Raw genomic sequence first — 70,107 nt, 5'->3', positions numbered from 1 at the left:
TGAACATTTTAAATTTTAATAGAAATATGTTTCTTTTTAAAGGCTTTTCTTCTATTTTGTTTCTGGCAAGGGATACTGGTTTCTCATTTATGGGAATGATACAAAGTGTTCCTTTAAAATACATTTATTTTGAGGAAAGAAAAGTAGTTGATTGAAAGAAAAGCACTAAGTACATGCGAGCACAGGTGGAATGCTGGTGTGGAGGAAGGAGTACTGGCATCCTCATCGCAACATACTGCCTCTCAGGAGAGAGTCCAAACCCGTCAGCACGCCTACGCCAGGGCGCTCAGGCCTGCTCACCCGCCAGCGCCTTTACACTTTCCCTTCCTCTGTCCTCCCTTCACGGTGGCCTCTGAACCATTTGCAGCTCCCCGAACGCAGCAGGCTTTCTGTGCCTTTGTACACACTGTTCCCTCCACCTGACCCCCCCTTTCCTTCTTGGCTGTCTGGCAAACACCTACTCACCATTTGAGGCTTAACCGAGCTCAGATATCACTTCCTCCTGGAAGCTTTTCTGAAATGGAATTGACACCCCTCCCACCACTGTAACCCCAGTCACCTGTCCTCAAGCATCATTGTACTCAGTTCCCCGCTTTCCTCCCGCCCCCGGCTTGAACTCCTAGAAGACAGGGACAGTCATCTCTAGTCCAGCACCTGACACCCAGGGGGAGCTCAGTAAATGTGTGTGCAACGAATGAGTTCTATGAGAGTACACGTGGGGAAAATGTTGATTTCAGATGGGAGGACTGGGGGAGGTAGGAGCAGCCTTTAAGAAGGTGGGTGTGGACTTTTGAGCTGGATGTTGATGACCTCATGGAGAACTGGGGAAGATGGTCTCCTGGAAGCAGATCCAAGGATCTATATGGAAATTTATTATCTGTTCAAGGGGAAATGCCAATTTAGGGCAAAAGTCAGTTTATTTAATAAATGATGCTGCCATATCAGTGATCCATCTGGGAGAAAATAAAGTCAAATCCCCCCTCCCATCTGATAACACCTACAAAATAGATCCTAGATGGACTAAAGATTTAAAGTAAAAATCTAAATATATTAGAAGTAACTAAAAATATTAGAAGAAAATTTAGAAGACTAATTCTTTTCCCTTGTGGGTGAGGAAGTTATTTTTAAGTAAGACAGGAAACTAAGAAGCCACCAAAAAGAGAAGCGGTGAGAGATTTGATTATGAAAAAATTATTTCTGAGTGACATAAGGTCCTGTAAACAAAATAAAGAGGTAAAAAAATATAGACCAAAGTAATATTTGCCATGTGTGTAACAGACAAAGGATTAATATCTTCCTTTTTCTTTCTTTTTTTTTTTTTAGACCGAGTCACTCTGTCGCCTGGGCTAGAGTGCGGTGGCGGGATCTCGGCTCACTGCAACCTCCACCTCCTGGGTTCAAGCGATTCTCCTGCCTCAGCCTCCTGAGTAGCTGGGACTACAGGCACCTGCCACCACACCCGGCTAATTTTTGTATTTTTAGTAGAGATGGGGTTTCGCCATGTTTGCCAGGCTGGTCAGGATCACCTCTTGACCTCAGGTGATCCGCCCACCTCAGCCACCAAAGTGCTGGGATTACAGGTGTGAGCTATCGTGCCCGGCCAGGATTAGTATCCTTTCTATGAAAAAAACTATAAATCGTTTTTAAAAGACAAAAAAAAATTGAAAGTAGAGATATGAACAAACAGTTACAGAAGAATATACAAGCATACCTTGGAGATACTGCAGGTTCAGTTCCAGACCACAGCAATAAAGTGAATATCATAATAAAGTGAGTCACACGGATATTTTGGTTTCACAGTGCATATAAAAGTTATGTTTACACCACACTGTAGTCTATTAAGTGTGCAATGGCATATGTCTAAAAATGTACCTAGCTTAATTACAGAGTACTATAGTGCTAAAATATGCGAACTATCATCTGAGCCTTCAGAGAGTCGCACTGTTTTTGCTGGTGGAGAGTCTCCCCTCGATGTCGATGTCTGCTGACTGATCAGGGTGGTGATTGCTGAAGACTGGGGTGACGGTAGCAATTTCAATTTTTTTTTTGAAAGAGGGTCTCACTTTGTCACCCAAGCTGGAGTGCAGTGGCATGATCATGACTAACTGCAGCCTCAACCTCCCAGGCTCAAGCCATCCTCCTGCCTCAGTCTCCCTAGTAGCTGGGACTACAGGTGCATGCCACCACGCCTGGGTAATTTTTTTTTTTTTTTTTTTTTTTTTTTTATGGAGTCTCAGTCTGTTACCCAGGCTGGAGTGCAGTGGTGCAATCTCGGCTCACTGCAAGCTCTGCCTCCTGGGTTCACGCCATTCTTCTGCCTCAGCCTCCTGAGTAGCTGGGACTACAGGTGCCCGCCACCATGCCCGGCTAATTTTTTGTATTTTTAGTAGAGACGGGGTTTTACCATGTTAACCAAGATGGAATTTTCTGTATCTTTTTCTGTAGAGACCGAGTTTCACCATGTTGTACAGAATGGTCTCGAACTCCTGGTAAGTTGTTGCAATCCTTTTGCCTTGGCCTCTCAAAGCGCTGGGATTATAGGCATGAGACACTGCCCCTGGTTGCAATTTTTTCTTTTCTTTCTTTCTTTCTTTCTTTTTTTTTTTTTGAGATGGAGTCTGGCTCTGTCACCCAGGCTAGAGTGCAGTGGCGTGATCTTGGCTCACTGCAACCTCTGCCTCTTGGGTTCAAGCAGTTCTCTTGCCCCAGCCTGCCAAATAGCTGGGATTACAGGTGTGCACCACCACGCCTGGCTAATTTTTGTATTTTTAGTAAAGACAGGGTTTTGCCATATTGGCCAGGCTGGTCTCGAATTCCTGACCTCAGGTGATCTGCCCACCTTGGCCTCTCAAAGTTCTGGGATTATAGGCATGAGCCACCATGCCTGGTTGCAATTTCTTAACACCAGACAACAATGAAGTTGTGGAGGCCTTTGTAGGGTGGAGATTGCATTGACTGACTCTTCCATTCATGAAACTATTTCTCTATAGCATTTCATAGCATTTTACCCATAGTAGAACTTCTTTCAAAATTGCAGTCAGTCCTCTCAAATTCTGCCACTACTTTATCAACTAAGTTTATGGAATTTTCTAAGTCCTTTGTTGTTATTTCAACAATGTTCAGAGCCTCTTGAGGAGGAATAGATTCCATCTCAATAAACCACTTTTTTTGCTCATCCATGAGAAGCAATTCCTTACTCATCCGATGTTATTATGAGATTGCAGCAATTCAGTCACATCTTCAGGGTCTGCTTCTAGTTCTCTTGCTATTTCCACCAAATCTGCAGTTACTTCCTCCACTGGTCTTGAAACCTTTAAAGTCATCCACAAGGGTTGAAATCAACCTCTTCTAAACTCCTGTTAATGTTGATAGTTTGACCTCTTCCCATGAATCATGAATGTTCTTTTTTTTTGGCGCGGGGTGGGGAGGGCGGTGGACGAAGTCTCGCTCTTGTCTCCCAGGCTGGAGTGCAGTGGTGCGATCTCGGCTCACTGCAACCTCTACCTCCTGAGTTCAAGCAATTCTCCTGCCTCAGCCTCCTGAGTAGCTGGGATTACAGGCGCCTGCCACCACACCCAGCTAATTTTTGTATTTTTAGTGGAGACGGGGTTTCACCAGCTGCCAGACTGTCTTGAACTCCTGGCCTCAGGTGATCTGCCTGCCTCGGCCTCTCAAAGTGCTGGGATTATAGGCGTGAACCACCGCGCCCGGCCAAATCATGAATGTTCTTAAGGGCATCTAGAATGGTGAATCCTCTCCAGGAGGTTTTTTCTTCTTTTTCTTTTTTCCTTTTTTCTTTTTCTTCTTCTTTTTTTTTTTTTTTTTTTTTTTTTTTCCCTTTTTGAGACAGTCTCACTCTGTTGCCCAGACTGGAGTGCAATGGTGCAATCTCGGCTCACTGCAACCTCTGCCTCCCAGGTTCAAGCGATTCTCCTGCCCCAGCCTCTCGAGTAGCTGGGACCACAGGCACATGCCACCACACCCGGTGAATATTTGTATTTTTAATAGAGACGGGGTTTCACCATGTTGGCCAGGCTGGTCTGGAGCTCCTGACCTCAGGTGATCTGCCTGCCTCAGCCTCCCAAAGTGCTAGGATTACAGGTGTGAGCCACCGTGCCTGGCCTTTTTCTTCTTTTTTTGAGACAAGGTCTTATTCCGTTGCCGTGGCTGGAGTACAGTGGCATGACCATAGCTCACTGTGGCCTCAATCTTCTGGTTCAGATGATCCTCTCATCTCAGCATCCAGGTAGCTGAGAATACAGGCTCAAGCCATCATGCCTGGCTAATTTTTTTTTTTTTTTGGTAGAAACAAGGTTTTGCTATGTTGCCCACACTGGTCTCAAACTCCTGACCTCAAGCAGTCCTCCTGCCTCAGCCTCCCAAGGTGTTGGAATTATAGGCATGAACCACTATGCCTGGCTCAGAAGGTTTTCAATTTACTTTGCCCAGATCCATGAGAGGAATTACTACCTAAGGCAGCTACGGCTTTATGAAATTGGATTCTTTTTTTTTTTTTTTTTTTTTTGAGACGGAGATTTTTTTGCTCTTGTTGCTCAGGCTGGAGTGCAATGGTGTGATCTCGGCTCACCACAACCTCCACCTCCCAGGTTCAAGCGATTCTCCTGCCTCAGCCTCCCGAGTAGCTGAGACTACAGGCATGCACCACCACACCCGGCTAATTTTGCATTTTTAGTAGAGACAGGGTTTCTCCATGTTGGTCAGGCTGGTCTCGAACTCCTGACCTCTTGTGATCCACCCACCTCAGCCTCCCAAAGTGCTGGGATTACAGGCGTGAGCCACTGCGCCTGGCCTGAAATGAAATTCTTAATAAGCCTTGAAAGTTGACATTACTCCTTGATCCATGGACTGCAGAATGGATGCTGCGTGAGGCATGACAACAACATTTGCACATCTCTGTCAGAGCTCTTGGGTGATCAGGTGCATTGTCAATTAACAATAATATTTTGAAAGGAATCTTTTTGTTTTGAGTGGTGGGTCTCAACAGTGGGCTTAAAATATTCAGTAAACCATGCTGCAAACATCTGTGCTGTTAGCCAGGCTTTGTTCCATTTCTAGAGCACAAGCAGAGTCGATTTGGCAGAATTCTTAAGGGCCCTGGGATTTCCAGAATGATAAATGAACACTGTGTTCAACTTCATGTCACCAGCTGCATTAGCCCCTAACAAGAGAGTCAGCCTGTTGTTTAAAATTTGAAGCCAGGCATTAAGTTTTCTTCTTAGCTATGAAAGTCCTGGATGGCATCTTCTTCCAATAGAAGGCTGTTTCATCTACACTGAAAGTCTGTTGTTGAGTGTAGCCGCTTTCATCAGTTATTTAGCTACATCCGGGTAACTTGCTACAGCTTCTACATCAGAACTTGCTGCTTCATCTTGCACTTTTTTTGTTCTGGAGATGTGTTCCTTCCTTAAACCTCATGAACCCACCTCTGCTAGCTTCCAACTTTTCTTCTGCAGCTTCTTCACCTCTCAGCCTTCACAGAACTGAAAGAGTTAGAGCCTGGGTCTGGATTAGGCTTTGGCTTAAGGGAATGTTGTGGCTGATTTGATCTTCTATCCAGACCACTCAAACTTTCTCCACCTCAGCAATGAGATACAACATTGATTTGCTGTTTCACTTTCTTATCCTCTGTGGGTTCACTGGAGTAGCACTTTTAATTTCCTTCAAGAGCTTTCCCTTGAGGTTCTCCAAGTTGCATTTGCAACTTGGCTGGTGCAAGAGGCCTAACTTTCAGCCTATCTTGGCCTTCAACATGCCTTCCTCACTAAGTTTAATCATTCCTAGCTTTTGATTTAAATTGAGAGATATGTCTTTCTTTCACTTGAATAGAGGGTTATAAATTGGCCTAATCTTAATAATGTGTCTAAAGGAATAGGAAGGCCCAAGGAGAGGGAGAGAGATGTGAGGATGGCCAGTTGGAGCAGTCAGAACACACATAACTTTGATCATTTAAGTTTACCATCTTATATGGGCATGGCTTATGGCACCCCAAAACAATTATAATAATAACATTAAAGGTCACCAATCACAGATCATCATAACAGATATAATAATAGTGAGGCTAGATGCGGTGGTTCATGTCTGTAATCCCAGCACTTTGGGAGGCTGAGGTGGGTGAATCACTTGAGGTCAAGAGTTCGAGACCAGCCTGGCCAACATGAGGAAACCCTGTCTCTACTAAAAATACAAAAATGAACCGGGCGTGGTGGCTTGCACCTGTAATCCCAGCTACTCAGGAGGCGGAGGCAGGAGAATCACTTGAACCCGGGAGGCAGAGGGTGCAGTGAGCCAAGATCATGCCACTGAACTCCAGCCTGGGTGACAGAGTGAGACTCTGTCTCAAAAACATAAATAAATAAATAAATAAATAAACAAACAAATAAATAAATAAATAAATAAAATAATAGTGAAAAAGTTTTAAATATTGCAAGAGTTACCAAAATGTGATAAAGAGACACAAAGTAAGTACATGCTGTTGGAAAAATGGTGCCAATAGACTAGCTCAATGTGGGGTTGTCTCAAACCTTCAATTTGTAAAAAATACGATATTTGTGAAGCACAATAAAGTGAAACGAAATAAAGCAAGGTGTACTCGTCTATGCGAAAAGAGATTCAGCCTCGGTAGGAGTCAGGGAAATACCACTTAAAAAAACGATGAGGCTAGGTGCGACAGCTCCCGCCTGTAATCCTAGCACTTTGGGAGGCCAAGGCGGGTGGATCACCTAAGGTCAGGAGTTCGAGACCAGCCTGGTCAACATGGTGAAATCCCTTCTCTACTAAAAATACAAAAATTAGCCTGGCATGGTGGCAGGTGCCAGTAATCCCATCTACTTGGGAGTCTGAGGCAGGAGAATGAATCCCTTGAGCCTGGGAGGTGGAGGTTGCGGTGAAACGAGATTGTGTCACTGCACTCCAGCCTGGGTGAGAGAGTGAGACACTGTCTTGCAAAAAAATAAAAAATAAAAATAAAACAGCAATGAAATGTGCATTTTAAAAATTAATGGACAATTTTTTAGAGTTGTTTTACACTTATGGAAAAAAGTTGAGCAGATGGTACAGAGAGTTCCCATCGGTACCTCCCAACTCTGTTTCCCCATTATCAACAACTTACCTTAGTATGATACATGTTACAATCAGTGAACTGATGTTTGTATATGCTTATTAACTCAAGTCCATAGTTAATTAAAATGCCTTAGTTTTTGCCTAGTGTCCTTTTTTCTGTTGCAGGATCCATCATTGCCAAATGCCTCATGACTTCTAGTTGTCATTTTCCCTGAGGCTTCTCTCAGCTGAGGCCATTTCTCAGACCTTCTTTGTTTTTGATGACCTTTACAGTTTGAGGAGTACTGGTCAAGGATATTGTAGGGTACTGCTCTGCTGGAGTTTGTCTGATGTTTTTCTCATAGTTGGGGCTGTGGGTTTTTGAGAGGAAGACCACACAGGTAAAGTGCCATTTCTCTCATCACATCAAGGAGCCACAGAACTGTTGGTGTTGACCTTGATCCCCTGGCTGGTGTTATCTTGGTCAGTGTCTCCACTGCAGAGTTACTCTCCATACAGTGCTATTTAGAAGGAAGTCTTGATGTGCACCCCACAGTGGGGAGTAATGTTCCCCCTCTTTTAAGGCGAAGTCGCTACATAATTTATTTGGAATCCAGCATGAGAGATTTGTCTCTTCTCTCCCACTTATTAATTGCTTTTTTGACATGGAGTCTCGGTCTGTCACCCAGGCTAGAGCGCAGTGGCATGATCTCGGCTCACTGCAACCTCCGCCTCCCAGGTTCAAGCGATTCTCCTGCCTCAGCCTCCTGAGTAGCTGGGATTACAGGAGTCCGCCACCATGCCCAGCTAATTTTTGTATTTTTAGTAGAGATGGGGTTTCACCATGTTGACCAGTCTGGTCTTGAACTCCTGACCTCAAGTGATCTGCCCACCTCAGCTTCCCAAAGTGCTGAGATTACAGGCGTGAGTCACCGTGCCTGGCTCCCACTTATTAATTTATTCAATCATTTACACATATCAGTGTGGACTAATGAGTATTTATTGTATGCTTTAAGTGATAATCCAATACATTTTTGTTGCTCAAATTGGCGTGTGTGTGTGTGTGTGTGTGTGTTTGTAACCCCGTGGATTCGAAAAATCAAAAGGTTGATGAATAGCCAGGGTTGTGGCAGCTGTGGGGCTGCCAAGAGGGTGAATTGCTGCCCCCTTGGAGTGGATGAGCGTGTTTTGACTTGGAAGTACCAGAAGGAAAAGGGGCAGGAGCAGGGCAATTTGTGCCATTGGGCCCATTTTTACTTAAAAAGAAGGCTGAGCTTGGTGGCTCAAACCTGTAATCCCAGCACTTTGGGAAGCTGAGGAAGGGTGATGGATTGAGCCCAGGAGTTTGAGACCAGCCTAGGTAACATGGTGAAACCTTATCTCTACAAAAAAATTTTTTAAAAATTTTCTGGGCATGGTGGTGCGTGCCTGCAGTCCTAGGTACTCAGGAGGCTGAGATGGGAGGATCGCTTGATCCCAGGAGCTTGAGGCTGCAGTGAGCTGTGATCATGCCACTGTACTCCAGCCTGGGCATCAGAGTCAGACCCTGTCTCAAAATAAATAAATACATAGAAGGAATATCTATTTTATAGGTCAATCCTTATCTATCTATAGCTATCGATTATCTATAGTTCAATCAATTATCAACCATTTATTATCTATTGATCAACATATCTCTTGATCTATCAGTTATCTACTGATTTATCTATCCATTATCTACCTGTCTATCTAATTTGTTTCCTGCCAGCTACACTGTCCCACTCTCAATCTGTTCTCCACTCAGTGGACACCCGAGGGGTCCTTGGGCAGCGCACATCACATCAGGTCCCCTCCCTTCCCTCAGTGGCTTTTCGATGCCCTCAGAATAACGTTCAAGTTCCTTGTGGTGGCCTACAGTGCCCTCTATTGGAGCTCCACTCAAATGTCCCTCCTCAGAGAGCCCTTCCCTGGCAATCCCACCTGCGCAGGTGGAAAATGGCATTTTACTTCTGCTCCCGGTCACATGACTTCCAGTCCATCACCCATCACCCCACCATCCTTTCTCCCCAAGAATTCATCACCATTTGAAAGATTCTCCTCCCCCCCACTAGAATTGAGACCCCATCAGGGCATTGGGCTCCATGGCTGCTGACTTGTTGGCTCTTGTAGCCAGGCTTAGCCCAGAGCCCAACACATAGTAGGTCTCAATCCTTCTTACTTGTTTAACGAAGGTCCTGAGAGAAACCCAAGGCAGAACAACACTCCTTCAGCCACATTAGTGACTGGCGAAGGGGGACTGGAAAGGGAAAGAGATTGTCAACTTTTTCTTTAGATACCTCTGGTTTGTTTAAGCTGTTACAAAGAACAGGGAGTACTACGGTTTGTAATTAAAAAGAAGATCCAGTAAAGTTAATCAAAAAGGAAAAGAAATAAGGTTTTCTCTTCCTGGGGACAAAAGAAGAAAGCAGCAGAGGCTTTAAGCGGGAAATGGTTGGTGTATGGGGGAGCACAGGGAGTCTCCTGAGGCTGCGGATGGAGTGGGGCAAAGAGGGCTGGAGGGTGTGTGGGAGTAGAGGGTGCTGGGGAGACGGGGAGGCTCTAGAATTGTTACCGATTGAGGGGCCTGCAGTCTGGGTGGAAGGAAGGGGCAGACGTGGGCACTGTCTAGAAGCTGTGCTTGTGCAGTCGGCTGGATGTGGGTTTGAGGTGACTCGTGGGGGTGACTAGGGAGTCCTGGGACATCTCATGCTTCCACTACTGGGACCTGCATAGCCCCACAGTCCAGTCCCTGGCCCAGCCCCTGGGTGCGCCGGTCCTCTCTCTTCTCTTGGCTTCAAGTTTCCCAGCAAAAGAACAGGGCTTGGCACGGGAGTCTCCAAGGTTCTCCCGGTGGGATGGCCGCCTCCGTGGCCGCTGACTGCGGGCGGGACGCTGGAGCACCGGCCTGTCTTGCAGGCAACCCCAGTCCCCACTTCCATCAGAGGCTCTGAACAGGCGGCCTCCGCCTCCGGCCAAGAGAGGGCGCTGTGGCACCGCCGCACCCGAGCCGGCTCGGCGCGTGGCAGAGCGGGCCCTGCAGTCCAGGCCCTGGGTGGGCCCCAGGCATCCGCTACCTCCTCGTCCATGTGTCCTTCTCCGCGCAGCCCTGTTCACGCCAGAGTGCCCACAGGACTCGAGTGTCCGCTTCTCAGAGCCCGGCCGGTGAGATCTGTACCTGCCCAGGAAGTCATTCCTTCCATGCCCTTGCCTCTGGGCAATTTCACAGCCGGGTGTGTCTCTGGGCAGGGGAGGGAGCTCTCCTTGCGCCACGCAGTCGTTACCCCTGATGCCAGGTCTTGGTGTCCAGCTCGAATCTCTCTCACTGCAGCTAGAAGCGACATGGCTGCTTCCAGAGCTGAAGGGGAGCTGGCGTTGAAGAAGCCAGGAGAGGGGTGTTAGCCACTTTCCCAGGCGTCCTAGTGGTTCCCTGCCCAAATTAATAAACCCCAGGAAATCCCGCCGTCCTCAGCCCCCAGCACAGCCCTCCTCCCTCTCTTCTTGGGAGTGGAGAAGAGCTGGGATGGGAGCCTTGGGTCTCGGCGGGCAGGTGGGAGAAGCTGAATTGGGAGGCTTCTACCAGATTATCCCCAAGAAACCTGGCAGTGGGAAGGGGGCTGAGAAGGTGGCTGGCCTCCTGGAGCATGCCCAGGGCGGGGGACCCCAAGGCTAGAACATCCCTGGACAGCCCTTCCCTGTGCACGGCAACCTCCATCGCAGGCTTTTCTAGGCCTCACCCTCCCCACACCCCTAAATCCCTACATCCCCGCTCCTCCCCGTAATTCTACCCACACCCAGAGCTGGCTGGGCCCCAGCGGGGACATCTAAAGGCGGGATCAGCCCCAAGCTGCAGGCCTCTCACGCCGGTGTCTTGCTTCATTCCAAGAAAGCTCCTCCTTTCCTATTTCATGCCCCACTGGCTCTGCCCTCCCAGGCTGGCAGGCTCCTGGCAGTGTGCTGGGTCCCAAGATCAGAGGAAGCTCTACTGCCTCTCAGATGCCTAGTTTGTCCCTCCTGGGATTCGGGCCATCGGAGACACCCTCCCTGAAGCGGACTGGGCACACAGGTGGGACCAGGCCCACAGCAGAACATCCAGGGACTCCCACCACCTGATAGCCAAGCCCCCAGCAGGGTCAGGGAAAGGGGGATCTCACTGACTCAGGGGGTCAGGCAGGCCCAGGCTTGCTGTATGATTTGGAGGAACCACTCTCTGGCCTGGCTGTGGCCCAGATGTGGCCCAGATGTCACCCAGGAAACCCAAGTGGCCCTGCCTCTTTTGCCTTCCGCTGTCCCCATAGCCGTCCTCACAGGACTGAGGGCCCCCATTAGGCTGCTGGCTCGAGGTCCGTAGTGGGAAGGTGGGGGGGAGTAGGGCTCCCCGGAAGTGCATTCCAGGGCAGGCTTCCCAGGAGTCACGCGGTGCTCACTCTCCTGTGGTGTGTGGAGTGGAAAGGTCTCCCCAGCCAGGTGCTCCGGGCCAGGATGCTGAGTGGAAGTGTTGGGAGGCGCTGAACGACCAGCACCCTGGGCCCTTGTGGAGAAAGACCTTGGCCCCAGACCCTCCTGTCTCCCCCTCCCCTTGTGGCCTCCTGTTCCTGGGTACAGATGAACCTGTTTACCGTGGGGATGGGGCCAAGGGGCAGCTCCTTCTCAGGTGTCCACACTGTCATCAGTTGCTGACAACATGAGGACATCATGGTTAAGCCTTTGCCAGATCCAGGTTCAAATCTGGGTTCTGAACCTTGCTTACTGTGTGACCTTGGCAAAGAGGGCCCTAACCCTTCTGAACCTTGCTTTCCTCACCTGTGAAGTGGGATAACCGTATCTCCAACAACCCAAGGTTGATGTCAGGATTAAACGATAGTGTATGTAATAGTAATTATACCAGCAAACCCTGAGGGAGTACCAGGGAGCTCTTTTAAGCACATCCTGTGAATGAACTCTAATCCTTATCATAAGTCTAAGGTCTGGCCTCTTATCCTCATGTTTCAGATAAAAGAGACATAGCCCTTGCCCTCAAGGAATTTCCAGTCCAGTAGGGAGATAGAGAAGCGAGCAAAAATCCTTTGAGCCAAATTAGTCTTTACTGTTTGGTGTAATGAGAATTCAGGTCACAATGGTTCACATTTTAATTGGGTCCTCATAATCCCCCACCATGAGCCCATGGTACAGGCGGGGAAACGGGCCCCGGGAGATTGCAACACTTGCCCAGCAGAGAAGGCGGAAGCAGCACTGTGTGACTCCTGTGCCTGGGCCCTTCCCCAACAATAAACACAAAATACCATTGAAACCAAGACACTTGCCATGGAATTGCAGTTTCCAGAAAAGTCCCCTGGCTCCTTCTTACACACAGAGGACTGCAGCCCACCAGCCCAGATCTGGACAGGCCAGTCCTGTCTCTCCACCACACTGTTCTGCCTCTGGATGCCCAGAGTGAGGAATGATTCCTTCTGTGTGGTAAAGCTGGAGGAGAGTTCACCCACAAGGTGACATTTGAGGTGGGATTTGAAGGATGCATAGGAGTTCATCAGGTGGACAGGGAGGGTAGCCAACCTAGGAGTAGGGAAGAGCATGGACAAGGGCAAAGAGGCACAAGTGTATATGGTGGAGGAAGGCAGGGGGGTGTTCTTGGTAGGGAACAGGGTGAACAAAGGCAGAAGGCAGGGCGACCCAAGGAAGCTGTGTTTGGTGATTAATGAAGGCAGGGGACTTGAGGGGTTGGGAGGGATGATGGAGATAAGACAGAAAATGCAGGTAGGCGCCACATTTCAGCACAGACAAAGCTCTCACTAAAGGACTGTCCCTCTGACTTGGGAATTCCAGAGACCCCTTGGTGATAGAGCCACTGAAATAGTCGCACAGGACAGCCGCTGCCAGTCCTGCCCAGATTGGGGTTTGGGAGGGGTCTGCTGCTTAAAGCACCTCACTGGCAGCCAGGCCCGGTGTGTGGAGCGTGTGCAGGCTCTGGGCCCCTGTGTGAGGCCAAGGTGTGTGTTCTTATGCATCAATGGAGTGTGCAGAATGCACTGGAGGCTCTGGGAGGGTGTAGAGGAGTGTAAAGAAATGTGGGTGAATTGTGTGTGTGAAAACACAAAACCATGGGTGTCTGTGCAACTGCCTGTGCAAGTGTGTACGTGTGTGTAACAGTGTATATCCCACAGAGCATGCATGCACAGGGCCACGCACCCAGGACTCTCATGGAGGGGCCATAGGTGTATGTATGCAAATACAGGTCTGTAAATGCAGGTATATGCAGGGACTGAACTGTGTGTGTGTGTGTGTGTGTGTGTGGGGCTGTCCCTTAGGTGGTGTCTGGGTCAAGGTGGGATGGAGAGAAGCAAGCCCCAAGAACAGATGTGAGGAAAGGCTCAGCATCCTGAAATCAGGATTCCAGCATTACTTAGAAATGGCCAGCCGCAGGGCACATGCAAATCAGATGGGAGTGATATGCAAATAAGCAGTCTTCTCCTTCCTGGCCTTGGCCTGGGCTGTCACCCCAGGAGTCTTCCTGGAGTTCTGGGGACAGGGCTGTGGAAAAAGGGGCTCTGGCAGTGCTGGAAGCAGAGCTCCTTGTTGCCTTGGTTCCCTCTAGCTCACAGGTTAAGGCTGAAAACCCCATAAGGCCCCACGTCCTCCATGAGACCCCAGGGGAGGCTTCCAGCTGCCACTGGGCCTAGTTCCCAGCTGTGGGGCCAGGGGTAGGGGAGGAGGTGGGAGGAGCTGGGGGAGCTGGGTGAGGGCTCCCAGGCCCCACCGCGGAGAATGGATGTCACAGTGACAGCTGGCTCAGCCAGCATTCACTGGTCAGGCCCAGTTGTTGGGGCGCCAGGGTGAGGGATCAAGGGTAGACAGAGGCCTGCCATGGGCATGCAGGGCGCCTGGGGCTTTCCTTGGGGCTCAGAACACAGACCCATGTTGCTGGAGAGGCTCACACAGCCTTCTGACTCCCTCCCTGCGCACAGGGCACCCGAGATCACTCAGCACGACGTCATCGGGCCAAGACCGTGCCCAGGCTCCCCACCCCAGGCGAGTGCCTGTCCCTCTGCCTGGGAGTACACATCCTGACTCATGCACGCGTGCTGCACGGGCAGTGCACACGCCTACACCTCACACCCTCATAGACCCTCCACAGAGTGTCTACACGGAACATGTTTGCTGGCATTGAGGACCATGTACACAGGCACACCCAACCTCCAGGCTGAGCACGGAACACCTGCCCATGGACATGCTCACAGCCCCGAGCAGGACTTTCTCCCACCCACCCGTCTTCCCCTATGCACGCGTCCAGACAGGCCTGCTCCCCCAACATAATACACTTTCTCCTGGGTGGGCGGTCATCTCTGCTCCCCGTAGCTTCTGATCAGTTTCATAGTCACACGTGGTTGGGGGTCCAGCTGCCTCCAGAACTGGGGCTTCCTGTTTGCCTGACTCCTGGGTTTCTCTTCATGTGACAGGTCTCCTCCCTGAGGCAGAGCCTGGGACTCCTTCCTTTGACTGGCTGGGGCCAGGTATCCCCCATAGGATATGAACTCCCTGACGGTGGCAACTGTCCCTACTGTCCTGAAGGCAGGGGCGGGTCTGCCTCTGACCACCAGACAGACTGACAGCCCCTCTCAGAGCCCATCCTGGGTTCTACACAGTCCTAATGATCTGGGGTGAGTGGACAGACAAACAGCCTTGCCCTAGGCCTAACCGAAGGCCAAAGGTCAAACTCCACGCATGCCAGGAAGGGAACTCAGCCCAGAGCAGCCCAGGACAAAACCCTGTGGTCCAGCTACAGAGGGCAAAGGTGTATCCCTCCTGGCCAGCCAGATGGAGCCCTGGAAAGAAACCACACAGGGCCCATCCAGCAGCTCACACCCTCCTTCTAGGAAGTCCTCCTGGGTGTCAGCCTCAAATCTCTCGTGCTGTGGCATTTCCCCTCCTTTGCCTCATGGGGCTCTCACCTTTCAACTTCCCAAGATATATTGTCACTATTGAAGTTAAAAAAACAACAAATAGATTGGGCGCATTGGCTCACACCTATAATACCGGCACTCTGGGAGGCCGAGGTGGGCAGATCATTTGAGGTCAGGAGTTTGAGACCATTCTGGCCGACATGGAGAAACCCCATCTCTACTAAAAATGCAAAAATTGGCCTGGCACGGTGGCTTACACCTGTAATCCCAGCACTCTGGGAGGCCGAGGTGGGTGGATCACCTGAGGTCGGGAGTTCAAGATCAGCCTGACTGACATGGAGAAACCCCATCTCTACTAAAAATACAAAATTAGCCGGACGTGGTGGCACATGCCTGTAATCCCAGCTACTCAGGAGGCTGAGGCAGGAAAATCGCTTGAACCCAGGAGGTGGAGGTTGCAGTGAGCCGAGATCGCACCACTGCACTCTAGCCTGGGCAACAAGAGCAAAACTCCGTCTCAAAAAACAAAAAACAAAAATGCGAAAATTAGCCAGGCATGGTGGTGCATGCCTGTAATTCCAGCTTCTTGGGAGGTTGAGGCAAGAGAATTGCTCGAACCCAGGAGGCGGAGGTTACAGTGAGCTGAGATTGCACCATTGCACTCCAGCCTGGGTGACAGAGCGACACTCCATTTCAAAAAGAAAACAAAACCAAACCCTAACAACTTTGAGGGCCAGAGGGACTGCCATGACCACCCCAGATCCATCACCTCTGGGGCAAACTGAGGCCAGTAGAACAAAGGCCCACAGGAACTGAGGACGGAAGCTAAGGACACTTTCTGCAGCCAGCCCTCCCGTTCTTGCCCTCGGGCCCTCTGAAAGTGAGCGTGAAGTCCCCAGCCCCACTCAGCATCCACCCCTGGCTTCCACACCGGAGGGGCCTCAGGCTGTGGGGAGACTGGGCAGCTGTGGAAGCAAGGGCGGAGCCCCAGTGGGGACCTTATGTGGAGAGGTCCTCTGGCCACATCCCTGAGAGGTGCTTCTGAGAGAAAGCAGGTGGCCTGGCTGCCCTGGAGTTGTGGGCTCAGATCAGCGGCTGGTGAGTGCTTCAGGATGACATGGCCTGTTCCCTTGTGTTCTGGCCCCTCAGGAGGTATGGGGAGCAGGCAGGGCCTGACACCTGGTGCACAGTCACAGCCCTGGCAGGAGACAGACCCTCTCTGAGGGAGCCTCCAGCCTGCGGAGAGCATACTGCTGCGACCTCAGGCACTGAGCGGGAGACAGCGCCTGCCCTCAGGGAGCTCAAGGTGCACAGCAGACGGCCTGGCCCCTTCCTTTAAGAATTCATAAGTCATCACTCCCGTTGCAATGTGTTTAACACCCGCTTGTCCCTCACGGACTGGGAGCTCTGTGAGATTCCTCATCTGGCCTATTCATGGCTGTCCCTCGTGCATGGCACGAGCCTGGCCTGTCACAGATGCTCACCGAAACATTGGATTGAGAGAGGAGCGGGTCGCAGTCATGCTCCCAGGGAGACTCCAGTTCTTTCCCCTCTGCAGCTGCAGTCAGTCACCAGGAACTATCCATTTTCCTCCTAAACACAAACTTGGCCCCATCTACCTGGGCTCCTGGGCCGCCGGGCTTCAGGCCCCCACCATGCCCTAGGGCCAGCCTTGCAGCCCCTGCTTCTCACAGTTGCCAGAGTGGCTCTCCGGAAACCCACATCTGAGACATCACTTCCTGGCCTCAAACCTCCCGTGGGTCCCCAGTGCCCCAGGAGAACACCCCAGCTCCTTGCTTGGCATTCATAGCCTGTCACCTCTGGCCTCACAGAGCTGCCCTACCACACCCTAGCCTTACTTTCTCTCCAATAGCCCAGAGCCCCTCTCTCCCTCTGCCTGCCCTGGCGATGAAGGGCCCCTTCTGTGTGTGCCTGCAACCCCGCGTGTCTCAGCATCTGTCAGGACTGGGAGGTCTTGGGGCAGGGCCTGGCGCCCATTCACCTTTGAATCTGTCTCCCAACACATACCAGGACCCAGACCCTGAGAGATGGGCAAACGGCTGCTATCTACACCCCAGCCCTGACTGTGGCTGCCCCCTCTTCCTGCCTCCAGGCTCCTGCTCATCCCCATTTTGGTTTCCTTCCTGTCACTTGTCACATCTAGGATTATCATGTTTTGCTGATTTGCCTATGGGTTCAATGTCTGCCTCGCGCACAACAGTGTGAGTTCAAGATGGCTCAGACGTTGTAGCCCCCAGAGCGTGCTCAGTACCTGCTACTGTCATAAAGATAGCCAGAGGCAGCTGCCGAGCAGTCGCCTTGTGTGGCCGGCATGGCCTCCTCTTGTCCTCTGAGTAGCCTGCGCGGGGCTCCTATGCTCACTGCCATCCTGCAGATGGGGAAGCAGGGACTCAGAGACTTGTCTGGGCTTGGTTAGTGGGTGGGGACCTGTGACCAGGCTGCACCCATGGCTCTGTGCTGCCTCCAGAGCAGAGGCAACGCCCTTGGGACATGGAGGTGCTTGAGCTCCCTGCAGACCCTGCAATAGCCATGTCTCCTGCTCCTACTATTCCTAGACCCATTTCCTGTTGGCCTGCCTGGAGGCTGAGGGGAACTGGAGATCCCAGGGAAGGAGCCACTGGCCAGAAGGGGGCAGTCAGCAGCTGCCACAGCAGATGGACACAGTGACCAAGTCAGAGTAGGGGCAAGGTCAGACAACAGGAAGAACTTCCAGACCCTGGCACCTTGGGGGCAAAGCCTGTCTTACTCATGTCTGTAAAAATGAGAGAATGGATGAACCTGTTCTTCAGGAAGCAAGGAAGGGGGAGCATGAGGCTGGAGGCAGGGGAACAGCAGTGATGAGTTCACAGGGGACTCCCTGGGGCCATGCTGGAAGAGAAAGGGTTAAGCCCACCCCCTGGCCAGCCTGCTTGCTCAGGCCCCTGCCCCGTGTATGCTTTGGCTCAGGGCGGCAGATCTGTTTGTCTGAGGTGTCCCCTGTTTGCCCTCCTTTCCCAGGCTGTTGGCAGGCCTACTGTCCCATCAGCCAGGAGGCCAGCTGTGCAGCTGTCTGGGGCTGTGTCTGGGGCGATGGGGCGTGAGAACATCTGGGGTGGGTGTGCAGAGCACTGAGGCAGTGGGGCGGGGGCCCCTGGGCCTGCTGAGGTGGGCACAGAGGGATGACCCGCCCTGGGGAGCACCCACAGCCTGCAGATGCATGGCAATGCTCCTCTCGCTGGCCGCACACCTCTGAGCCTGTGCAGGGGTTTGGGATTCTGGGGCTTTTCCTTCATGGTGGGTGAAATCAGGGGGAAGGTGCCAGGTTGGAATTGGGGACACAGGAGTGTGGGTGGCCTTTATTTTGAAAGAGGATAAGAATTAGGGACAAGGAGGTTGTTTCCAGACCTTATTTTCTTGTGTGAGGGCCAGGAGGCACTCCCCTGTCCCTTTCTGTTTTCTCTGCCGTGGTTCGTGGGGCAATGTGATGTATCGGTCACCACCACGACTTGGCTGCCTCCTTCCGTCACACCCCCTCCCATCCGGGCCTCTGTGGACTTGCCAGACTAGGTCAGATGCTTGGTTCTTTGCTCTTACAATACCCCGTCCTCTCCTAGTTCGCACTGCAGATGTAATTGATGACTTGGTTTGTCTGTCCCGACTCGTCTCTAAAATCCCTGAGGTCCCCTCTCCGCGGATTCAGTAGTGCATTCCCAGCCCCAAACACAGTGTCTGGCTCATAGTGGGAGCTCAATATAGAGAAGGAAACGGGATTCTCAGGAGGCATCCATGACAAGATGTTATCATGTCCCCCTACCACAGGCATATGTAGCTCCCCATTGCCCCCAGCCTGCCATTCCCAGCCCTCCCCCAGCTGCCCGCCTGCTAGTCTGATCTGTCTGCCTAAAGCCCTGCAGTCAACAGCCACATTGTTCCCCAAATCCACTTTGCTTAAGCCGCCCCTTAGCTGGAGCTGTCCTCTCCTCTCCCCACCCCCCATCCTGGCTGCCTGCAAACTGCCACCAGCCCCGGCTCAAAGTACCCCTCTGCTTAGACCCTTTCCTGGGTTCCTCTAAGGATCTAAAGTGGCTTATTTATGTGGAGTTAGCCTCCTCGATAAGGAAGGGGGTCTCAGGCCTGCACACCCCCAGCATGCCTGGTGCACCGTCCACAGCCCTCTGTGGAGTCAAAATTGAAGAAAGAAAGGGTCCCCCCCGCCACTCCCTGGACTATTGGCAGGCTCGCTGACTCGTGGAGACTGAGGTGGCAGAACTCTGCAGAAGGAGGAGATGTAGTGACGTGAGAAAGACCCTCGGTGGGATGGTGGCAGATGCAACCTAAGGTGCCCCAGTGAGTGATGCTCTTGCAGAATCCTCTCCCCCGGGCGCAGGCAGGATCGGTAACCTGCTTTCAGTCAACAGAACACGGCAAAGGTGAAGGGGCTTTGCAGATGTAATTAAGGTCCCAAATTGGTTGATTTTGATTTATCAAAAGGGAGATTATCTTGGGTGGGCCTGATGTAATCAAGTGAAAGCTCTTAAAAGAGGGACTGAGGCCCTCCCTGAGGTCAGAGAGAGCCTCCTGCTGGCCTTGAAGACGTGTCCTGCCCTGCACTGAGAGGGCCTGGGTGAGGGCCAGTGGCAGGGACTATGGGTGGCCTCTGGAGCTGAGAGCAGCTGCTGGCTGCCGGTTGGAAAACCGGAACCTCAGCCCCAGGGCCACAGGAACTGAAGGCTGCTAATAACTGTGTGACCTTGGAAGAGGCCCATGAAGAAAGGCAGCCCAGCCGACACCTGGACTGTGAGACCCTGGGCAGAGAACCTGCACCCAGGCTCCTGGCCTGTGAAACCTGTGAGGTGGTAAATGTGTGTTGTTTTAAGCTGCTGAATGTGTGGTAACAGAGACAGCAACAGGTACAGGTGGATTTAGAACAACCAGCCTCAGAGGCGATGGGGGAAGAGTCACGGCATGTGAGAGCCCTGGAGAACAGGAGGATGATTTCGGGCCTTCACACTCCCAACTGCCCTGGGTTTACCCAGCCCCACTTCCACTCAGCTCACCACCTCATCTCGCCTGGAGTATTGTGAGGGGCACAAGGTTTGGGGGTCTCAGTCTCTGGGTCTCCTTGAATTCTGACCAAAGTTGGGATAACGCTAATCCTATCCCAAACACATACCCAACTCTAACTCCAACTGTAAGGCCCAAATTACCATAGAGGCAGGTGAAACACGGATTCCCACTGTCGCCACCTCTCTCCAGAGCCCCGGCGTCTGCCCGTGGCCAGACAGCCCCGAGCAGACAGCTGCCGCCCTCGGCTCTTCTGCTGTTGTTGTGACCAGGCAGGCCGCGGTGAAGAGTTCACAGCCTCCATGGCGGCAGCAGCTGGGGCTCCAGATGTGAGGCAGCCCAAGCCTAGGGATGGTGTTACACCCAAGTGGCTGTTCTGCTTTCCCGGAGGGGTGGGGGTGTCTGGGAATGGGGAATCTGGGGAGTGGGCTATTTTTCTACTCTACCCTCACCCCCAGTTCTGCTCCTAGGCCCCCTCCTGAGTGTGAATAACTTGGAATCAGTTAAAAGGGGTTCTTGATGAGTGGATCTGGGTCCCCAAACCGCCACCTCCTTTGGATCGTTCCTGACCCTGAAGAGAACCTGACCCAGATGTACCAAGACCTTGCCGGAAGCCTCTAGCCAGAGCAGCTGGTGAGAGGAGCCTGACCCCCTCTCCAACCCCTCCCTTTTGTCCATAGTGAATACACCAGGATTTGGTTTCTCCACTGACCCCCCCACCCCACTAGCCTCTGGCCCAGGGCTCCCATCCATCCTGTCTCCCCCGGGGCCTCTCCAGGATGCAGACAAAGACAGCATCTCAGGTTCCCTTGTCTGGGCGCCCGCCCTTTGATCTGCCCCCTCCTCCTTCCCCGGGGGGTCCTGGGATGCCCTGGGGAAGCTCCATCCAGGGACAGGCACCCAGAGATAAGATCTGGGATGGGAAGGAGCCCAGAGCACAGGGGACTTTAAAGGGGTGCCGACAGATCCCCCCTTCACCAAGCTTGCGTCTGCCTCCCTTCCCCCACCTGCTTGTTGTTCTCTCCCCAGGCCCTGGACTCCCACTGGGACCCTGATTGGGATTCTCAGAGCATTGAGACTATTGGCCATCCATCTTCCCAGCAGCTCTTTGGGGGAAAGATGCCTATTGCATGAAACGAAGCCTCTCAAAGAGGAGCCCCAGGTCACCTGTTGCAACAGATTCGTCTGGGAGCTCCAAGGCCCAGCCCCAGCCCATACCCAGTGAGTCCAAATCTCCAGGAGGGGCCCAGGCATCTGCACATCCAGCAAGCTCCCAGCTTCACACTGTAGGGCCCCACCTCTCTCCACCCCCAGGATCTTCAAGGGCACAGCAAAGTGTCCACTACGAACTGCCTTCACCCTAGCCCTTGGGACCATGTGGGGACTGGGTGGGAACTCTGGGCTCCTGCGAGACTGCCAAGGCTGAGCCCTTCATACTGCAGGGGCCTCGATCAGCCTCCTGGAGGGAAGCGACGCTTCTGGGGCCAGGAAAACCCAATTCCGTCCTCCTTTTCTGTTCCACCTGGGGCTGTGAGCCTCGGGCAGGGCCCCTCGGTCTGGGTCCCGTGTGAACTCCTCTTTGCCTGCTTTACCTTTCTGGCCAGGTTATCAGAATGGGCAGGGTTGTAAGTGGTTCAGAGTTTGAGCTCTGGGGTCAGGCAGAGCTGGGTTCAGCCCTGGCATTTCCCTGCACCAGCCTGTGCCCTGGGGTGACTCCCGGGGCTCCCTTGGCCTCTTCTCAGCTCCTCACCCAGTCCCACCCCTCTGTCATTTCCTCTTCTCCCCTCCAGCTATGGGACTCACTCTCCCCTGAGTTCACTTTCTTCTTTTTTATTTCCTACTCCCATGTCCCCAAACACAACCTGCGCTACAGTTCCTCACCTCCAGGCCCTGCACGGGCCCTTTGCTCTGTCTGGCATGCTCCTGCCCTCCTGCATCCTGGCAGTCCAAACTTTAAGTGAGGCCTGCATGGAGCAGGGAGACCAGCCAGAAGTCTTAATTCACTTCAGAATGTAAGGCTGGAACCGAAGGATATGATTTGGCTCTGTGTCCCCACCCAAATCTGATGTCAAATTGTAATTCCCAATGTTGAGAGAGGGACCTGGTGGGAGGTGATTGGATCGTGGGGGCAGATTTCCCCCCTTGGTGTTCTCGTGATAGTGAGTGAGTTGTCATGAGATCTGGTTGCTTAAAAGTGTGTAGCACCTCCCCCTTTGCTCTCTCTCTCCCGCTGCCATGTGAAGATGTGGTTGCTTCCCCTCACCTACCACCATGGTTATGTTTCCTGAGGCCTCTCCCAGCCATGCTTCCTGTGTAGCCTGTGGAACTGTGAGTCAATTAAACCTGTTTTCTTCATAATTACCCAGCCTCAGGTAGTTCTTTATGGTAGCATGAGAACAGACTAACACAGAGAGTTTTAAATTCTGTAGTTGTAGGCCTTTGCCCAGGATGGAGTAGCAGGGACTGTATTTCCTTCCCCTTCAAAACTTTCAGGCAGCTGGAGAGGATATATGGAACGTCGGTTTCTAGGTACCGGACATCAGGCAATGAAGGACAGAAATTCTCGAGAGACAGAAAACAAGTGAGCTGAGCCCTAAAATTTCCCCCAGCTTACTGCCTAGAGAGCTATCAGGCTGTGGCACAGGGAGAAAGAACTGAGGCAGAGCCTGGGGGACTTTCAGGAAGGAAGAGATGGAGTTGAGAGTCCAGGGAGAGACCAAGGGGACTAGAGTCAGCAGGACAGGGTGCTGGAGAGGAGACATCTGCTCAGAGGGCAAATCCCAGATCTGCAGAAAGGGCTGCCTTGAGTATCAGGCAGAGTACTAATCAGTGCATGTGTGTGAGGTAAAGACAGATAAACAGATCAATGGAACAGAGTAGAGAATCCAGAAATAGACCCACATGTACATAGGCAACTAATTTTTTACAAAGGTGCAAAGGCAATTCAGTGGAGAAAGGATAGTCTTTTCAACAAATAGTGCCGGAACAATTGGATATCCACATATGAAAAACCTGATCCCACCAGGTGCGATGAGTTACGCCTGTAATCCCAGCACTTTGGGAGGCCGAGGCGGGCAGATCACCTGAGGTCAGGAGTTTCAGACTAGCCTGGCCAACGTGGTGAAACCCCATCTCTACTAAAAATATAAAAATTAGTCAGGCATGGTGGTGCATGCCTGTAATCCCAGCTACTCGGTAGGCTGAGGCAGGAGAATAGCTTGAACCCAGGAGGCGGAGGTTGCAGTGAGCCAAGATCGTGCCATTGCACTCCAACCTGGGCAACAAGAGTGAAACTCTATCTCAAAAAAAAAAAAAAAAAAAAAAAAAATTAGCCGGGCATGGTGGCACATGCCTGTACTCCCCGGTCCTTGGGAGGCTGAGGCAGGGAGAATCGCTTGAACTCAGGAGGCAGAGGTTGCAGTGAGTCAAGATCATGCCACTGCACTGCAGCCTGGTGACAGGGTGAGACTGTATCTCAAAAAAACAAAACAAAACCAAACAAAACCTGATCCATGTATCTCACCACATACCAAAATTAACTCAAAATTTGTCATAGGTCAAATGTAAAATTTAAAATTATAAAACTTCCAGAAGAAAACCTAAGAGGAAATATATTTGACCTTGGGCTAGGCAAAGGTTTCTTAAATATGACACCAAAACCAGGGATTCATAAAAGAACAACAAGTTGATAAATTGGATTTATCAAAATAAAAATCTTTTCAAAAGACACTGTTAAGAAAATGAAGAGAAGCCACAGACAGCAAAAAATTTTGCAAAACACATTTCTGAAAAAGGACTTGTATCCAAAATATACAAATAACTCTTAAAACTCAACAATATAAAAACATACAAACCCATTTAAAAAATCAGCAAAAAATCTGAACAGACATCTCCTCGAAGAAGATACACAGATGGCAAATAAACATTTGATGTTCCACATCATATTTCATCAGGGAATTGAAAATTAAAACAAAAGCAAAAACAAAAAATGTGATATCACTACACACCTATCAGAATAGCAACAATTTAAAATACTAACAATATCAATTGCTGACAAGGATATGAGGCAATAGGGACTCTCATTCATTGTTAGTGGGAACACAAAATGCTACAGCCACACTGGAAGGCAGTTTGGAAGTTTCACATAAAGCTAAATCGGCGATCCAACCATCCCACTCCTAAGCATTTACCCAACTGATTTGAAAACTATGTCTACACAAACACCTGCATGCAACTGTTTTCAGCAGCTTGATTTATAATTGCCAAACCCTGGAAGCAACCAAGATGGTCAACAGGTAAATGGATAAACAAACTGTGAACATCTATCCAGTGGAATATTATTCAGTGATAAAATATATGGATGGCTGGGCACGGTGACTCACACCTGTAATCCCAGCACTTTAGGAAGCCAAGGCAGGCGGATCACGAGGTCATGAGTTCGAGACCAGCCTGGCCAACATTAGCAGGGCATGGTGAGGCACCTGTAATCCCAGCTACTCGGGAAGCTGAGGCAGGAGAATTGCTTGAACCCGGGGGGTGGAGGTTGCAGTGAGCTGAGATTGTGCCACTGCATTCCAGCCTGGGGGACAGAGCAAGATGCCATCTCAAAAAAAAAAAAAAAAAAAAGATATGGATGAATCTTGGATGCCTATTTCTAAGTGAAAGAAGCCAGCCTGAAAAGGCTACCAATTGTATAATTCCAATTACATGGTTCTATAAAGGCAAAACTCTAGTGATGGTAAAAAGATGAGTGGTTAAAAGGAGTTTGTGGGGTAGGGAGGAAGGATTGAATAGATGAAGCAGATGAAGCACATGGATTTTTTTTTTTAGGATGGTGAAAACTATTCTATATAATACTGTAATGATGTAAATATGTTATACATTTATCAAAAACCCTAGAACTTTACAGCACAAAGAGCAAATCATAATGCATGCAAATTTTAAAAATCATTTAGAAGGTTGGGGGATCTCAGAAGAGAATGCAGAATGTGACAACACAATCTATCACAAATGTATGAAACAACCTCACTAAAAGAGGTGAGGGTAAAGGTGCTGACCCAGGTCACTTTGGAAATATGTAGTCTGTAAGACTAAAGTCTAAAGAAATTTTCCATAAGCACTGTACTCTAGTTGATAAAGTTATTTCCCACAGAGGTACAGGTTAACAATTCTGTTACTGCTGTATGTGTGTAATGAAATTACACAATTAAGTCGGCTGGGGATGGTGGTCATGTCTGTCACTCTAGCACTTTGGGAGGCCGAGGCAGGTAAATCACTTGAGGCCAGGAGTCACTTGAGATCAGCCTGGCCAACATGGAGAAACCCGATCTCTACTGAAAATACAAAAATTAGCCAGGTATGGTGGCGGGCATCTGTAGTCCCAGTTACTCGGGAGGCTGAGGCAGGAGAATCACTTGAACTTGGGAGGCAGAGGTTGCAGTAAACTGAGATTACGCCACTGCACTCCATCCTGGGTGACAGGTGAGACTCCATCTCAAAAGCAAACAAACAAACAACAACAACAAAAAAACCCCAAAACAATTCAGTAAATGGATGGTTGATGGGAGGAGCCAGATTTCTCTCTATGTAGGAGGTTACAGGAGGTTACAGGAAAACAAATGAGGTCACAGGAAAGTAAGGAGAGAAGGCAAGAATAATAGAATGATCTATGGATTAGAACTGGAGACATCAGTATAAACTCATGTTTAATTGGCTTATTTATTTATTTATTTATTTATTTATTTTTGAGACAGGATCTCACTCTGTCACTCAAGCTGGAGTACAGTGGTGTGATCTCAGTTCACTACAGCCTTGACTTCATGGGATCAGGTGGCCCTCCCACTTTAGCTTCCCAGGTAGGTGAAACTATAGGCACGTGCCACCACACCCAGCTAATCTTTTTGTATGTTTAGTAGAGATGGAGTTTCACCCTGTTGTGCAGGCTGGTCTCAAACGATCCTCCTGCCTTGGCCTCTCGAAGTGCTGGGGTTGTAGGTGTAAGCCACCATGCCCAGTCCCATGTTTAGCTTAATACAAATAAGGATGGTTACATATAGAAATATTTATAGATTCATCTGTACATGGTTAGCACACACATACATATATGTATATGTGTATATGTATATGTGTATATGTATATGTGTGTGTGTATATGCATATTTCCTTGCTCTGTCAGATGAGAAGGCCAAAAGCAACCATAAAAGTGTATCTCTATGTCATGTTTTGGTAATTCTCACAGTATTTCAAACTTTTTCATTACTATTGTATGTGTTATAGTGCTCTGTGCTTAGTGATTTTTTTTATATGGAGTTTCACTCTTGTTGCCCAGGCTGGAGTGCAATGGCATGATCTCGGCTCACAGCAACCTCCGCCTCCTGGGTTCAAGCCATTCTCCTGCCTCAGCCTCCGGAGTAGATGGGATTACAGCATGTGCCACCGAACCTGGCTAAATTTGTATTTTTAGTAGAGATGGGGTTTCACCATGTTGGTCAGGCTGGTCTCAAACTCAGGTGATCCACCTGCCTTGGCCTCCCAAAGTGTTGGGATTACAGGTGTGAGCCACCGTGCCCGGCCATGTGATTTTTGATGTCACTATTGTTCTGGGGAGCCATGAGTCTCACCTATATAAGATGATGAACTTAATCAACAAATGTTGCACATGTTCTGACAGCTGCACCAACTAGTCATACCCCCAGCTCTTCCCTTCTCCTCAGACCTCCTATTCCCCAAGACATGACAATATTGAAATTGAGCCAGTTAATAACCCTACAATGGCCCTGAAGTGTTCAAGGGAAAGAAAGAGTCTCCCACTTCTCACTTTAAATCAAAAGCTAGAAAAGATGGAGCACAGTGAGGACAGCATGTCAAAGCCAAGCCAGGCCAAAAGCTGGGCCTCTTGTGCCAAACAGCCAAGTTGTGAGTGCAAAGGAAAAGTTCTTGAAGGGAACTAAAAGTGAACACATGAAGGCAAAACAGGCCCCAAATCTCTTCAATCCTATGAATGCTGAGAAAGGTGAGGTAGCTGCTGAAGAAAAGTTGGAAGCCAGCAGAGGTTGGTTTAAGAGGTATGAGGAAAGAAGCCATCTCCATAATTTAAAAGTGTAAGGTGATTCAGGAGGTCAGGAGTTCAAGACCAGCCTAGTCAGCCTGGTGAAACCCTGCCTCTACTAATAAAAAATGTGAACATTAGCTCAGCTTGGTGGCACATGCCTGTAGTCCCAGCTACTTGCGAGGCTGAGGTATGATAATTGCTTGAACCCAGGAGGCAGAGGTTGCAGTGAGCCAAGATTACGCCAGTGCACTCCAGCCTGGGTAACAGAGCAAAACTCCATCTCAAAAAGACCCCCAAAAACCAAAACAAAAAACAAAAGAAGAACACTAATAGACAATCTAAATAGACCTGTACCTATTAAAGAAATTGAATCAATAACTAATATTTTCCCAAACAGAAGGCACCAGTCCCAGATGAGTTCACTGGTGAATTCTACCAAACATTCGAGGAAGAAATTATGCCAGTTATCTACAATGTCTTTCAGAAGTTAAAAGTAGAGGGAATGATTCCTAACTCATTCTATGAGGCAAGCATTACCCTAATGTCAAAACTGGACAAACATATTACAAGAAAATAAAACTACAGGTCAATATCTCTCATGAACATAAATGCGAAAGTCCTCAGCAATATACTAGCAAATCGAAGCCAACAATGCATAAAAGTAATTACACACCACAACCAAGTGGGATTTATCCCAGAGATGCAAGACTGGTTCAACATTTGAAAATCAGTTAATGCAATCCATCACATTAGCAGGCTAAGGGGAAAAAAATCACATGATTATACAAATAAGTGCCGAAAAAGCAGTTGACAAAATCCAACACCTGTTCATGATAATGATATAAAGTCTTGGCCAGGTGTGGTCACTCAAACCTGTAATCCCAGCACTTCGGGAGGCCGAGGTGGGCGGATCACAAGGTCAGGAGTTTGAGACCAGCCTGGCCAACATGGTGAAACCCTGTCTCTACTAAAAATACAAAAGCCGGGCACGGTGGCCTGTGCCTGTAATCCCAGCTATTTGGGAGGCTGAGGCAGGACAATTGCTCGAACCAGGGAGGTGGAGGTTGCAGTGAGTCGAGATCATGCCAGTGCACTCCAGCCTGGACAACAAAGCAAGACTCCATCTTAGAGAAAAAAAAAAAAAGTCTCAGCAAAGTAGGAATAGGAGGGAATTTCCTCAACTTGATAAAAACAAAATCTACAAAAAACCTAAAGGTAACATCATGTCTAATAGTAAGAAGCTCAAAGCTTTCCTGCTAAGATCAGCTGAGCAAGGATATCCTCTCTCACCTCTGCTTTTCAACATTGTACTGGAAATCTTAGCTAAGGTAATAAGACAAGAAAAGGAAATAAAAGATACATAGACTGAGAAGGAAAAAAAATCAAATTGTCTTTGTTCACTGATGACATAGTCATCTATGCAGAAAGTCTGTAAGAATCAACAACAACAACAACAAAAATCTCCTGTAACTAGTAAGTGATTATAGCAAGGTTTTAGGATACGAGGTTGATATTACAAAAGTCAGTCACTTTCCTATATACCAGCAATGAACATGTGGCATTTGAAATTAAAAAACACATTACTATTTATATTAGCAGTGCAAAAAATGAAATATTTAGGTATAAGTCTAACAAAATATATACAAGATCAATATGAGGAAAACTACAAAACTGATGAAGGAGATTAAAGAAGAACTAAATAAATGGAGAGATATTCTAGGTTCAAAGATAGGAAGACTCAATATTGTCACAATGTGAGTTCTCCCCTTACTTGATCTATAGATTCAGTGTAATCCCAGTTGAAATCTCAGCAGCCTATTTTGCGGGTTAACAAAATGATTCTAAAACGTCTATAGGGAGGCAAATGACCTGGAATAGTCAATTCCACAGTGAAAGAGAAGAGCAATGTTGGAAGACTGACACTACCCAACTTCAAGGTGTACTATAAAGCTACAGTAATCACCGGGTACGGTGGCTCATGCCTGTAATCCCAGCACTTTGGGAGGCTGAGGCAGGCAGATCACGAGGTCAGGAGTTCGAGACCAGCCTATCCAACATAGGGAAACCCTGTCTCTACTAAAAATACAAAAGAAAATTAGCCAGGTGTGGTGGCACGTGCCTGTAATCCCAGCTACTCGGGAGGCTGAGGCGGGAGAATTGCTTGAACTCGGGAGGCAGAGGTTTCAGTGAGCTGAGACCATGCCATTGCACTCCAGCCTGGGTGACAGAGTAAGACTCCATCTCAAAAAAAAAAAAAAAGAAAGAAAGAATGAAAGACTTGACACTTCACCAAAGAAGGTACACAAATGGCAAGTAAGCATATGAAAAGGTATTTAACCTCATGTGTCATTAGGGAATTACAAATTAATATGACAATGACATACCACTACATACCTATTAGAATGGCCAAAATCCAAAACACTGACAATGCCAAACACTGATGAGGATGTGGAACAGCAGGAACTCTCATTCACTGCTGGTGGGAATGCAAAATGATACAGCCACCTTGGCAGACAGTTTGGCAGTTTCTTATAAAACTAAACATACTCTTACCATACTATCCAGCAGTTGTGCTACTTGGTATTTACCCAAATAAATGGAAAAGTCATGTCCACAAACCTGCACATGGATATTTAGAGCAGCCTTTTTTTTTTTTTTTCCATAATTGCCAAAATGTGGAAGCAACCAAGATATTTTCAGGAGGTGAACAGATAAATAAACTATGGTACATCCAGACAATGGAGCATTATTCATTGCTAAAATGAAATTAACTATCAAGTCATGGAAAAACATGGAGGAAACCTAAATGTATATTACTGAAGTGAAAAAAGCCAATCTGAAGAAGCTACATACTATATATTGCAACTGTATGACACTGTAGAAAAGGCAAACTATGGAGACAATAAAAGGATCACTACGGAGACAATAAAAGGATCAGTGATTGCCCAGGGGTTGGCGGAGAGGAGGATGAAGAGGTAGAACACAGAGGATTTTTAGGGCAGTGAAATTGTTCTGTATGATACTCCAATGGGATATACAACTCATTATACATTTGTCAAAATCCATGGACTGTACAATACATAGAGTGAACCCTAATGTAAACTCTGCACTTTAGAGGATAATGATGTGTCAAAGGAGGTTCATTGATTGCAACAAATGTACTGCTGTGGTGTAGAATGTCAACAGTGGGGAAGGCTGTGTGTGTGCATACGGGGTGCACAGAGGCAGTGTCTGGGAACTCCGTACTTTCTGCTCAATTTTACTGTTAACCTAAAACTGCTCTAAAAAGTTATGGTTTAGGGCTGGGCTCAGTGGCTCGCACTTGTAATCCCAACACTCTGAGAGACAGAGAGGCGGTACCCAGGTAACAGATTTGGGAGGCATTTAGAGTGGGGTGGCAGCCACCACGGCAGTGGGCTATCTTACGCAGGAAGGTGATACGGCCTAGAGAGAGTAAAAGGCTGGCCAGGCGCGGTGGCTCATGCCTGTAATCCCAGCACTTTGGGAGGCCGAGGTGGATGGATTACCTGAGGTCAGGAGTTCGAGACCAGCCTAGCCAACATGGCAAAACCTCATCTCTACTAAAAATACAGCCGGGCATGGTGGTGCTTGCCTGTAATTCCAGCCACTTGGGAGACTGAGGCAGGAGAATTGCTTGAACCCGGGAGGTGGAGGTTGCAGTGAACCAAGATGGCATCACTGACCTCCAGCCTGAGTGACAGAGCAAGATTATCTCAAAAAAAAAGGAGAGTAAAAGGCCAAGAAAGGGACCCAGAAGCTCTGGCCTTCAGGCAGTGGACAGATTGGATGGTGAGGTAATTCTGTGTCCAGTGGCTCAAGGAAGGTGCGGCCCCAGGGCCCAGGCTGCAGGGAGGCTGGGAAGGTGAGGCTTGGGTCCCACAAGGAGGGAGGCCAGCTTGCAGTGGGAGGAGGGTAAGGAATTGGAGGGGAGTATGATGCTGTTGGTTGCCGGTGGGAGGGATGAGGGGTGAATCTTTTTCCCCACAATCTGGAGTTCTGCAGGGAAGGCAGGAGGAGAAATGTGAGAGGATGGCAGGGCTCAGGGAAGGTGTCTATAGGATGAAGAAGGTGGGAGAGTGGGGCCGGGCGCGGTGGCTCAAGCCTGTAATCCCAGCACTTTGGGAGGCCGAGACGGGCGGATCACGAGGTCAGGAGATCGAGACCATCCTGGCTAACACGGTGAAACCCCGTCTCCACTAAAAAATACAAAAAATTAGCCGGGCGAAGTGGTGGGCGCCTGTAGTCCCAGCTACTCGGGAGGCTGAGGCAGGAGAATGGCGTGAACCCGGGAGGCGGAGCTTGCAGTGAGCTGAGATCCGGCCACTGCACTCCAGCCTGGGCGACAGAGCGAGACTCTGTCTCGGGAAAAAAAAAAAAAAGAAGGTGGGAGAGTGTTTATAGACCGAGGGGACAGAGTCTTCAGGGATAGCCCAGAGCACTGAGCACAGGTAGAAGCAATGAGAGACTTTTTCATGGGTTGCTTTGATTTATTCTAGAAAAAGTATGACATTAACTCCTAACAAAGAAAGAAAGAAATGGAAAACACCCATAATCTCATCTCTCAATCTGCTCAAAGGTTCAGTTTTCTTCCGATGTCAAAAAGTTTTCCTGGTAGAGAGAGGAAGGGAATCCAAGGCAGTCTCGTTCCCAGACCTTGGACTGCCCTGGGAAGAGTAGACGGGGCGGGTGGGCTGTGGGGCTGGGCGCTGAGGACTCGGCCACAAAGGGATCTCATAAGGAATCTGTCAGAAATAAATAAAAAGATTGTCCCCCCAGGTCCTTCCCACCTCCTGGTCCCCCCTCCCCTCTTCCCTCAGGCCACCCCTTATCAGGGACCCACCCCTGACCCCCTGTGCATGGAGGGGGCTGGGAGGGCCAGGCCACAAGTGGGGAGGCTGGGCAGTAATTGAATCCAGGGGCCTCAAGACAGGCAGAGGCCAATGACTTTTCCCGGCCTAATTAGAGGGATTTTTTTCTAAACCCAGGAAACAAATCCATATGGTCTGCAATTCTTTTCTCAGGCTCTTTACCCTCCTGAAGTCGTAAATGTCGTGGGCTTTTTAGCACCGGGGGAATTGAGAAGGGGGAGGGCCCACTGGCTAAGGTTTCTCCACTGGAGCTGGGTCCAGGATCTGGGGCCTCCAGCACCAGGGTCCTGCCCAAACCCACGACCCCACTCAAACCCCCTGGGCTCCCTGGGCTAGTCCTGGCAGGCAGCCTCCATCCCTCACCCACACAAGCCTCCTCTTCTCCCCCTGGCCTCTCACTGGGCCAAAATCTCTTCCCCCATCCACCCTGCCCATTCATGTCACCTTTCCTCTGCGCCCCAGCCGCCTGTCTGCACCAGTGGCCACTGCTCTTTGTCTCTCCCCAGTTCTCCATGTGTGACCTGTTTCTACCATCAGACTAGGAAGTGGCCGGAGACCAAAAACACGTCTTTCCTGTCGGTCTTGGGGGCTTCTTAAAGGTTGCACCAAGAAACTCTTATCTGCTGTAAATAGCGGAAGGCGCTGAGGTTAAACCTAAGGCAGGAAGAAGGGAGAGCGTAGAGCTTTGTTATTTATTTATTTATTTTTGAGACAGAGTTTCACTCTTGTTGCCCAGGCTGGAGTATAATGGCGTGATCTCAGCTCACTGCAACCTCCGCCTCCCGGGTTATTCTCCTGTCTCTGACTCCCAAGTAGCTGGGATTATAGGCACGCACCACCACGCCTGACTGATTTTGTACTTTTAGTAGAGACGGGGTTTCACCATGTTGGTCAGGCTGGTCTTGAACTCCTGACTTCAGGTGATCCACCTGCCTTTTGGCTTCCCAAAGTGCTAGGATTACAGGCGTGAGCCACTGGGCCCGGCCGAGCTTTGTTATTTTTCACAAAGATGGCTCAGAGCACAGGACAGACTAGAACCTGGGAGCCAGAGCCCTGAGCTGCCTTCAGGGCAGCATCACTGGCTGACTCACTGCACCTCCAGGGCCTCGCTTTCTCCTCTATAGGACCAGGGCAGCAAAAGAAAGGTGGGAGAGGCAGGGGTTTGCAGTAAAACTGCCTGGTCAGTAGCTGAGTGGCCTTGCTCAGGGTCTTCTAAACTAAGGAGGTCACTTTGGGAGCCCGGGAGGTCCATGGGTGGGAAGGAAAGAACTTACTTTCTGCTCCCAGTTCCTCCACAAGCAGCCGAGGTTTGGGAGTTTGCAGAAGATGTCTTGCTCATGAAACCTTCCCTGTGGGGGTTGTGAGAAAAGTCCAGGTCTCAAATGGGTCTCTGTCTCTGCTGTGTATTCATAGTGTGACCTTGGGAGAGTCACTGTGCCTCTCTGAGCCTCGATTTCCTTATCTGTACAGTGGGGTGATTGTACTAGTAACTGTCCTTCGGGCACAGCACTGGGGAGGGAGAATTAATGAATAAGAGCCAGTCCCTCGTTCTCAAGGAGATTGCAGTTCAGGGGAAATGAAGAAGGGACTTTACTAAAAATCTAAGCAAGGCTGGGGCAGGGAGTTTACAGGAGAGCAGACCAGAGGGCAGACAGGCTTGCAATGCATTAGTCTCTAGCCCTGTGTCAGCCGCAACCAAACTCAGCTATCGTTCCCCGCACCCCACGGTCTTCCTCCAACTTCAGCCTAGAGGCCCAGGCTTTGTCTTTCTCACAAATCCGTGTCTGTGGGTGGTTTCTCCTTCTCCACATCACCCTGAGCCAAGAATGGGGGAAGGCGCAAGCTGCTGGCCTGGCTGGAGCCTCAGGGATGACCATGAGTGGCTTTTGCCAAACCATGTCAGGCTGAATTAAGTCACAGGGCTGGCTCCGTTCACTTACCTCTCTCCGATCTCCCGTGTTCTTCATCTGTCTATCTGTGCACAGTTGGGTTCTGGGTTCTCCGGGACAGCTGTACTCTGTCCTCACTTGCTGACGCAGCCCACATGGTGCGAAGCTTCTGTGTGGAAGTGGATCTGAGTGGGCAGGAGGGAGGTGGACTGACTTTGCTGTCACGGAAGAGGACCCCAGTCAGATCACAGGGCCGGGGCGGGCACGGGGGACGGGGAGGTTGCAGGGATGAATCCGCTTATAGTTTAATACAAGATGTAAATACAAGACCCAAAGTGGAACAGAGCCCGTGCTATGCAAAGTGCTAAGGAAGTCCTGGAGGCAATGTGAGAGAGAAATCTGGAAAGGCTTCCAGGAAGAGGTGGCAAAGGGATGTGGCTACAGATAGGTCTGTGGAGAGGGCCTCACAGGAAACAGGCTGTGCAGCAAAGATTCCAAATGGGAAAGTGTAGGCCGACCTCAGGGAACATGAGTTGCCCACACTGGCCGCAGGGAGGGAGACAGGCTGGACTGGCAGGCTGGGGTTCCGATGAGGGCCTCTGACACCAGGGTGGAGATGCCAATGACTCAGGTATTCATGGTGACCCAGGATTGTGTTAGATCTAACCTCACACATATTAGTTTTCAGTTTTGCAGCAAATTTCCGAAGTTAGTCCCATTGATCCCCATTTTACAGCTGAGGAAACAAAGGCTCTGAGAGGATCTGTGACTGCCTTGCCCAAGATCCCAGAGCTAGTAAGTGGCAGAGCCTGGGTTTGAGTCCAGGACTGTGTGACTCTAAAAACCACATTCTTTTTTTTTTTTGAGGCAGGGTCTCACTTTGTTGCCCAGACTGGAATGTAGTGGCTGGATCTCGTCTCATTGTAACCTCTGCCTCCCAGGCTCAAGCAATCCTCTCAACTCAGCCTCCCGAATAGCTGGGACCACAGGCACATGCCATCATGCCAGGCTAATTTTTTGTATTTTTAGTAGAGACGGGGTTTTGCCATGTCTGCCAGGCTAGTCTCCATCTCCTGGGCTCAAGTGATTTGCCTGCCTCAGTCTCCCAAAGTGCTGGGATTACAGGTGTGAGCCACTGCACCCAGCCAAGTCCACATTCTTTCCACTCATATCCCTTGGGGTATGAAGCCGAAATAACAAGCAGCAAAGGTGGTAAGCGTGTTCTAGAAGGTGGGCCTGGAAGACATCATTTCGGGGACCCAGGGAGGGTACCTGAGGGGCTAACGAGTGGGATCCAGCAGAGCCCAAAGTTGGAAAGGGCCGGGGTGTCTTGCAAAGGCAGACTCTTCCGAATCCCAGACTGAGGTACCAGGCTCTGGGGAACCTCCATGGATGGGCAGAGTGTGGGCACCTGGGGCTGGGCTGAGGGGTCCAGGCAGGGGCCCCAGGATAGGAATCAGTCTGCAGCATGGCTGTGCTGGTCTGCCCCTCTCCACCAGGCCTGGCTCATGTGGCCCTGTGCCAGGCTTCTGGCGGCACCAGCCTCCTGCAGCCTGGGGTGAGGGGCTGGGGGTGGAGGGGAGGGGGTTCTGGTGGCAGCATCAAGGTTAAGACGCCAGGCTCTGAACTGGGATCCCCTTTCTTCTCTCCTTTGTGGGCTCCAACTGTTCCTGTCACTCTTTGTGGGAGTGGGCGGCGATGTTGGGAGGGGAATGAGCCTTTGGCAACATCGAAATGGGGTCTGTTTATTTTCACCCTGCATCCTCCTCTCTGAATTGAATTCCAGTCTCATTCCAGGCTCCCGACCTCTCCAAATGTCCACCCATGCCCCACCCTTCATCTCCACCCCACCCCCAGTGCAACCACCTCTACCTCCACCCCCATGTTGGCAGCAGTCAGCCTGGCATGGGGGAAATGAGACCAGGGTGCTAGGGTGGCAGATGTGGCTGCCAGGTTGGCGCAGCCCCTTACTCTCAGGTGGCCTTGGGCAAACGTCTGGGTTTCAGTTGTCTCATCCATAAAGTGGGTCCTATAATGCCTCTCTGGCAGAACTAATGAAACGATCACATGGAATTGTGGCTAGGAAACTGCTTTGTAAACTTTCAAATGCTGGGCAAATGTCATCTGCTGTCTCAGAAGGCCCCAGGGAACAGGCAGCTGTGTTGCTTGGTTCAGCTGCTTAGTGACTCTGGTTAGCTCCCAGCGCCCTCGCGTCCCCTAGGGTGTCCAGGGCTTCTTCTCCCAGACTCTGCACCCAAAGTCCAGGGAACCAGGCTATGAATCCCTCTATCTGCTCCTTGCTGCAAACTGAGAGGGCAGATCCCTCCTCCTGGACTGGATGGTGGCTGCACCTTTGCCCTAGATGCAGGGTCTTTGCTGATGGAGGGCTGCCTGGCTGGCATCAGGCATCCTCTCTAAGTTTGCATCTGCCTAAGGCAGTGTCTATACCAGTCTGCCAAGCAGACTCTCCTCCTGCGAAGGGGGGCATTGCCGTGCTCCCCGACAGGGCGCCCAGACTCTCTCTGGTGCTGCCAGCCTGCCATGCTCCTGCCCTGTCCCTCAGCTCACCAGGCACCAGGTCAGGGGAGGGGGGCCACAATCTGGCCTGGGCTGCAGCCTTTCTGCCCCAGCCTCCACCCCTCACCTGAGTCACTGTTGGGGTTTACCCAGCTCCAGGGCTTCTGGCAGCCTCCCTGGAGAGGCGTGAGGCAGGCCCCAGCCTGACAGGCATGGGGCAGTCTCTGGGCACGTGCCCAGCCCATGTGTTACCCCAGGAAGTGGGGGCTGGGTGCCCAGTGCTGCTGAGGTGGCTTTTGCATGAACCTAATGTGATGGGATTCTGGCAGCTTCTTCCATCCCGCCTTGGCTTTCAGCCAATCATCGCCCTGGAAGAGATGGCATGGGGGTCTAATGGCTGCTCATTAAGGTATCAAAGAGGTAGCATTTGGACCAGAGATCTAGGCTGTGGTTCCTTGGCAGAGCCCAATCCCATTTTGATTTTTAGACAATGTCTCTCTTCATTTAACCTGAGCTTTGAGCTCCCTGGGACAAGGCACTGGTTCCTGTCTGCCATTTGAGTCCCTGATAACTAGCCCCCTGCACCAGTGGTGTGCGATGGTTGGGAGGGGACTGAAGCAGGCCGGGGTTAGATGGGGAGGGGGGTGCGGCAACAAGAGGGCCAGGAACTGAGGACCAAATCTGTGCAATTTCTTTTTTTTTTTTTTTTTTTGAGACCGAGTCTCACTCTGTCAACCAGGCTGGAGTGCAGTGGTGTGATCTCGGCTCACTGCAACCTCCGCCTCCTGGGTTCAAGCGATTCCTGTGTCTCAGCCTCCCGAGTAGCTGAAATTACAGGCATGTGCTACCATGCCTGGCTAATTTTTTGTATTTTTAGTAGAGACGGAGTTTCACGGTATTGGCCAGGCTGGTCTCATACTCCTGGCCTCAAGTGATCTGCCTGTCTCAGCCTCCCAAAGTGCTAGGATTCTAAGCAGGAACCACCTCACTGGGTGTTAGCTGTGGGATTTCAGACAGAGGTGCCGGGCTGGTTGAACCATGCCCAGCTTTAAAATCTAAAGCTCCCCGATGCCACAGATCACATCCTCCCTCCCTATCCCTACAACAAAGCTCCTCCTCATCCCAGGGAAAGCCTCTCTCCTTCCCTTCTCAGCAAAGCTCCTAGAAGGAGAGTTATACAGGGGCATCTCCACCGTCTCACTTGCCACCCTCTCCTCTGGTCACTGCCCTCTGTCTCTGCAGCCTTCTCCCAGGCCAGTTCAGTGGCCTGTCCAGCCCTCTCCCTCCTGGGCCTGCCTGCAGTCCCTCACTGGGATCATCCGCTGCCTCCTCCTGCAAGCTTGCTAGCACCTTAGGCTTTCTTGATACGGTAAGATCCAGGCCTCCCAATTCACTGACAAGTCCTTCTCAGTTATCCGCCTCCTCTTCTCCTCTGGTCACCTTAACAGGCCTGTCCAAGGGCCGAGCCCATGGGGACCTCACTTAGTGGCTTGCAGATGATTCAAAAACCTTCCACTGTAACCCTGGAATTTCCCTGAGCTCATGACAAGTACAGCTGTCCCCACTCCCTTATTCATGGGGGATACAAGACCCGCAGTGGATTCCTGAACCCAGGGACAGCACTGAATCCTATATATCCTATGCTTTTTCGATCTGATAACTGAGACGAAGTGACCAGTGGTTGGGTAGTGTTCACAGCATGGGTGTGCTGGACTAAGGGAGGATTCACGTCCCAGGCAGAATGGAGCCAGATAGCGTGAGATTTTCATCATGATACTCAGAACGAGGTGCAATTTAAAATGTACAAACTGTTTATTCTGGAATTGTCCATTTCCTATTTTCAGACTGAGGTTGACCACAAGTCACTGAAACCAGGGAAAGTGAAAGGGACGTGGATAAGGGGGACAAGAGTATAACCAGTGTCTCCTGACCTCCCCTGCGATGTCCCAAAGGCTTCTCCAACTCCACATGGAATTCTTGCTCTTTCAGGAAACCCTCCTACCCTGAGCTCCCCAATGAACAGCTCCATCATGCCCATTGCCAAGGCTTAAGGCTGGGGAGTCATCTAGACTCCTCTCTGCTTCATTATCTTCCCATCTGATCCGGTGCCAAGGCTAGTCATTGTCTCTCCTTACAATTCCCTGGGTTGCCTCCCTGTTTTCCTCCTCACTGCTGGTTCCCCCAGAATATGAAGCACTAACCTCCCACCCCCATTCTTGTGCTTTTGCTCCAGCTCTTTCCTCCGTCTGAGATATCCTCCCCAGTTCCTTTCCATCCCCACACCCAGATCCTGTCCATCCCTCCAGGCTGGATTCAAACGGCTCCCCTGCAGAATTCTTCCTGCGTCCCTGCAGCCGGAAAACTTCCTCCCTCTTTGGAACCCCAGTGCGTCCTGGACACTCTTGCACCATAATATATTATTGTTTCCTAGTGATCCTTAGTGGAAGTTCGTACTTTGGTCTGGGGGAGGAGGCTTGCTCTGGCTGCCTGTTGAAGAAGCCTAACTGTCACTCTAGACTGGAGGCCACATTTGCTGTTTTTAAGGGGCCTGCTTTTGGGGATGGTACCTCAATTTCCCCCACTCTCAGCCCTATGCTTCAGGTAGGACGATATCTCTGCCGTAGGGACAGAGCGTGGGACCTCCACCTTAGTCAACTGGTGATCACATTTCCAAGCCACAGGGGTGGGCCAGTCAGAACCAGGGAGACACCTGGAGACCTTTGTTGGGATTTTTAGGATTGAGGGGGGTCTCTTCCCCACTGCCTTGAACCTGAAGCTTTGCAGCCTCTTGTCCCCACAAGGAGAGAACCTATCTGAGGAAATAGAGGCACGAAGTGGAAAAAGAACAACCAGGTTCTGGAGGTGTTGTTTGAGCTTCTAAATCAAGCTGTGCCTAGAGCCAGCCCTATTCCCTTTTCACTTCTGATGGACACTAAGTTCCCTCTCACCACCCCGGGTGGGGTTTTCTCCCTCTTGCAACACAAATAATCCTAACTGGTATTGAGGGTGAGGAGAGAGGAGCTCCTAGGTGGCCGCATCAGGGCTCTCAACATCATCTTCCCAGAGGTGGGGGTGGGGCCTCTAATGTTGATGAATGGAAGCGGGGCAGTTCTGTGCCCTTGGCCCACACATCCTGTGCAGACTGAAGGCATCCCAAGGTCTGCAGGGTAGAAGGTGAACCATCTGGACTACCAATGGAAGACTTGGGCCCTGGGGTGGAGCTGGGGCTCCAGAATGTGGACGCCAAGGGCTTCTCAGTGTGAGTCAGAAGGACCCCCAATTTCTATGAGTCTCTAGAATATGAAATGGGGATGGGAACATTCCCAAGCTTTTCCAAAGGGAGCAGTTCCAGCCCAGGGAGGAGACCCAAATCTACCTTTCCCAGAAGCCCTTTGGGAATGTTGCTGGAAACGACTGGAGCAGGGATTGCTGGGAAGGGAGCAGAGGGATGGGGAAGTTCCCGGATACTGTGGGAAGAGGGCAGGACTGAGTGCCCTGTGAGGGATGGGAGGTGAGAGCTGGAATGTTCCTGAATGTTCTTGCATGACGGAACCTTTGGGAAATGTTTTTGGACTCAACCCTGGATGGTTGGAAGGCTGGAATAGGTAGATGCCCCAGCTGCAGTATCATGGGAAGTGGGGAGTGGGGATTATTGTGGAAAACCCTGACTTCCAGTCGAGCCTGGGAGGGATCGCCCTGGGTGTGGGCATGATCTGAATGGGGGTGTTGTGCTGGAGACCCTAAGGGTGTGTGCTGAGAATGTCTGCCCCCTACTTCGATAGAGCTAGACAGAGACTGCAGCCCAGGCATGGCCCAGGGCAGGAAGGCTGTGGAGGGGAGACTGATGTAGCTGGGAAGGGTCAGTGTGGGAGCAGGGGTGTTGGGAGGAGTGTAAGGTGGGGGGCAGGAGGCTGACGAAGGAGCCCTCCTTGCCTCAGCTCTTCTGTATCCAGATGCCTGGGGGCCTAGTCTTGTCCCCTGGCCTTCTGCCCACCAGCTGCCACAGAGCTGGGAGGAATCTGCTTTGCATTATCAGAGGAGCAGCCTCCCCCAGGCATATGGTCAGCAGATCCTCAAGCTGAGCATCATGGGAAGTGTCTTCTCTTGACCCCAGAGCTGGCCTAGCCCCTTCTTCCCCTAGAGCACAGGGCTACAGGCTCAGCGCCCCTCCACGCCCCTCCCTGCTGGATGAAGAGGCCTCTCACATTGTTCCACGTCTCATTGCTGCTTCATTGCCCCAGATGAAAGAGGGGAGGAAGGCACTAGGGGAAGAGATGGGACCCTGATGGGCTGGCGGAGATGAAGGCTCATGCATCCTCCAGCCTGCAGGGTGAGAGAGACAGAGAGAGCCTCCGGGTTTGGACCCAGAGGAGAGAGAGAGGCTTTGGGGTAGCAGTGGGGTGGAGGAGGGGAGACTATAGGCCTCAAGCCCAAGGAGATGGATGACACAGGGAGAAGCAAGGGAGTATCCATCATCTACTGCGGAGCCCACTGAGGGCTCAGCATGAGTCCATGCTCTGGGAGGCACGAGCTGAGCTGCTTAGCATGGTGCCTTGAAATGGGGCTAGCCCAAATGGAGATGTGCTGTAAGAATAAAATACACACTGGATTTTGAAAACTTGGTAGGACCAAAAACATAAAATTTTTTATTAATAATTTTAAAATACTGAGCCAGGCGTGGGTGGCTCACCCTATAATTATAGCACTGTGGGAGGCCTAGGCAGGAAAAGTCCTAGAAGCCAGGAGTTTGAGACCAGCCCGGACAACATAGCAAGACCCCAACTCTAAAAAATATCATATATATATATATCTTATATATTTTAATATTTTAAATATTATATATAATATTTCAAAATGTTATGTATATAATTATGTTGAAATAACACTTTGGATTTATTGTGCTAAATAAAATGTATTATTAAGTTCACCTGTTTCTTTTCACTTGTGTAATGTGGCTACTAAAAATTTTAAATTACATATATGTCACTTGCATCATATTTTTATTGGATGGAGCTACCTCAGACCACACTCATTCATTTATTCAACATAATTTTATGAGTGCCAACTATATGCCAGGGAAGGTGCTAAGGATTAGAAGATGAGCAAAACCAGACCCCATCTCTGGTTTTCCGGAGTTTACAGTAATCAAATAATCACTCAAGACGGGTGCCTAATTACAAAGAGAGATGAAGTGGTCTAAAGAAAGGCAGTGAACATGGTGTGCTCTGAAACCTGATTTCGGCCCAGAGTTCAGTGAGGGCTGCCCTAAGAAAGTACTGGGCTGAGGAAACTTGGGAAAAAGGGTTTGAAAGAGTGTCCTTCCAGGCAGAAGGCATAGCGTATGCAAAGGCCCTGTGGCTTGAGGGACCGGCAACACTTGAAGAATTATAAGAGGCCTGGCTTGGGGGTGAGGAGGAGGAGGAGGAGGAGGAGGAGGATGATGGCTACAACAAGACAGTGAGTCTGGAGGACTCCCTGTGCTCTGTGCTCCCGCCCTCCAGGGCCTTTGCTGAGCTGGGTCCTCTGCCAGAAGCACTCTCCTCCCCAGGTTTGTTAACTTCACTCATCCTTGAGCACTCAGCTTCCACACAGCCTCCAAGGCCACATTAAGATTGGTAAGCAGGCTGGGTGCAGTGGCTCACGCCTGTAATCCCAGCATTTTGGGAGGCCAAGATGGGAGAATTGCTTGAGGCCAGGAGTTTGAGACCAGCCTGATCAACATAGGGAGACCCTATCTTTTTTTAAAAAAAATAAAAGGTTGATAAGCTGAAAGCTGGTGAAGCATTTTAGCTGCTGAGAGGGAATCAGGGAAGGAAGAATGGAAGGAGACAAAAAGGATTTCTATACAATGTGATGGGGGGATGTGCTGCAGAGGGAATCTTGGGTACCATGTTGTATTAGTTCATTTTTACACTGCTATAAAAAACTACCTGACACTGGGTAATTTATAAAGAAAAAGGTTTATTATTTATTTATTTATTTATTTTGAGGCAGAGTCTTGCTCTGTCACTTAGACTGGAGTGCAATGGTGCAATCTCAGCTCACTGCAATCTCCGCCTCCCAGGTTCAAGTGATTCTCTCACCTCAGCCTCCTGAGTAGCTGGGATTACAGGCACGTGCTACCATGCCTGGCTATTTTTAGTGGAGATGGGGTTTCACCATGTCAGCCAGGCTGGTCTCAAACTCCTGACCTCAAATGATCCATCCTCCTCCATCCTCCTCAGCCTCCCGAAGTTGTGGGATTACAGGCGTGAGCCACCGTGCCCAACCAAGAAAAAGGTTTAATTGACTCACAGTTCTGTATGACTGGGAGACCTCAGGAGACTTACAATCGTGGTGGAAGGCGAAGGGGAAGCAGGCACCTTCTTCACACCGCAGCAGGAGAGCGAGGGCGGTGGGGTAAACTGCCATACACTATTTTTTTTTTTTTTTTGAGACGGAGTCTAGCTCTGTCACCCAGGCTGAAGAGCAGTGGTGTGTTCTCGACTCACTGCAACTTCTGCCTCCCAGGCTCAAGCAATTCTCCTGCCTCAGCCTCCAGAGTAGCTGGGATTACAAGCACATGCCACCAGGCCTGGCTAATTTCTGTATTTTAGTAGAGACAGGTTTTCACCAGGTTGCCCAGGCTGGTCTTGAACTCCTGACCTCAGGTGATCCACCTGCCTTGGCCTCCCAAAGTGCTGGGATTACAGGTGTGAGCCACCATGCCCAGCCCACACACTTCTAAACCATCAGATTTTGTGAGAACTCACTCATTATCACAGGAACAGCTTGGGGGAACCACCCCCATGATCCAATCACTCCCCACCAGGTCCCTTCCTCGACACGCGGGATTACAATTGGAGATGAGATTTGGGTGGGGACACAGAGCCAAACCACATCAAACGTCTTTATGGTTTTTAGCCCTCCTGTTCCTACGAGCCCCTGGACGGTGTCAGTCACTTCCCTGCCCACCACTGCATGCCCCTTGCTCTGAGGAGCTCTTTAAAAGCCCCTCTTCTCACCACCCCTATGCTTCCTCCTTGACTTCAGGCCACCACTGACTCCCACCTCTCAGCCCACCCTGCTCCACCCAGCACCCTCCGCTCTGCAGCTGGAGCTAGTGCTTTCTGAGTACAAGTCTGGGCTGGGTGTGGTGGCTCACACCTGTAATCCCAGTACTTTGGGAGGCCAAGGCAGGAGGATGGCTTGAGCTCAGGAGTTCAAAAGCAGCCGAGGCAACATGGCGAAACCCCATCTGCACGAAACATACAAAATAATTAGCCAGGTGTGGTGGCGTGTGCCTGTTGTCCCAGCTACTCTGGAAGCCGAGGTAGGAGCATCACTTGAGCCAGGAAAGTTGAGGCTGCAGTAAGCTGAGATTACACTGCTGCACTCCAGCCTGGGTGACAGAGCAAGACTCTGTCTCAAATTTTAAAAAATAAAAAATAATCAGTAATAAAGTACAAGTCTGTCTATGGCACTTCTATACTTAAAACCCCCCAGTGGCTCCCCAGTGTTCCAAGAATGTAGTCTGGACCGCCTAGTGTGTCTCTTCACAAGCTCTCCCCCATGGGGCCCCACTGATCACCTTCCTGCTCACTCTCTGGGCTCCAGGCCCCAGAGCCTCCCCAGGCCCCGTGTGTTTTGTGCTGGTGCCCGCCAGGGCCTTTGCTGAGCCGGTTCTTCTGCCAGAAGCACTCTCCCCCGACCCGTCCTGTTAACTCCACTCATCCTTTTTTTTTTTTTTTTTTTTTTTTAAAGACAGAGACTGGCTCTGCCTCCCAGGCTGGAGTGCAGTGGCGCCATCTCGGCTTACTGCAAGCTCTGCCTCCTAGGTTCACGTCATTCTCCTGCCTCAGCCTCCCGAGTAGCTGAGACTACAAGTGCCAACCACCACGCCTGGCTAATTTTTTGTATTTTTAGTAGAGACAGGGTTTCACCATGTTAGCCAGGATGGTCTCGATCTCCTGACCTCGTGATCTGCCCTCCTCGGCCTCCCAAAGTGTTGGGATTACAGGTATGAGCCACCGTGCCCGGCCAACTCCACTCATCCTTAAAGACTCAGCTTCCATATACCTTATCTGGCAAACCTTCCCTGACCCCTGGTGTGGGTGGGTCTTGCTTAGGATCCCCCACTGTTATAGCAGTACACACCATATAGGGCCTGTCTGCTCTAGCTTGCTCAAGAATGTAAGGCTGGTGAAGGCAGGGATTTGAGTTCTCCTTATTTCACAGGACAGCATCTGGTTTTCCCCCACCAGACAAGAGACTGGGCAGAGTGGAAAGCCACTCTTAGGTCACAGAGTATATTTCCCCATCAGCATGGGGGCACCCTTAGGACAGGAGGTGTGCCTCCTTCATCAGGTTAGAATATCCTCAATTCTGGGACTGTCTCCTTCATCAGATGGGAGCCTTGCTCAAGACAGAGATTGTCTTTTCCATCACACTGATTTTCCAAGTACCAGGATTATTTCTCTTACCTACTCTGAATTCCTCCCGCAACACCTTCCATCTTCCTTTCACCCCTCACAGTCTGGGGGCGCAGGAGGGGAATGGAAGACAGAGGACCTCCCCTCCAACCTTGTCTGACTCTGACTGGGCCTGACTGGCCCTTCTCCCTGGATCTGGAGGTCAGGCGGACTTGTTTGCTGTTTTTACTGAAGAGCAAGCCTCCCTTTGTCTTCCTCAGTGACCACAAGCCAGTCTTGGACTTGGCCAAACAACCAGCAGGGGCTGAGGCTGAGCCTCAGAGACAGGCACAGGCCTCGGGCCAGGAGCCCTGCAGCCCTGGGAGCTCCCAGGCCTGGGCCAGGCGGGGCTCCAAGCCAGGCTGTCAGGAGCCTGGGTTAGGACCTGCCCACGAGAGCTACAAGGAAGGGGGCCTGCCTGCCTAACTCCAGGCCAGGCCTGCTTAATGCCTCCTGCCAGGCCATCTGGAGCCAGATCTATCTCTCTCTCTCTCTCTCTCTCTGTGGTGTGTATGTGTGTGTGTGTCTCCCAAGCCATGTGGGTGGCTGGGAGCTGTGGGGTTGTGACCTGGCCCTCCTGGCAAGCCTCTGACTCACCCGTGGTCAGTTTCACTTCTGACATCTGGTCAAGTTCACAGCTGGCCAGCTTCCTGCATGGCCATTTTCACTTTCCCTCTCCAAGATCTGGGAGCAAAGAGCCGCTTCTCCTTCCCCAACCCACCCCACCCCGTAGTGACACATGGGAACTTACTGGCTTTCTGTTAAAACTTCCCCTGTTGGTGTGGGGTAAAAGAGGGCAGGAATTGACCGAATTGGAAATTATACCTGGGTCCCTGCCACACACTCAATCCCAAACAATTCAAACTATGTGTATTTCCAGAAAATCTCTTTGTACTATTTTTCTTTCTTTGCTATTTAATGTTCATCACTTATGTTTTATGTGTAAGTTTCAGGAGGACCCAAGAAATGATTACACAGGAGGCAAGGAGGGGAGGTGACAGGAGGGATGCTGGGGGTCTGGAGCTCATGGCCCCCAGTTGGGGGGCCAAAAGGGTTCCATCTCAGCCCAAGGGGAGAAAAAAGGGGCCCCAGAACCAAACACATGCTAAAACATACTTGCCAGCCCCCAAAGCCCCTCCCCACCTGCTGGGGAGGAAAATAAATACACTCAGACTCTGTCCCACTCCCCAGGTGCCCAGATGAGGGGCCAGCAGGTGAGTTTCCTCCCCTCATCACAGATTGAGGCCAAAGAATTGCCATTTACTACAATGCTCCTAGTCCCTTCCACAGGGCTGGGGGAACCCTGGGCTGGGGAGGGGTGGCTGTCAGCGCACAGCCTGCCTGGGGCTTGTCATGCTAAATAGAGGAGAGCCACACTCATTCCAACATCAGGCAAAACAGAACAGGCCAGGGAGGGGGTTGAAAGTCCACTGAGGCCTCATGGCCCCCTTCTGGCCAAGCTCAGGAAAAAACAGTCCTTTGCAGGCTTGTCTAGAGCTGGGAGAAATCCCCACGGGTCACAGTCATTCCTTCTTGCCGCATTCCCACACTGGCCCGCTTTTCTTCATGACAACCTTGTGGGCCCAGCCAACCCCATACTTGCAGGGAAGGGGAGGATGGGGGAGCATTCCTCCACGTGTAAGCCCTTGAAGACAGACGCCAGCTCCAGCCTCAGCAGTCCTTGGCCCGCCAAACCCGGGGGCGAGTGAAGACGGCCGAGCAGACCTCAATTCCCTCCGATGCTTCTCTGGCAGCTGCCCCGGGCAGGATCCGGTCTCAGCCCAGAAGAACGAACTCATGGAGAAAAGTGAGATTTCTCCTCCTGTGTGTATGTGTGTGCGCATGCGTGTGTGCATGCGTCTGTGTGTTGCACGGTGAGGGGTTCTTGGTCCCTGACCCCTAGGCTGATTCTAGGGGCCAGTGTTAGCTCCGGGTCTGTGCCTGCCGGATGGAGGGCAGCAGACTGGAGCCATGCCACAGTTGTCACACGGGCATGCTTGACAGGGATAGGCAGAGGGAAGCAGCACCCTTTCCACAAACCCCAAACCTGACTCCATCATGGACCAGGCCCTGGGCAAGCATCGCATCTCCACGGGTGGGCGGGCAGTGGGGAAGGGGTGGGGGTCTGGAGACAGTGGAAGGCAAAGCTGACTTGGCTTCAAGCCATTTCTCAGAAAGTCGCCTGCCATCCTCCCCTCGCCCTCAGGCAAACTTGAGGCCCCTCATTTAGAGAAAACGGTGCCGTGCTGGCCTGCACTTGGCTTCCCCATTGCTGTGCGGCTTTGGGCGAGTCATGGCCTCTCTCTGGGCCTCATTGACATATATGCAAAATGAGGGGAGTGGGCTGAGCTTCAAAACCCCCTCCCAGCTCTGACAGGCCTCTGATTCTCTTCATCTTAGGCTGGGGTGGGGGGCGAGAGGGGCTGAGGGAGGGTTGAGGCCACTGGGATGCTACCCTTGTTCCCCAAGTTCACAGTGTAGAGTCCATGGCTCTGGTTCCTCGATTCTTCCCTCTGAGTCTCTGGGGCCTTGTCACTTCCCCCAGTACCATCCCTGGTGTCGGTCCCCCAGATATGACACCCGCTGTGGTGGGAGGGGCTGGCCCACCTAGCAGTGTGGGAGGAGGGGGCAGGTGGCCTGAGATGGTGACGGGGCAGGGGCAGAGTGGGGGAGGCAGCAGGGACACTTCTCTCTCTGGACAGGGAGTGTGGTCAGAAGTGAAGGGGCCACACGGGCTGTACCGACAGGGCTGTGGTTTTGGGGCCTGGACTCCAAGGTCCTGCCCAGAGGAGCTCAGTTCTGCCAGGCGGGCCCCCCACAAAGGGTGGGGGTGCGGGCTCCACAGGGGTTGGCTGGAGCATCGGTCATTGGAATGTGGGGCGGGGCGGGGGCTCCCTGGTTGGGCTCACACCGGGGACGTGGCAGTGGACTCACTGCACAGACTCTCCACGAGGTCGGCTCGCTGGATGCGGCGCAGGGCGGCCAGGAGGGCGTCCAGTGTGGCGCTGTCCTGGGTGGCCCAGCTTGCAAGCAGGGCGCGAACGGGGCAGGCCTCGTGGGTAAAGGAGTCTATGTGCTCGGGCTGGTAGCCCAGCTCGCCCGCCAGGTGCCGCCAGGTGTCCCCTGCAGACCCGTTGAGAAGCTTCTCCACCTCCTCCCGCTTGGCTGGGGGCAGGCTGCTGTAGAGGCCTCCATCACCCTTGAGGGCTGCAGAGAACCCAGAGGAGAGTCAGGTCCTACCCCTGCACTCCTTTCCCCAACAGTGGGCGCTGGGGTAAGACCCAAGGAGGGCGGTGGCAGTGCTCCTCCCCATCGAGAGGCCTAGGGCCAAGCCGAGGTCCTGGGTGGGACACCAGGAAGTGAAGGCACCTGGGGGGACTCATTGTCCCTTCCTCCTGTCACTCCAGCCCAATCCCTACCCCCATCCCTCCTCTCTTTCCTCCCAGCAATTAATCATGGCAAAGGAGGAGACAGGCTTCTCAGTTCCAGACATCTACAGCAAGTGTCCTGGAGCTGGGCTATGGGCCACTAATTAGGGTACACACTTAACTACTTGTTCCCCAGAAGTCCAGGGCAGGAGGCTAATTGCAGCTACTTTGGGCAGTAATTAGCCCCCAGGGGGGACAATTAGCTTGATGAGTCTGGATGCTCCAACTTGTAAAAGCCTCCATTTCCCAAGTCCTTTCCCTGGAGAGGACCTCTCCCTCCCATTCCCCTCAGCCAGCCTCCCCCTCCCACAGTCCTTCCTGGAGTCTAATCTTAACTGCTTCTGTTTCCTCAGCCTCAGCTCCGAACAGCTCCTCAGCGGGGCCCCTGCTCACCCTGGCCCGAGGCTGTCTGCGTGTGGGGCTGCTGGTCATGCAGGCTCTGGCTGTCCACGGAGATGCCACTGTCACTATGGAGTTTTTCTCCCTCTGGTGGGGGCGTCTGGTTCACTGGCCGGCTGTTGGCTCCTTGCTTGTTCTGCTTGCAGCTGTTCCACCTGGAGCCAGAGGACAGGCCAGGTCTCAGGGGGCGGGGGCCGTAGCGGCAGATGCAGCTGAGGTATCTGTGCTCTGCCGTGCAAGGGCCAGGGGCATGGCGGGTGCCCAACTGTAACCGCCACCACAGCATCTAAGGCTCCTTTTTGCACATCTGCCCCTCACCTACCCTGAAAGCTCCATGAGGGGCCCTCTGTAAGTGTTCAGTAAATGTTCCTGGAATGAGCAGTACAGCAATAAGTGACTGCTCAGGAACTCCTCTTCTCCCAATCTACCCTTCTAAAATACTCCCACATGTGGGCAGTGATACATACAAGGATTTCCTCTGCAATTATAAGCAATAACAAAAACCTGGAAAAAAAAACAAATGTCCATCAATAGGGGACTGGCTAAATAAGTTACCATCCATCCATACTATTGAATGAGTGGTTACAAATGATCAGCTAATCTACATTCCTGAGGAAAGGTCTCCTGAGGGAGACTGAGTGAAAAAAGTAAGCTACAGAATATGTACAATGTGATCTCACTGATGCCTAAAAAGCCCTCCATGTTTACATGTAATTATAAAAGGTTTATATACATGTTTATAAAAAACACACACAGAAAATAGTTGGGAAGGATCCATTTCAAACAGATTCCAATAAGGAGAGGAGTAGGATTTGGGGAGATAAAAGGGGGCTTTTACTTTTGCTTTGAAAGATATCGGTCTTGTTTGCATTTTCTTAAACATGCATGTGTTACTTTGATGATTTTTTTTTTTTAAGAAAGAATGGAAAATGCATTTAAAGCTTTAAAACGCCTTCTGGGAGTTCGTGCACATCCTGGATTCCTGGATGTGGGTGCCACAGCATTCCCAGTGTGACAAGGGAAGGGGAAGAGATGTATGCACAGGCAGGTGACTGTGGGGTGAAGGAGGTTGGGGGATGAAGACACAAGCAGTTGGGGGCTGGGGAATCAGGGAGTGGTACGGCATGGGAGTGGGAGGGGCTGGAGCCAGAACAGGGCAGGAGAGGACAGGACAGGACAGGGTGGATCCTCTCCCCTCACCTCCTGCTGACCTGCTGCACCCTGGAGTGGGGCAGTGGATGATGAGTGAGGATGAGCTTGGTTTGGGGTTGAGTTAAAAGGGTGTGTGTACAAGAAAAAGTTTTCCAACTGAAAAAAAAAAAAAAAAAGGGCGTGTGTGTTTTCAGGTCAAGGTCACAGTGAAGTCTTCCTTGAGGGCAAACATCTCCCCTCTCTGTTGCCACTGTGCCCTCTCTTACCTCTTGAAGGCTATGTAGGCCACAAGGCCCACAACCACAGCAGCCAGGATGGAGCAATAGACGGGGATGAGGTTGTCGGTGGTGCCTCGGGTTACCACGGGCTGGGAGCTGCCCATCACTGTGGTCACCACATCTGCCACTGTGCTGGCTATGAGGTCTTGTTCTGGAGGTGCCTCAGGCTCCTGGGTGCTGGGGGCTGTGCTGTCAGAGCCCTCGGGGGGTGTGGACCTTGTAATCCAACGGCCAGGGATCTCTGGGAGAAAAGGCCACAGGAGTGAGGACCCACTTCCCCCGCCCCTCCCTTTTAGCTGTAACCCACTGCAGTGTTCTTCCTGTGTCCCCGCCCTGGTTCCGGGTGCTCTTGTGCCCAGCTGTTATGCACAGTGTGGGGGCTGGGATTGTGTGCATGATGTCATGACGCTAAAGAGCAAGGCCTGTGGGCCCACAGAGCTGCATCTCCTTCAGCTTTGCCACTGACTTGCTGGGTGACTCTGGCCCAGCCCCTTTTTCTCTCAGAGCCTCGATTTTCTTATCTAATGGGGCTATTAAGAGAGACGGTCTCTAAGCTCCCTTCCATCTGGGGCTATGGTCCTGGAATTCTATTCCACCTCCCTGGGTACCTAGAGAGGCCTGTCTGGGAGCAAACACACAAAGCCTGACCACAGGGAGACCTCTAGCTGGAATCACTCCGGGAAATGTCTCTCTGGCCCCAGCTTGTCCTAGATGACCCCAGTCACCCCCACCCTAAGGAAAGAAAAGTGTACACAGGTCTGGTCAGAGAGGTGCTTTCCCCACACCACCTCCTTGAGAGCATTCCCTGACTTTTTGACCTCATGTCCTGGGCTCTAGGCTTGGGTGGAGAGGGGGGGTGCGGGGGCAGTTGGATTGCCTCCCTCCAGCCAGCCCTTGGACAGTGGCCAGCCTCTGTTTCCTGCCTTGTCTGGCTCCCACCTAGCCTGATCCTGCCACCCAGAGACGACAGCGTCAGGTAGCCCCAGCCCTCCTTGGTCAGGAAGCAGAGAGCCAGTGGAGAGGGGGCCCATGAGGCAGGTCCAGCCCAATGCCTCAGCCCCGGGGGAGACTGTGACTTGCCACCTACCAAGACCCTCTCATGCTAGCTGGGCATTGCCAGCCTCCCTGGCAGGGGACCCAGCCCTTCCTGGCACCAGTGGGTGGGATTTTCCATTCTGCCACACAGCTAGGGGCAGTGCTAGCGATTGTGGGCTCTGGACGGCCTGGGGATACTTGTCTGGGCAAAGTTGCCTACCCCGTCCCTCCTCGCTTCCCACACCTGGAGCAGGGAGCGAAAGCAGAACAGGACATGCCAATGGGGTGAAGGGGAGGGTAACTTGCTCCCAGCTCTGCCCACTCTGGTTCCTCGATTCCTCCTTCTGAGTCTCTGGGGCCTTGTCACTTCCCCCTAGTACTATCCCTGGTGTCAGCCCCCCAGATATGACATCTGCTGTGGTGGGAGGGGCTGGCCCACCTAGCAGTGTGGGAGAAGGGGTCAGGTGGCCTGAGATGGTGACGGGGCAGGGGCAGGGTGGCGGAGGCAGCAGGGGCACTTCTCTCTCTGGACAGGGAGTGTGGTCAGAAGTGAAGGGGCCACACGGGCTGCACCGACAGGACTGTGGTTTTGGGGTCTGGACTCCCAAGCACGAGTGGAAGCTGCCACCCATCTTCTGGCCTCTTACACTCAAGATGAAAATGCTTCAAAGGCCCGTTTTCAGCACCTTCTGAGGGGCAAAGCCCCCAGATGTGAATCTAGAATCCATCTGGCTGCCAGCGGTGAGGGGCTGCGATCTGTCACCCATCCCACCCTTCCCCGTCTCAGTCCTGGGAGGGGCCAGAGGGAGTGAAGGAGACGGAGCCCTGTCTTCTGGCAGCCCCAGGTGGAGCGTCGGACTGGGGAGGGTCTTCTCTTGCTCTACCAGGGGACTGGGCAAGCTGGGGAGCAGCCCAAGTTCGGAGGCTGGAGACACAGCTCAGCTCAGACTGACCCCAAGCCAGGGGCTGAAAGAGTGTGCATGTCTGGGTGCCCATGAATGAGACCATTACCGAGATCAGAGCACGGTAGGGGAGGGCTGGGAGGGTAGCAAGGCATGGCCAGACCAGAGGGAGCACTGACTCTCGGGGAGCTGCCCTCATCTCTCCAAACCCCTCTGATGAGGGCAGGAGGATGAGATCCAGATGTGGCCATGTCCACTAGCATTCCCCCGTACTAAGCCCTTGGCAGGTCCTGACAGCCATTTCCGGGCTGGATGGAGGGACAAGATTACCCCTACTCAAAACGAATTTCACTGGGGCAGTGGGGAGCCCTTCTGCCCTAAGGGTGGGTCAGTCACCACGTTGACACCTGAAACTTATATTCAGGGGGGAAAGTATGGTAAGCTGGAGGGGAGGGGGCACCCAAACCAAGAATCAAATTCCATTTCCTGAAATGGTCCCTCGTTCCAGAGCTGACATTTAACCCTTCAGAGCCTGAAGCTGAAAGGGGAACAAGGTCCAGGATGAACACATTCCCTCAGGAGCACCCTCCTCCTTCGGGGTGGCTGGGAAAGTGGGCTGGGATCTGAGAGGAATCTGTGAATGCCCCAAAACACAAAGCCTGCTCCTCCCGCAGCCACCACCTTTCTTTGCTCTAGCAGCACCCCTAAGTCCCCCCAACCCCGCCCCCAGCTGGCTGGTCTGGACTTGTCCACAGAAATGTGCTGCCCGCTTCCCTGAGGCCTGGCTGCTGAAACCCTCCCTGCGCTCTGCCTGGTGCCTGATGCCACTTGCCTGTCTCCTGGCCCAGGGCAATTGCCACCAGAACCACCACATCCTACTCCTACTCCTCATTCCTTCTCCAAGGCAGGCAGCTTTGAGTTCAACCTGGCCTTAGCCCAACAGCCCTCCCCATCCTGAGCTCCTAAAGCCAAAGATCACAGGACTTGGAAAGCAGGTGTGGGATGTTGGAGCCCCTATCAGACTGGAGGGTCCCCAGGGCAGGAGATCAGGTGCTGACTGAGGCAGAAGCTCTGCTGCCTCCATCAGAATGGGGGATTTCTAAAGTGAGGGCTGTCTCTCCTTCAGCTGGGGACTAAGTGCTGGGACCACGTCTCTCTCATTAGACTGGGCGAAGGCTATCTCTCCCATCAAACTGGGGGCTCACTGAAGGAGGTGCTGTATTGCCTGCTCAGGGTAAAAGCAACCTGAGGATGAAGGTTAGGTCTCAAAGGGAAATAGCTCAATGTGTGCATGGCCACAGGATGATAAGCAGGATGTAAAGGCACTGCCAGCCTCTCCCCGAAGTGGAAAAGCCCACCCGTCTCCCGAGACGGTTGTCACCAACCAGAGACCAAAACAGCTCTGCCCTGGCTCCCATGGGGCTTCCTCCTCCCATCCCTGGAATCACCCCATCTCCTTCGGGCCTGTGCCTGGCTAAGGGCACACTCAGCTCCCATTCACCCCTGGAACTGACAGCCACGAGCATGCACTCCCTTGTCCCCGGGCTTTTGAGCCCCAGGTCTGCCCCCCACTTCTTCCACAGAGCCCCTCCTTGGTGTTCCCTGCATGCCCCTCATCCTTCACTAAACTGCAAAACACGGTTGACCCCTCCCCTAGACAGGGCAAGCTGAAGTGGGCCAGCCCCACTGTGCTCCCTAACCTGCAACAACCCTGGCAACCATATGACCAGTGAGGAAACTGTGGCCCAGAGACAGGAGTGGACTCCCTAATGTCAGATAAGGACGGGGTGGGTTCCATCTCAGGTCCCAGAGCCAAAACCCACCAGGGCTCAGAGTCAAAGGGTCCCAGCTCCTGAGGGTCCTCAAGCTGTTCCTCCAGTTCAGAAAGCCTGCCTCACGGATCAGACCCCTCCTGTTCTGTGCTGTGCCCTGGGGGTAGCGGCCGCCTTCGAGCTGCTTGCTGTTCATCTAATCACTAGCGGGCAGTCACAGAGAAATGAGTCCCCGAGGATGAGTTACATGTAGTACCCGCGGCCTGGGACAATGAGAACCCCCCACTTTCCAAACACTTAGCCAAAAGAAGGAAACAGTGAGAGGGGTTGTTTGGTGAGACAGGATCGGGTATGACCTCCTCCCTCAGGTTACCAGGAAGGGACTGAAGCTCAGGGAAGGCGCAAGCTGCCTTAAGGTCACAAAGCTGCCCCAGCAGGCCAGGCGGGGTCTTTGTCGACCTCCAGAGGGAGCCCTTCCTTATGCCCCAGCCCACCCCCGCACCCCCTGCTGCCGGCTCCCGAACAGCGCTCACCCTCGCACTCGGCGTCGGCCCAGCGTGTGCACTCGCGCAGCTGGCGCTCGGTGTCCTCGCACACGGTGCAGGGCAGGCACGGGTCCACGTGGTTGGCCTCATCTGAATACGTGCCGTCGGGGCACTCCTCGCACACGGTGTTCTGCTTGTCCTGGCACGAGAATACGAGGCCCGAGCCCGCCTCGCACACGCGGCACGCCTCGCAGCGCCCGGTCGTCTCGTCCTGGTAGTAGCCGTAGGCACAGCGGCACACGGCGTCGTCGGCCTCCACGCACGGCGCCGACATGCTCTGAAGCCCCACGCACTCGGTGCACGGCTTGCACGGCTCCGTCGCGCTCACCACGTCGGAGAATGTCACACCTGAGCGCAGCGGACACCAGATTTAGTCGTCTGCTCTTTGGGCACCCAGGACGCAGGAGCCTGGAGTCTCTCCCTCACCCATTGCCTGCCAGGACGCTGACTTCCTCCTTCAACTTCTACTTCTCATCGACTCCCACCCTCATCCAAGGGACTTTGACCCCTAGCCTGGTGAAAGTTGGTGGCAGCCAATTGGGTAAGGGGAAGGAGGCCCGGAGCCGCTTCCTTCAGCCTCCAGAAGCACTGGCCGGCCAGGAGGGTTTCCCGGATAACCCAGCTGGTGCGGGTAAGTTTCTTGGCAAATTCTCTTTGAGACTTCCCAGGCCTATAGGGTGTTCCCAGCATGATTAACGAATAATCTGAACGTGGTTCCCACCCAGCTCTCCCCGCGGGCCAAAATTGGGCTGCTAACCCAGTGCAGGCAAGGTAGGCCTTCCCCTAGGGAGCCTCCTGCCTCATCTGCCTTCAGTTCCTCTTCACACAGGTGTGGGCTCAGCTGCACCCTGAATGGGAGTGACCGGGGTTAGACAGCAGAATTTCCCACCCGTGGTGCTACCCCCACGCTGCTGAAGGGCTTGGCTCCTGAGGGTGGGGACGGACCAGCAGGCAAGAGGGTTCAGGTAAGGCAGGAGCCACTGAAGCTAGAGAGCTGGCTCTTAGCCCACACTCAGTCTCTCAGATGGATATTGTTGAGCAGTACACAAGCTGCACAACTGTATATGATCACCCTTTTGAGATCTGCACATGTGTCCTCTGCCCTTTCAGCCAGCATGCAAGGGAGATGTCCAAGCTTATTCTTCACTCGTGTTTTCTTAATTAGTGGATGTGCACTCCAGAATAAGGAGAAGGAGGCTGGGCATGCCAGGGTCTTTGCCTCCTTGTACAGGGAGGGGAAGGAGCAGGGCCAGATCTTCTTCACCCCTTCCAGCCTTGGGTGGAGAACTCTGTGCCAACCTGGATCTGGCAGGACCTATCCTTGCTCCAAGGACAGAAAGAACATAGATTTAGGAATCTGAGAACTAGGGAAGGACAGATTGTTCAGAATGTGGAAGCAGAAGCAGAAAGGCTAAAGCACCATTGGGGGAAACTGAGGCCTGTTGGGGGGGTGGGGTCTTAACATTATTCAAAGGTGTCAGAGACAAGATGGAGCAAGGGGTCACTGGCTTGGGGGGTGTGGTGGGGGGATAGGGATGCAAAGAAGGAAAAGCCAGAGAGAAGTGAAAGGGGCAGAATTGGGGACAGAGGCTGGGCGTGGTGGCTCACTCCTGTAATCCCAGTACTTTGGGAGGCCAAGGCAGGCAGATCACTTGAGGCCAGGAGTTCAAGACCAGCCTGGCCAACATGGCAAAACCCCATCTCTACAAAAACTACAAAAATTAGCTGGGTATGGTGGTGCACACCTGTAATCCCAGCTACTCGGGAAGCTGAGGTGGGAGGATTGCTTGAGCTTGGGAGGCAGAGGTTACAGTGAGCCAAGATTGCACTAGTGCACTCCAGCCTGGGTGACAGAGTGAGGCACTGTCTAAAAAAAGAAAGAAAAAAGAAGAAGAAAAAAATAGAAAAGGGTAGAGGAGAGAAGGAAAGACCCAGGAAGAAGGGCCTGGAGGGAGACTTCAGTTTCAAGTCAGTTCTGACAGAGGAACCCTGTATCCCTTTTCCTAGGAGCAGGCAGATCTGGATTCAAAATCTACTTCCATCGCTTATCAGCTGTGTGACTTCGGGTGTTTTACTTAACCTCTCTGAGCTTTTTCTTTCTCTGTAAAAATAGGGAGCAATATCTGCAGTCACAGGGTTGTGGTGAGGAATAAATGAAATTCAGCCATAAAGTCTTGGCATGTAGTTGGGATCCTATAAAGACTGGGCCCCATGGGGGTTGGGAGCGATAAGAACAGTGAACTTTGGTGGTAGGAATATGGTCAGACAGCAGAAAGAATGTCCAAACACAAACAGCCAAGGCAGGATGTCTGATCTATACAAACAAGAGGGTCCTGGCTGGCTGGCATGTGACAGAGGGTAAATCTAATCACACAGGAGGGGAAAAGGAGAACCCTGCTCATGGCAAAACACAGAAAATTAGCAGAAAACTCCCGGGAGAGGGTTTTAGGTGGTGTGAAAAATGTGGTCTCTTTTGGCAGAGAATGAAGGCAGGGGCTTAATAGGTTTCCTTGTGGAAACGTTTTAAGGATAGAGGGAAAGTCCGCTGGGGTCTCCATCCCATAAAGTGGGCTTGTAAAGGCAGCCTGTTAACGCAGCTGGAGGTGGAGGAGGGGGAGACAGGGAAGGAGGAGAAAAGGGAGGGGAGGGAGGAAGTGGAAGGGAGGATTCTCAAAGCCACCTCTCTGCCTGCCTCCCTTCCCTTCCAGAGATTCTGGAACTTCCCTCTCCTGGTGTCCTCCACCCCACCTCCTGCTGAAGATCCTTTGACTGAAGGGAAAGGGTTCCCATCATTTAGGCCCTGGGAGGAGAGCCCTGGGCTGGAGTCCAGGAAGCGAGAGAGGCAGATTTGGAGGTTCTGGGATAGCTGATGGTTGGCCACCCCGCCCTGGGATGGAAACCCTGTTAGGCCAGACAGCAAGATAGCAAAGGCATTGGAGGATGTCCCACCTCCACACGTACGCCCAGGCATCTCTTGGCTGCAGAATGGAGTTACAGGATCCACAAGCACAGAGAAGGGAAACAGTGTGTCTGGGGAACACCAAGAGTTGGGGTTGCCTTAAGGACAGATAGACTCAGGGGGGACATCCAGAGAGGTAATACTAGGTCCGCAGGTGGATTCAGAGGCCCCAGCTCTATCCCCTTATTCCCAGCTGGATTAAAGAATAATCTGAGTATGGTTCCCTTGAGGCCTACAGGTGGGCATCAAGTGCCAAGTAGAAGGCAGGTTCTGAGTAGCAGTCATCAGGAAAAGGGCAGGGAGCCCATGGTCCAAAGGCAGCAACTGAGGACTGGGGGCACCCATCAGGGACCGAGACTCCTGACTCAAAACACGAGGGGATTCAGACCCTGGACAAGACTGGGGCTAAGAGGCCCAGACCCACCAGCCTTGGAAGATGAGATTCTCTCCCCTCCTGAAAGAAATCCCAGCCAGGGTTGAGCTCGGTGGCTCACGCCTCTAATCCCAACGCTTTGGGAGACTGAGGCAGGTGGATCACTTGAGGCCAGAAGTTTGAGGTCCACATGGTAAAACCCCATCTCTACTAAAAATACAAGAATTAACCAGGCATGGTGGCATGCACCTGTAGTCCCAGCTACTCAGGGTATTTTCAAGATGAGAATCACTTGAAACCAGAAGGTGGAGGTTGCAGTGAGTCGAGATCATGCCATTGCACTCCCAACCTGGGCAACAGAGCAAGACTCTGCCAGAAAGAAAGAGAGAAAGTGAGAAAGAGAGAGAAAGGGAGGGAGAGAGGGAGGGAGGGAAGGAAGGAAGGAAGGAAGGGAGGGAGGGAGGGAGGGAAAGAAAGAAAGGAAGGAAGGAAGGAAGGAGGGAGGGAGGAAGGAAGGAAAGAGAGAAAGAGAGAAAGAAAGAGAGAAAGAAAGAAAGAAAGAAAGAAAGAAAGAAAGAAAGAAAGAAAGAAAGAAAGAAAGAAAGAAAGAAAGAAAGAGAGAGAAAGAAAGAGAAAGAAAGAAAGAATCCCAGGCAGGAATGGGCACAGCTCCCCATCTCCCCTCCCCTCTGTCACCCAACAATAAGAACATCTTCAGGACCCCTATCCCTGCTGCCTTGGGAAAACTCTGCTTCCTGGTCAAAGCTGGAGAAGAGTTGGTCTGTGGGGGAGAGCAGCCACACCCCTAGGATCCCCCAAGGTCAGCCTCCAGGGCAGCCAGGATTTGATCCTCCTTTCCCTTCCCCCAAACACACCAGGGATAAGTGGCAGCCATTGATTTTGCAGTGCAGATGATATTTTTAGCTGGTCTTAGCATCAGCTATTCCTCCCTGCCCAGCCACACTCTTCTACCAGGCCTCTGCCTTCTCAGGAGCTGGGAATGGGCACCCCTTGGAGATCCCCTATGGGGTTCCCCTCCTCCCTCTGCACACTTCCCTTCTCCATTCTCAGCTTCTCCCAAACGCCTCCTACACTGGGTCAGACCCACTTCTGGTGACCTTACAGTGGTGGGCAGGGGACCCTTCCCACTTATAAGGCTCTACTGGGCATGCTCCTCCCAGCGCCCCTCCCTTTCACCCCTCTCCTCCCCACCCCCATTCTTCTCCCCTCCTGCTACCTGCCACCCTCTACTCACTGTCCAGGCAGGGCTCACACACGGTCTGGTTGGCTCCACAAGGCTGGGCCACACCTTCGCCTAGGTTGCAGGCTTTGCAGCACTCGCCACTGTGTGTGTACAGGTCTGTGGGGCATGCCTCCTTGGCACCTCCAAGGGACACCTGGATGGAGGCAGATCAGAGGGTCAGACTGGCAAGAGAAAGGCGGGGGGCTCTTCCGGGCAATCAAACACCCCCTCCCACTGCCTTCTATTAGAACCACCTGGGCTGGGATGAGCTCACCAGGGAGGCATTAAGCACATCAAAGCTGACAGGGGAAAGGCAAGTGAGGGACAGTATGCCTGTGCAGGCTGCTGGGGCTGTGAGGCCAGAGCTTCAGCTGCTGACCTTCTGCAAAGTTCATGTTGGGGTTATAGCAACTCCTGGAATCCCAAGGATACACCACATGGGGAAGGTGGCCTGAGGCCCAGCGGAGGGCCCACCAACAGGGATGTCATCAGTGGTTGGACAGGTTGTAGCTTGCACAGGGCTCCCAGCCAACGGGGCAAGTAGAGCTGAAACCTAGCCCAAACTCTATTCGCTAAGCTTTGTACCTGCAGGGCTGCATCTACCCAGAGGAGGGCCTTTTTCTAACAAAGGCCAGCAGGGCCCTACTCCAGGTTCTTAATTCCACATATTAAATAATAAATGGGAGATATCCATGCCCAAGAGCAGAAAGCAGAGGGTTAGGGTCTTGGGTTTGAATCCTGACTCTGCACTGGGGGTCTTGCCTGCCCAGCTTCCCTCTGAGTCTTCATCTCTTTACAGAGATGGCAACAGCCTGGTGCCAGGGCAAAAGACCAACTGTTTGGCAAAAGCCTGGCACCGAGATGGAGGGAAGGGAGACTGTTGTCAATGATGGGACAGTGGCTGCTCTCACCAGCCAGCATCCCTGCCCTGCCAGGGTTTGATTTTCAGCCACCAGTCCTCCCCCTCCCCCATGTGGTCGCTGGGAACAGCGCTGGAACCAAGGGAAAGGGGAGTCAGGTTCCTGCCACTGAAGCATCTTTGCTCATGGATGGAACAATTTAACACCAGATTCCCCAGGGGGAGGGGCTGCTGGAGGCTTGCTTTATATTTCTGTTCCTTAAAAAAAACTTAATGTCTAATAAAACTCCAAAGCCTGCTTTGCTGGCTCCAGACCATGCAGCCCTCATTTGATGCTGAGAAGTATGGGCTCTGGGGTCGTGGGACTAGAAGGAAGCTTTACAAGCTTGTTTTGGGCATTCTGCTTCTTCCACATTGGCCAGATCATGGCCAAGACACTCCTTTCCCTCCAGCCTTTTAAAATATCCTGCAGTCTCATCAGGGTTTGGTGGGGAAGGAAACAGAGGAGTCAGGGGGATAGACAGGTTAGATCAACCCATGAGGAAGCCTGTGGTCCCCATGAGACCAGCAGAACAGGCACAGGCAGCAGAGGAGGGGGAACCTTGGTGTTGCTGCACCTCCTCCCGGGCAGCAACACACTCAGTGCTGGGAACATCTGCAGACCAGGAGGCTCGGGGGTCCCAGACGCAGGCTTTCCCTCAAGAGGCAAGATTCCAGAAGGTCCTGTTCAGATTTCTTTTCATCCCTTAGGGCTCTGCTTAAATGTCACTTCCTCGAGGAAGTGGTCCTGTGGCACCCACACCTTGCGGATTAGGTGGGGCTGCCATGTTACACATCCAGCCTGTTCTCCGGTTCTCTCTGCTCTTGCCTGGCCTGAACTTTATAGACTCCCTCACCGGACTGTCAGTTCCCTGAGGGAGCTGGATTGCCCCAGGGCCTGATGCGGTATCTGGCATGCAGTAGGGACGCAATGCATACACATGTGGAGTTGAAATACACGAAAATACTCTATGACCTCAATTACCCAGAACTCTGGGAGAGCGACTGTTGGTTAGCTGAGATTCCCGACTGCCAGGCTTTGCTGCTCTCATCATTTTTCCTTTTCACCATGGTGGCTGCACCCTTCCCTGTCTCTGGAGCAAATCTTCATGGCTTCCCATGACTCAGGGACTCTGTATTTACACCAGCGATTATTCTGGGCTGCAATGCAGGGAAACTCTTGTGTTCTTTGCACAAATTACCACACTTTTGTCTTTTTGAGTTCTCCTGTCAGCCCTGTTTTTTTTTTTTTTTTTTTTTTAAATATAGTTTTTCTGTTTCCTCCCTTCCTGTCAAGGTATCAGTTGTCACTTCTTGCTGCTACCAGTGTGACCTGAAGCAGCCCTTCCCCCACCACGCTAATCTATTTAAGGTCTAATTGAATATTCAGAAACTGTGGAACTCGCCTTGGTAGAAAGGTATGTGCTGCCCGGGGCGTGGTGGCTCACACCTGTAATCCCAGCACTTTGGGAGGCTGAGGCGGGCAGATCATAAGGTCAGGAGATTGAGACCATCCTGGCTAACATGGTGAAACCCCGTCTCTACTAAAAATACAAAAAATTAGCCAGGCGTGGTGGCGGGCGCCTGTAGTCCCAGGTACTTGGGAGGCTAAGGCAGGAGAATTGCTTGAACCCAGGAGGCAGAGGTTGCAGTGAGTTGAGATCGTGCCACTGCACTCCAGCCTGGGCAACAGAGTGACACTCCGTCTCAAAAAATAAAATAAAATAAAATAAAAAAAGAAAGGTATATAAATAGGATCTGAACCAGGAGGAGGCAAGCCTCTGAGTACAATGTGTGAGCTCTCGCACCATTCTGAATCCTGGCTCCTCACTTGACCTGGGTCAAGTTTTGAATCTCTGTGCCTCAGTTTCCTCATAATTAGGTAATGATGACAGTACCTGCATCATAGGATTGCTGTAAGTATTACACAAGTGAGTAAGGTGTTTATGTACTTTGGGACCCCTCTTTTCTGTTCTCCAGGGTCTACTTTGTGGCCATTGGCTGTGTTCCAGTTAGTTGGGCTCTGGATGCCTGAGGAAGTCTGTCTACAGTGGTCTTGGGTGGTGTGAGGGCTTTGTGCAAATGCCCCTGCCAAGACGCCTGTTCTCCCTGCTGCAGCCTGAGGTCCTCTCTCTTCTCTTAAAACTTGCATTTGGAGTAGGGGCCAGATAATTAGTAACCATGTGTTTCCTGTGCTTGTTTTATGTTCCCTATGTTGTAAAATCCTAGATCTGCTTCTTAATAGTATGTTGCTAAAAAAAAAAAAAAAAAATAGTATGTTGCTTTGGGTAAATTACTTAATCTCCCTAAACCTCAGTTTTTCTCACCTAAAACATTGGGTTGATAATGTCTACTGCCGAGGATTGCTGGGAGAATTAAGTGAAATAATTTATGCAAATATGTCTGGTCTATAGCAGGAATTGAATAAATGTTAGTTATCAAAGAAGCATCTCGTCTTAAGGAGACCCCAGGCAGGAGGGGAGAGTTCAGCCAAGTAGGGAGGGGTGACTAACATTCAGGCTAATTGCTCCAAAATCAGATCCAAAAGGATTAATTTATAGGAATGACAGATACATTTCCCTGAAATTTGTATGTGTTACACTTAGTCATTTCACATTTGACAGAATGATTTCAGCCCATTTTTAAGAACGTTTGTAATCTTTTTGTTTTGGCCATTTCAAGGCTTACAAGGAACTAAGGTGGAAGGATCCTTAGATGAATTTACTATTTAAGAATTTTCTTTTTTTTTTTTTAATTAGAGAAAAGAGAGAAACAGCAAAATAGTTGAAATTATTTGAAACCACACGAATGTTTCAGTATAATCAGCCCTGGCCATTCACAACAGCTTCAGCAAAGGGCTCTTAAGTGAATGGGGCCATGGTCACCACCATGGGATGGGAGAGCTTTTCAAACACCTGGAGGGCCTTTTGAGGTCGATGCAAACCCACGGGAGGCACTGGCACATGCCCCTCACTCCCCTTGGGTAGGGGAGGAGTTGGGAGGAAAGGAGCTAATTACCCAAGATAATGTAGCATAGAGACTTGAGGGGGGCAGGGGCACTGCGTGTGGAGAAGGGGCTCAGATCTAAATGTGTGGGGCCAAAGGCAGAGGGCACGATTTAATCTCTCAGAGCCAGGACTCTTTCCATGATCCGGAAGGTAGGGGGCGGGAGGGAGCCTGGCATATGTAGGAAAGAGAACATCCCATGCCAAGCATCCTGGGTTCCAACAAAGGCGCCACCACTCACTCACTGGGGGAGCCTGGTCTCGGGCGTGAAAGTCTGGAGGGCTCTGTTTCCTCATCTGCGAAGTGGGAATAGCGAAATTCACCTTGCTAGGACCTTATAAGGATTAAATAACTCAAGAGAAAGTACCAGGGCAAGGCACGTAGTAGGAACTCAGCACATTCGATTATTCCCGCCTCCTCACGCGGTCCCCCAGGGAAGAAGCAAGGCGCTTGAGCCCAACTGGGCTGGTACAGTGGGGTGGGGGCCTGTCGCCCGACGGAGCTGCCTCCCCATCCACCATCCACCCCAGCCCAGCTCGGCCGCTCACGCATGCCCATTTGCTGCCCTCGCTCCATCCCTATTAGGCGCATTAGCCAGCCCAGCGGCTCTGGTTACAGACGTCTGAATGACAAAGTGCCTCCATTACCGGCGCGGCCCGCCAGCAGACCCGCCGGGACGCGCTCTGGTTTCAGCCTTCTCTCGCGCGCCGCGTCCCAGGAAGAAACTCGGACCGCGCATAGCCAGCCCAGACGGAGCAGCCGTCCTCGGAGGCGGAGGCGGGAGCCGCAGGGGCTGCAGAAGGCAGGTCCACCTTCCCCAGCGCCCAGGCCCTCCATGCCCAGCTCCCCTCCTTCTGGGTCTTCGCGCCTGGACCCTCGCTCCTGCCCAGACCCGGATCCCACGTCGTCGCCCCTCTGGGATCGGGACTAGAGACCACCCCGGTCCCTCCTACCCGCCCTTCTGGTCCACGCTCGCCCACTCGCGTCCGAGCAGCGTCTCTAACCAGCGGGGTTAGTCAGCAGACGTGCCCGCGGTCGCTCCCAAATCCCCGGACGCGGCCACAGGTCCTGACAGTTCCAGGGAACCCGGGCTGAGCTTTCGCGCTGGGGCCCGCACCCGGACAGGATCTCTGTCCACCTCACCCGCAGGCTCTACCGCCGCCTGACTGGGGACAGTGTCAACCCCGCCCCTGCTGGAAAACGCAGCCGTGACCCCGATCTGGGACAGCGGCTACCCCCTGAAAAGATGGGGGAGTACCGAGTTGGGACTCAGGTCGGGGGAGTCTAGCCACGACTCTGGCCCAACTTGCTGTGAGATCTCGGCCAAGTCGTTTAAACTCTCAGAGCCTCAGTCTCCGTATCTGTAAAGCCGGGATTTGGTGCGCAGTGCTCAGACGAAAGATGCTGGCAGGGAGAGTGCAGACGCCTCCTCCATTGCCAGACCTTCCAGGGCATTCGGTTCATGGCCATACAGCAAGCCACATCTGACAATCTCGACGGACCGCCCGGAGGACCCGCCGACCTTTGCCGAGTCAGTAGCTCGGGACACCGCGCAGCAGAATCCAAGGCGTCCCCGTGCTCCCGTCTCATTAGGTGCCCAGCGGCTTGCACCGAGAGCCAGGCGAGGCGCAGACCGGATCCTGACCCTTCGAGGCGCGGGAGTCCACGGAGCGCGGTGGGCGCGGCGCTTGGGTCGCGCAGCTGGGTTGGGGGAGGCGCGCAGCCCCAGATGCTCAGCGGCCGCAGACTGCACTTGTCTCGCCCCGCAGCGCCCCCTGCCGGCCGCCTCCCGCCTGCGCAGCCAGGGCTGCGCGCTTTCGGGACAGGTCCCCGCCTAGTGCGCCCGGGCGTTCTGCACCCCGAGATGTAGCCACCGCCAGCCCGGGTAGGAGCACACCCGGTCCGTCCCTCGCGATCCGCCGCGCTGCTTCAAGCCGTGAGAACACGAGCGTCGGAGGAGCCCGTCGGCCGTGGGGGAACCCCAAGAGCGGGTTCGCCCCGGCGAAGTGGGCACTCCCCTCCCAGCCTTAGATCCCCAGCCGCAATTCCAGGACTGGGCGAGGCCGCGGGCAGGAGCGCCGGGACAGGCGCTGGAAATGTCCAAGCCTCCGCTCTCTTCTTCTCTCACTATCCCTCAGCGGGCAGGCGGGACCCCGACCTCTTTAGGGTCCGCGGCCCGCTCCGTCTGCTTTCCTTTTGCTTCCCATCTCTCTGCCGCCCTCGCCGTCGTTCCTCTTCTGCCCTCACTAACCCACTTCTCAGCCGCTCTCCAGCTCCCCAACCTCTCCCTCCGAGGCCCCTCCCCCCCATTGTCTGGCCGGTCCCCATTGTCCTTGCCAGGTCCCCTCTGTCTCCAGTCCCTCCGACCTCCTCCATTGTTTCATCCCCTCATCCTGGGCTCCCCGCCCCAACCCAGCTCACCCCTCACATCTCTAGTCCCCGTCCAGTTCCCCCTCCTTCTCTCGCCTTGGTTCCGTCCCACGACTCTCCAGAGACCCAGATGCTGAGGGGAAAGTCCCTTCGGGATCCCGACATTCGAGTGTCCTCTTCCAAAGAACCCAGGCATCCGAGAGCCCCATGCCCCCTCCTGAAAGACCCCTCCCAGTTCCTCCACCGCCCCCTGCGGTACCTGAGGACCCACAACCGCGCTCCGGTCTTGCCCGCATCTCCACCCTGGAGGGTCGCCTCTGCGTTCTGGGAACCCTAGACCCTCCTTCGTGGTGCCGGCATCAGAGACCCTCTCCCACCACCCACCCTCAGCTTCTGGGACCCCAGCACTCTGTTCTGTTTCCTTGGTGGCGCCGCTCGGCTCTCCTCGGAGTTCTGATCCCGGGAAAGGGAGCGGGCCCCCTCCGGCTAGCACTCACCCCCAGAAGCAGCAACAGCAGCAGGCGCGGCCCGTCCATGGCGCGGCCGGTGGCACCTGCCCTCATCGTCCGCCTCCCGCGGCAGCGCTCGGTTTCCAGCTCGGTCCGCTCTGCGGACTGATGGGGCTGCGCTGCGCTGCGCTCCAGCGCCCCCCCGGCCCGCCGGAGCTGGCCGCGGCTCAGCTCGCTCTGACTGCGGGCGGGAGAGGCTGGGTGAAGCCAGTGCTGCGGCCCCGCCTCCGCCCCGCCCAGCCCGCCCACCCCCGGAACCGCGCCCGCCCGCCCAGCCGCCTCGGGGTGGGGAGCGGAGGCAAAGGGAGGGCGTGCGGTTCCCCGCACCCCGCTGCCGCTTCTCCCCGCCTTGTCCCTTAGAGCCTGTCACCCATCCCGCCCTGGTACCCAGTTCCCGGCCCGCACTACTGCGCGTCCGTCCCGGATGCTGTGGGCCGGGGGACCAGGGCGTCCCCACTGCGGTTTCTGTTCCTCTCCGGCTGCGGCCCGCCACAGGGTTCACTCTCTTACCCATCTTCCTCCGTCTCTGGCTTCACCTTCTCCCTGGAGCCTTGCTCCCTACCTGGCCCCTATCAGTAAGAATGCCCGCTTGCCCTCCCTGCCCTTCATCTACGCCCATCACCCCACCTCCACCCCTATTCCCACCCCTCCCCTTCCCAGTGCAGGAGATCCCTGGGCAGAGGCCTGGGGGAGGGGAGAGGCGCAGGCGGCCTGACCTCGGCCATCGACATTCAAGGTGGAGTCCATTCCAACATCATTTGATTCTCAAATGAGGGGTTTGAAGGGGTCACAGGTGTGCACACAATGCACAGGAATACACACTGTCAAGCTCACCTGTATGTGTGATCGTGCACTTACGTGTGCCCACACCGTCCTCATGCACTCCTGCCGACCTGACTGTCATATCCATGCACCTCTCCAGGCCTGCACACGGGCACATATGTGATCCGGACATTCAAATGCACATACCTACGCATTCACACATGCATGTATACCGTCACGTCTGCATAAGTCCTCACACGTATACAGTCACACAAGCACACACACATTCATGAGCTCACACACACACTGACACCCATAAACAAACAAACAGATGCATCTTCAACAATATAAACTTCACCAGACTGTGAGTGTCTCCATGGGCTTATGAGCTCTGCAGGCAGGGATTATGGTTTCTTCTCTGAATTCCTGGTATACAGTAGGGTTCAAGAAAGTTCTGTAGAAGGGAATAAATAGAAAAGTGGTGAAATGGACTCAAATCTGTGTACCCATCCATGTACTAGAACCAAACTCGTCTTGCCCTAGAATCCTTGCCAAGTCCAAATAATATGCCTCCCAACCCAAAAAGTATGCCACCCACCCCCATGCTTACCCCTTTCCTGTTCCCTCCATTTCTTCGTTCCCAGACATCGTCAGGACCCTGGATCACAGAGTTGATGGGGGTGTCTGCAAAGTCCATCCCAGCACCCAAATCTTAACCAGGTTCGGATTTCAGTTTCCTCCTTGAAAAAAAAAAAAAAAAAAAAAATCTCACTACCCTCCCCAGTTATGGAAACAAAAGGGAGATCAAGAGCGCTTGTGGGCCAGGCACAGTGGCTCATGCCTGTAATCCCAGAACTTTGGGAGGCCGACGCGGGTGGATCACCTGAGGTCAAGAGTTCGAGACCAGCCTGGCCAACATGGTGAAACCTCATCTCTACTAAAATTAGCTTGGCGTGGTGGCTCACGCCTGTAGTCCCAGCTATTCAGGAGGCTGAGGCAGAAGAATTGCTTGCACCCAGGAGGCGGAGGGTGCAATGAGCGGAGATAGCGCCATCGCACTGCAGCCTGGGCCACAGAGTAAAAACTCCATCTCGAAAAACAAACAAACAAATAAAAAAACAGTGCTCATGAAGAGGGCACGCTAGCAGTCCGTAGTTGACTTCCAAGATTGGCTGAGGCTAATTCATTCATTCATGGGGGAAAAAAATACCTGTCCTGTGAATTTCCTTCCTGTGTAACCCACAAAGTCCAAGGGACAGCCCTGGCCTGGAAAGGACAGGTAGACATCATTGTGGCTTTCAGCATGAATGCTGGTGAGCCACCACCTTCATGGCTGGTCATAAGAGGCCAGACAACGAGCACCTCTTCAGAAATCACCGAGGAGTCATTCTTTCCAGACAGGGATGGCTTCTAATATGTCTCTTCCTCCCGCTGCTTTTCTAGACCTGCCTTCCTCTCAGCTGAATTCATAAAAGGCAGGAAGAAGGGGCAACATTAGTACTAACAGCAGCATCGAACTGCTTACGACTAAGGGCATCGACAGTGTGGCATTCATTTAAATATTCCTGTTATTAATTTATGATCCCAGTTACTATTATTGCTAACGTTATCCATCTCAACACAATTTAATATGACCCACACTACTATGGCTGGGCCTGGGTTATTAATAATTTCCATGGTCCTGATCATTTAAGCCTTACTCAAACAATTACGAACAGCAATTGTTACTATTATTAGCAGTATTTCTATGATTAAACCCAAGTGCAAGACCACTATGTAATGCTGAGTGCTGGCGGGGAGAGTGGCTGCAAAGTGTGTGGAGGAAAGAGCATTGCACTGGGAGTGGGACAGGCCTGGGTATTATTCCTCCCTTCCTCTCCCCAATTGCTGACTCCTCAGGCAGGTTACATCACCTCTTTTGGCCTCAGTTTTCTCATCTATCAGATGGGAATTTTGAAAGGGCGTGGTGAGGATCAGATGAAGTAACACTGTGTTCATCACTCTTCTTTTATTCATTCAACATGTATTTATTGAGCATCTGCTGTGTGCCACACACTGTTCTAGGCCTTGGGGATTCTGCAGGCCTTGGGGGTTCATGCAGCTCCTTATGAAGCTGATGTTCTAGTGTGTTATTTATTTGATATGAAGAGTTATTTTATTTTATTTTTATTTTTTGAGTTGGAGTCTCACTCTGTCACCAGGCTGGAGTGCAGTGGCACGATCGCAGCTCACTGCAACCTCCTTCTCCCTGGTTCAAGCGATTCTCCTGTCTCAGCCTCTCGAGTAGCTGGGATTACAGGCACACACCACCACACCCAGCTAACTTTTGTATTCTTTTTTTTTTTTTTTTTTTTTGAGACGGAGTCTGGCTCTGTCGCCCGGGCTGGAGTGCAGTGGCCGGATCTCAGCTCACTGCAAGCTCCGCCTCCTGGGTTCACGCCATTCTCCTGCCTCAGCCTCCCAAGTAGCTGGGACTACAGGCGCCCGCCACCTCCCCCGGCTAGTTTTTTGTATTTTTGTAGTAGAGACGGGGTTTCACCGTGTTAGCCAGGATGGTCTCGATCTCCTGACCTCGTGATCCGCCCGTCTCGGCCTCCCAAAGTGCTGGGATTACAGGCTTGAGCCACCGCGCCCGGCCAATTTTTGTATTTTTAATAGAGACGGGGTTTCACCATGTTGGCCAGGATGGTCTCAATCTCCTGACCTCAGGTGATCCACCCGCCTCGGCCTCCTCAAGTGCTGGGATTAGAGGCGTGAGCCACCGCGCCCAGCCATGAAGAGTTAGTTTATAATGTGAGGCCTTGGCTTGACTGACCATACCAGACAGCATGGATATGATCAGGATATTCCTTTGCTGAGACTCCCACTATCACCATGACTGCAAACATCTATACCAAAACCAGTACCACTATGACCATCATCATTGTGACCACCACCACCGCTACCATCACCATCATCACCACCACTGCCACCATCACCACTGCTTCTACCAACACCAGCACCACTATGACCATCATCATTATGCCACTGCCATCAGTGTCACTACCAGAATCACAACTATCACCACCATGACATGGCCACAGTTATCACCATCACTATGATCACCATAGTCGCCACCACCACGGCTGCCATGGCCATGGCCTCTAACGCCTACCTTCCTACATCTGCACCACCGGGAGCAGCAGAGATTCTTCATGAGGGCAGGATGCACTGGCCCTTCCTTTTCCTAGGAACAATATCAGAGGCCTCATGGAGCCTCTGCCTGCCTGAGTATAACTCTCTAGTGTTCACGACTCCTGGCCCCAGACTTGAGTGGGCTCCAAAAGTTTCTCCCTGCTCGACAAGCCACACTGTCTTCCCAGCCCCCTTTCTCCTAATCCTCAGCACTTGGAGCCACAGCTGTGGGATATGACATGGAGAGAGGGCTCATAGGTGCTGACCAGCAGGTGGGATCCCACAGGGGGCACCAAGAGGCCAGCAGTGTTCCTGGAGAGTCCCTCAGAACCATCTCCTATAATAGAGTTAGAGAGTCTTCCCATAGAGAAGACTCCTCTCCCCACCCCCCACCCCTAGGCTTCCTGGTCCTATAGTGACTCTAAGGAGAAAGGGCGGAGAACATCAGTGCAATTCTACATGGAGCTGGG

General features: G+C 52.2%; 1 protein-coding gene and 2 long non-coding RNA genes across 3 annotated transcripts; 1 reads left to right on the top strand and 2 right to left on the bottom strand.

Moving 5' to 3' along the window:
• The first annotated feature begins 10,089 nt into the window (after nt 1-10,089).
• LOC119622204 (uncharacterized) lies at nt 10,090-22,394 on the top strand. The gene is made up of 3 exons (XR_005238873.2): nt 10,090-10,239; nt 20,507-20,669; nt 21,066-22,394. It is a non-coding gene; the product is annotated as an uncharacterized lncRNA (long non-coding RNA).
• A 10,008-nt stretch (nt 22,395-32,402) lies between these two features.
• Nucleotides 32,403-34,009, bottom strand: LOC140708792 (uncharacterized). The gene is made up of 3 exons (XR_012088995.1): nt 33,917-34,009; nt 33,251-33,325; nt 32,403-32,630 (listed from the first exon to the last, which is right to left on the bottom strand). It is a non-coding gene; the product is annotated as an uncharacterized lncRNA (long non-coding RNA).
• An 11,610-nt stretch (nt 34,010-45,619) lies between these two features.
• Nucleotides 45,620-65,880, bottom strand: NGFR (nerve growth factor receptor). Its single transcript, XM_008013062.3, has 6 exons — nt 65,690-65,880; nt 58,931-59,072; nt 54,332-54,691; nt 50,078-50,330; nt 48,654-48,814; nt 45,620-48,039 (listed from the first exon to the last, which is right to left on the bottom strand). Exons 1-6 carry the CDS (start codon nt 65,753-65,755, stop codon nt 47,738-47,740), a joined length of 1,284 nt encoding a protein of 427 aa, XP_008011253.1. The 5' UTR covers nt 65,756-65,880; the 3' UTR covers nt 45,620-47,737.
• Between the last annotated feature and the right edge of the window lie 4,227 nt (nt 65,881-70,107).

Source organism: Chlorocebus sabaeus, chromosome 16, assembly GCF_047675955.1.
Source record: "Chlorocebus sabaeus isolate Y175 chromosome 16, mChlSab1.0.hap1, whole genome shotgun sequence".
Taxonomy (NCBI): domain Eukaryota; kingdom Metazoa; phylum Chordata; class Mammalia; order Primates; family Cercopithecidae; genus Chlorocebus; species Chlorocebus sabaeus.
The sequence above is the reverse complement of the archived record's forward strand: the minus strand, read 5'-3'. Positions and strand labels throughout refer to the sequence as shown.

Excerpts from the sequence above, each read along its gene's own strand:
- NGFR (XM_008013062.3), bottom strand. The coding sequence starts at position 65,755 with ATGAGGGCAGGTGCCACCGGCCGCGCCATGGACGGGCCGCGCCTGCTG. Across the intron at positions 54,692-58,930 it reads GTGTGAGCCCTGCCTGGACA|GTGTGACATTCTCCGACGTG; the intron begins GTGAGTAGAGGG and ends CGCTGCGCTCAG. Across the intron at positions 48,040-48,653 it reads GCAGACAGCCTCGGGCCAGG|CCCTCAAGGGTGATGGAGGC; the intron begins GTGAGCAGGGGC and ends GGTTCTCTGCAG.